This window comes from Megascapheus bottae, chromosome 27 (assembly GCF_031878675.1).
Source record: "Megascapheus bottae isolate mThoBot1 chromosome 27, mThoBot2.hap1, whole genome shotgun sequence".
NCBI classification, from domain to species: domain Eukaryota; kingdom Metazoa; phylum Chordata; class Mammalia; order Rodentia; family Geomyidae; genus Megascapheus; species Megascapheus bottae.
Window position 1 is genome coordinate 14652291 of NC_143535.1, and position 70147 is coordinate 14722437.

The following is a 70147-nucleotide window of genomic DNA, read 5'->3' on the forward strand; positions in this document are numbered from 1 at the left end:
CCCCCTAAAGATTTCATTATTTTTTTAATACCTAATCTCTAGAAACCATGAATTGTGTCTTATATTACAAAAGAGACATTGAAGACATAGTTAAGGATCTTGAAACAGGAGGTTATTTTCGATTATCTGGGAACTGGGATGTCTAAATGCAACTACAAGAGTTTTTATAAGATAGAGGGGATTTAGTATGCCCTTGTTTCTGGACGGTTGGGTAAATGCCAAGTAGTGGAATTGCTGGGTCATAGGGGATCTCTATGTTTAGTCTTTTGAGAAACTGCCATACTGCTTTCCATAGTGATTGAATGAGTTTGCACTTCCACCAACAGTGTAGTAGTGATCCCTCCTGGTCACATCCCCTCCAGCATCTGTTGTTATTAGTTTTCCTGATCCTGGCCATTCTAACTGGAGTGAGGTGGAATCTTAGAGTTGTTTTGATTTGCATTTCTTTTATGACCAGAGATGTCGAGCATTTCTTCATGTGTCTATAGGCCATTTTCATTGCAGCACTATTTACCATAGCAAAGATATGGAACCCACCCAGATGTTCCTCAGTTGATGAGTGGATCAACAAGATGTGGTATTTATACACAATGGAATTCTATGTTGCTGTCAGAAAGAATGACATCGCCCCATTTGTAAGGAATGGAAGGACTTAGAAAAAATCATATTAAGTGAAATAAGCCAGACTCAAAGGAACATAGGCCCAATAGTCTCCCTCATTTGTCATAATCAGTAGAAGCCTTGGCCTCTCCTAGCAGAGATTTACAATAGAACAAAATTGAGAGACATTAGGCCAAATAGTACGACACTAAATGTAAGGACCTCCAGGATAAGGAAACAAAAGCCATATAATGGGTGACTGTTGTCCTTAATGTACTATGTTATCTCTCATCTCTTTTGCCATCCCTTGGTTATCTCATATTGTTACAATTTTTCACCTTGTCATCTTATATATTTTATATGTGCTTAATTGGTTATTTGAAATTGGATAGGGAAGGGGAAGAATCAAGATAAGTGGGGGTGTAGGGGGGAGGGAAATGGGGACCATTGTCGCGACTCCCTCGGCCGGCAAGGAAGGACACGACAAAGATAACTTCTTCTCGAGCAGCAGTTTAGTCAGCAAGCTAGTACAGCCATGCTGGGTCAACCCCAACTTCCTCAAACATAGATCTTAACTAGGCCTATCAACCAATCACAATTATTTCCTTAAACACTAACATCCAATCAACTACAGCATATCTCCAGCACACTCCGGACACACAGCAATATGGCTACATGCATACTTCCGATCACGCATTAAGGGCATGAACAGTCAAATCTCTTCCTGGAAACTTTTAGATAAACAACTCAGAAAAGCAACCATGGAGGCGGATGTCAGTGCCATCTTGTAATGGCGATTGCAATGGCTCTCTACATCTCCCCCTTTTTTCTTTTGGCCAAAATAAAACAAAAGCAGAGTGGAAATCCGGAGGCCGGCTGAACCTTCGGAGGTCCCTCTTGCTCTTATAAGAAGGTAAGGGATCATGCCTGTCTTAGGTTGGAGAGATGCCTCTTGGTTCTTACCCGTCATCAACATCCGATGCTTAAGTATCGGAGTCTGTCTTAGGTCGATACCAAGATCAATCTCTACACTTACCCGTCCTTGACTACTGATCCAGCATACCCAGCCAAACCTGGGGGGAGAGATTCGATTCCAGAGCAATAAGAGCTTGTTTCACAATATACTTATCACGTCTCCTCTGTGCCTGAAGTTGTCTATACATGATTACAACAAACCAACAAAATAAAACAAAACTCACACATAATATTACAATCAAAGACACACATCCAGTCCACTCCTTGATCCAATTAAAGGAGTTGGAAATCCAATTTACAAAATCTTCAACTGTAGCAATATTAACACGGGTAGAATTCACAATTATAATTTCATAGTGAAGTTGAGTGGTTAAATTCTCAAAATCCTTGGGCCAAGATTCTCTCAACATATTTCCTAATTGTCTGGACAAATTCGCCACTCGAGAATAATTATAATAGGGTAAAGAAGTAATACACAACCCAGCCCCTATACCCACACAAGACAATTGAGCATAGGAAAACAGTAAGTCAACTTGTTCCTGAAGTAAGTCCACTCTTTGATTCAATAACATGACACCGCGTGCCAAATGCTGGTTAATCTGTAACTGCATGTCCATAGTTTGAGATACCGCCTGGGACAGGGTATTCACGGTAGTTGCGGTCTGAACTGTGGTGACTAACGCGGCGGCGCTGGCTGTGGCGGTGGCGAGTAATGAAGAAACCAGGACCACCAAAGCAGTGATTCCAAGATCACGACGAGGTCTCTTCAACTGCACAATTAAATCCTTCTCAGGCACTTCTACAGGAACAGGAATAAACGTGGGCAAACGCATAACTACAACAGAATTAAACTCACTAGCATTCCAACACTGACTTAAAAAGCAGGGACAACTAGAACAATTCAATAAAGAATTATTTCCAATACAATTACTTTCAAAAACTAAAAACATAAAGGGGGGCCAAACACACACAGGACTAGCTTTATACTTAGTCTTAAATTTACAATTATTTTCCAAAGTAACATTTAAGCTTTCTCCTACTAGGGCAGCTCCTTTCTGTATAACCGAATTACTCACTGTAATGGAGCAGTTACAGTACCAAATTTCTCCCTCTTGAATAAATCCCAAAGCATTTGCTGTGGTACAGGCAAATTGTCCACATAACAGCCAAGCATTAAAAGGATTTTCAGCATCTTCCCGAGTACCTTGAAAATTAAATTTAGACTCATGAATAAAAGTAGTATTTCCAGCAGTATGAATTTTAGGAGAAAAGGTAAATCCATATCCTATCGAGGAATATCACGGGCTTTGACACCCTGTCCATTCCCAGGGCCAATTCAATGGACCAACACATTTCGAATACACTAAGGGAGGAGGAGGGTTCCAAGCTTTATAAGAAAATATAGGGATTCTAGCACTAAATTCTACCACTACAGTTTTGGTCACATTCCCATTCTTAACACTAGGATATTCTGTACTATTAAACTTTCCTACCTTATGCTCTTGTAAGTATATACAAATATCACTATAAAATTGATTCAGGGTAAAACACAAGGATGAAGATAACATTACAGATAACGAATAATTTCCTTTCTCATAACAATAAGGTAAAAATGGCAATTTCAAGGAGCTACTACTGGTAAAAAGGTATGGAAACACTCTGGAGGTATTAGTCACAGGCATTGGAAGCGGGAAGGTCTTCATTACTGCCCATAGTAGGCGAGGCTCCACCAGCGGACAAAGTAGTATTATCAGTAATATCTTCTTTGCGGCCATCTTCTTGCACTTTTCTCACCAGGCGTTCCGACACCCAAATGGGGTCTTGTGAATTCTGTGGAAACACACAAACAGCTCCTCGTACCCAGGAGAGCACGGGGTCTGGCCCATTCCATTGGCCTGTTAATATATCTTTCCATTTTACCATTCCTTTATATAGTCCCACAATTGGAATAGTATGCCGCTCCGCAGCGGAGTGGCCTTGAGTGTCCAAATTTAAAAAATTTATGGTAAAAAGGGCTAAGGAAATTCTTTCTTTTGGTGTCCTATTGTGCCCAATTCCCTCTTTTTGTTTTTGTAAATAAATTTTTAAGGTGCGATGAGCACGTTCCACAACGCCTTGCCCTTGAGGATTATATGCTAATCCATGAGAAATCTGTACTCCCATGGTTTGGCAGAAGGCAAGAAATTGTTTACTAGTATAGGCAGGGCCATTATCAGTTTTTAATAAGTAGGGCATTCCCCAGGAAGCCCAGGCTTCCAAGCAATGAGTAATTACATGATGAGCTGTTTCTCCATCCAAAGGCGTAGCATGAATAATTCCAGAACATGTATCAGTTGATACGTGTAAATATTTTAACTTTCCAAATTCCGTAACATGGGTAACATTCATTTGCCAAATTTTTAGTGGAAGTAAACCACGGGGATTAACACCTAATGGCACAACTGGAAGATGGGTAACACATTTTGGGCAATTTAAAATAATTTGTCTGGCTGTCTGTCGAGACAGCTTAAATCGAGATTGCAAGGTGTGAGCATTAACATGAAATTGATGATGAAATTCTTTTTTTTTTTTTTTTTGCCAGTCCTGGGCTTGGGCTCAGGGCTTGAGCACTGTCCTTGGACTTTCTCAAGGCTAGAGCTCTACCACTTGAGCCTCAGCACCACTTCCGGCTTTTTCTGTATGTATGTGGTACCAAGGAATTGAACCCGGGTCTTCGTGCATGCTAGGCAAGCACTTTAACCACTGGGCCAAACTCCCAGCCCCGATGATGAAATTCTTGTGCTTGCATTTCCGGGGTAAGAGCAACAAAGGCCATTTGCATACGTGTGCATTTATCCACTACATCATTGCCCAAACTTAAGGGCCCAGGTAAACCAGTGTGAGCACGAATATGCAATGGAAAAAAGGGGGCTCTATGAGCGCAAATTAATTCCTGCAACTGCATAAACAAATTACATACAGTGCTATTTTTATTTATGGGTCCTGCAGCTTCTAAGAACTGCAAAGCATTAACTACAAATGCAGAATCAGAAATAAGATTAAAAGGAAAATGACAATTTTTAAAAACAGAAATTACAACCTGCAATTCTATTCTCTGTGCTGATCCAGGCTGAAACTGGCATAAAACTGGCTCTTGGCCTTCAACCAAATATGCTCCCATTCCATTCTTGGAACCATCCGTAAAAATATTGATGGCTCCAGGTATAGGTTGTCTGGCAGTAATAGTTGGGAAAATAATAGGGTGTTCCTTAAAAAACTGCAAAATTGGACTTTTTGGATAATGATTATCAATTTTTCCTGTAAATGAACAAATTAAAACAGCCCACTCAGTAAAGGTGGCGCTTAAAACTTGCATTTGCTGACTGTTATATGGAATTATAAGAAAATTAGGCTGAGTGCCAAAATGCTGCACGCTAAATTTTATTCCCAAAATAGCTAGATTGGCAACGGCGGTGGGATAATATTCGATAGATTTTGCAGGAGATATTTTCGGATGAATCCATGCTAAGGGACCATCCTGCCACAACACCCCTGTAGGCTGTTGAGATGAGGCCAAAATAACTAAAGAAATTTCTTTTCCCAATTCTATTCTTTTTTGAAAGGCCAGTTGTAACTTTTCTTCTAAAGTTTCTAAAACTTTTCTTGCTGCAGGGGTTAATTCCCTAGGCGAATCCAAACCTGATGGGCCTTGCAATAACTCATACAAAGGTTGCAACTCCTTATTACTCATAGGCAGGGAGGTTCGAATCCAATTTATATCTCCCAAAAGTTTTTGGAAATCATTCAAGGTCTTTAAATTATCTTTTTGCAACTGCTAATTTAATGGAATAATTTTTTGGGGCTGTTATTCTACTTCCCAAATAATGTACAATATTGTTCTTCTGTACCTTTTCTGGGGCTATAAATAATCCTTTATTTTCCAGACACCTTATTAATAAAATAAAAGCCTCATTCAATACCCTTTGATCTTTGGAAGCCAACAAAATATCATCCATATAGTGTAAACACCGTACTGATGAAAACTCCCCCCCCCCCCCCCCCCCCCCCCCCCCCCCCCCCCCCCCCCCCCCCCCCCCGGGCACAGGAGTTAAAGCTGCATGTACATACAATTGACACAAGGTGGGGCTATTGGCCATTCCCTGAGGTAACACAACCCATTCAAATCGCTTATCAGGGCTCTCTTGATTAATGCAGGGCAGGGTGAATGCAAACCTACAAGTATCCTTATTATTTAAAGGAATAGAAAAAAAGCAATTTTTTATATCCAGAACAATTATGGGCCATTCTTGAGGCAAAGTAGAAAGTAAAGGCAGTCCTCGCTGAACAGGCCCCATGATTTGCATTTGACTATTAATTGCTCGCAAATCATGTAATAGTCGCCATTTTCCAGATTTCTTTTTAATAACAAATATGGGAGTATTTCATGGAGATACTGAAGGGCGGACATGTCCTAATTTTAACTGTTCTTTTACCAAATTATGGGCAACTGCCAATTTCTCGGACGGGAGGGGCCATTGAGGAACCCATACAGGGTCCTTGGAAAACTGGGCATTTGAGACAAAGTGCCTAGGCCATGAGTTCAATCCCCAGGACTGGCAAAAAGGGAGAAATTTATAAAAGAAACTGGAAAGACATAACAGTAAATCACAATGGTAGAATTTTGATCCTCGTTTAAGGAAGTAAAGGGGCAGAGAGGAGTAGGGACGGGAGGAGGGAAGTAGAAAACATAAACTAGTAACTTCAATGGCATTCAGAAACCATGTTATGTTAGATGTAATTGCAATGTTATGGCTATGCCTTTCAATGTCCTTTTCCAGGCATGATGGATTATAGGCCTATGCTTTTAATCTCAGCACTCACGAGGCTGAAGTAGGATGATCTCACATTTGAGCCTGGCTTGGGTTATATATTGAAGGGTTGTCTCAGACAACTTAAAGATCTCTTCAGAGAGAGAGAGAGAGAAAAAGGGAGAGAGAGAGAGAGAGAGAGAGAGAGAGAGAGAGAGAGAGAGAGAGAGAGAGAGAGAGAGAGAGGAAGAAGAAGAAGAAGAAGAAGAAGAAGAAGAAGAAGAAGAAGAAGAAGAAGAAGAAAAAGAAAAAGAAGGAGGAGGAGGAGGAGGAGAGAGAGAGAGAGAGAGAGAGAGAGAGAGAGAGAGAGAGAGAGAGAGAGAGAGGAAGAAGGAGGAGGAGGAGGAAGAGGAGGAGGAGGAGGAGGAGGAGGAGGAGGAGGAGGAGGAGGAGGAGGAGGAGGAGATGGAGGGAGGGAGGGAGGGAGGGAGGAGAGAGGGAGAGAGATTTGGGGCCAGGAATTTGGTTTAGTGGTAGAGTGCTTGCCTAACATGCACGAAGACCCAGGTTCAATTCCTTGGTACCACATACATAGAAAAAGTTGGAAGTGGTACTGTGGCTCAAGTGATAGAGCTCTAGCCTTGAGAAAAAAGTCTAAGGACAGTGCTCAGGCCTTGAGTTCAATCCCCACAACTGGCAAAAACAACAACAACAAAAAGAGATTTTAGGGCCTGGAGTTTGGCCTATTGGTAGAGTGCTTGCCTAGCATGGAAGAAGACTCAGGTTCGATTCCTTGGTATCACATACATAGAAAAAGCTGGAAGTGGTTCTGTGACTCGCTAGCCTGGAGAAAGCCCAAGGACAGTGCTCAGGCATGAGTTCAAGTCCAGGACTGGCAAAAAAAAAAAAAAGAGACATTTTACTGAAATATTTGTAATCTTCAACACCTGATATTAACTTCAAATTATTACAGGAGGCAAGAATAACGATATAAAGACAATAAGACTGGTCATGAGTTAACTATTAGAGCTGAATTGATTAGGCTTTATTATATACAATTCCTTTTGAAATGTTGAAATATAGGCTTGTTTCTTGACATGGATCTGTGGATTTTGGAAGACTACAGGGATCTGACCTACACAAATGTAAGTGATCCATCAAAAAAAAATAGGGTTGAATAGATACTATTTAAAACGTGAAATATGGGCTATTTGTGGTGGCTGAAACCTGCAATCCTAGCTATTCATCAAGTCATAGAAGGATCACAGTTTGGTATCAAAATGGAGTAGAGGTGTGACTCATTTGGCAGAATTGCCTGTCTTAGCAAACAGGAGGCTTTGAGTTCAAGCCCCATAGGGGGAAAAAAAGGTGAAGAAACTTTGTAGGTGGTATTGAAGATTTTCAAAGGTAAAAGTGCATGCATGTGGCATATGTGTACGTGTGTGTGTGTGTGTGTGCAAGGGACAATATTGGATGTTCAAAGCAGTGGTTAAGAAAACAAATCTGTCTACTCTTCGGTTTTCTAAGATATATTGATTGCAGATTCAATGCCAAAGAAAAGTGTCATGCAAGCATGACAAAATCCTGGATCTGTTCCAGACGAAGGAAAAGAATAGGTGCTCTGTTTGCTAATCTAACCGTAGGTACTCAAACTCTCCAAGCACCTACATTTGCCACCTTCTTTGCTTCATTCATTCTATTTTCTTCTCTGAAAAATCCCAAGTGCCTTAGAGGTAACAGAGATAAAAGAAGAAGAGATACGGTGAGATTACCCCCTCCCACTCAATTCTGAATTTAAGGAATAATGTAAATTGAACTTCACAACATCTTGTTGTATGTGACCCTGGGGACCTAAAATAGTGTTGGATTTTATGCCTTGGCAACAAGTGGAATAATAGCTCTCGGGACCTATTTTTGCTTTTCCAGGTCTTATCCTCAGGCAACTCCCAAAGGCACACTAGGCTTTTTTTTTTTTCCCTTTTTTTAAGGTATATTAAAACAACAAAAATGGTCATGCCAGGCAAAGGTGGCTCACCCCTGTAATCCCTAAGGCTGAAAGGTGGAGGAATGTGATTGGGGGCAGGAAAGACAACGATGAAACACATCCAATTACCCAGCAGAAAGTCAAAAAGTGAAGTTGTGGTTCAAGTGTAGAGCACCAGTCAAACAAAAAAGCTAAAGAACAGCATTAAATCCTGAGTTCAGGCCCCAGTATTGGCACAAATAAAAAGAATATGTAAGAACCGGGAATGTCAGAGGGTCACTCGGCTGCCAAAGCCTAACCGCGCCGCCACATTTAACACCAGTGGTTACAGTTTACACGCGCAGGCCAGGCGGGTTTGGACAGTTCCAACTAGGCGCCAGCAATCCCGGCCTTCCGGGTACCTGTGGGTGTGGTGTGGAGGGGCGGGGGTGGGGCCAAAGAAAATGTGAACCAATTATAATGTAGATATGGAATACGTTGGCTCTATAGACCAATCAGAGCGCTGGGGGGCGGGGCCGAGGGCGCGGGTTCGCTCGCGGGGTTTAAACCCCGGTCGTTAACGGCAGTGCTTTCTGCGCTTGCGCGGCCGAAGGACCCTAACGGAAGCCGTCGGCGCTCGGCTAGCCGTGCGGGCTCCGGGACTCGAGTGGCGAGCGGAGCGCGGGGGACCAGGTGAGTGGGGCGGATGCGGAGAGCGGCGGGGCTGGGGGTTGCGGAAACCCGGGTTGGGTGGCATCGAGTCCGGGGGACGGGGGCGTCCCCGGTCCCCCGGGGTATCCCGCACCTGCAGCCAGGTAAACGCAGGGCGGGTTTGCCGAGCCAGCCTTGCGGTGCCGGCCGCGGGGCGCCGGGCGTCCGTCGCCGCTCGAGGTCACACGTCGTGCGGGCTGCCCCAGCCGGAGGGCGAGGCCGGGGACCCTCCCCAGGGAAGCATCGGAGCGCCCCGGGGGGCCTCCTCACCTGACACGCGATGCTTTAGCATAGCCAGGCCCCACCCTGCGCTGAAAGCCAGTCTTTCAGTATTGTTTTTTAATCACACACTGGCGGGGAATATGGCTTGGTGACAGTGCTTGCCTAGCACTCATGAGTACTAAAGGCTGGCAGGGGCGCTGTGGCTCAAGTGGTGGAGTGCTAGCCTTGAGCAAAAAAGAAGCTTCAAGGCAGTCCCCAGGCCCTGAATTCAAGCCCCAGGCCTGGAAACACACGCGCACACACGCGCACACACACACACACACACACACACACACACACACACACACACACGCTAACTAATAATGCATCTATCATTCTAGCAGTGGAGAGGATCCTGGTTCCAAGGTTCCAAGCCTGCCTGGGTAGAAGTTCATGAAATTTATTCTGTTGTGGAAAGCAAAAAATAGGAGGGGTTCTGACCCAGGCCCAGGCCTGATCCTGGGTAAGAAGCAAGATCCTACCTTAAATGCAGCCAATACACTGGTGGCTCGTATCTGTACTCCTAGCAACTCAGGAGAGTTGACACCTGGAGGATTGGGGTTCGAAACCAGTCTGAACAGGAAAGTCTTCAAGGCTCCAGCTCCCAAATACCGTGCAAAAGGCAGGGCTGGAGGCATGGTTCAAGTAGTTGAGTACTAGCCAAATACAATGTGCCTCATTCCCTCAATAATATACAAAGAATGTTTCTACATCAAATGTAGACTTTTTTTTTTTTTTTTGCCAGTCCTGGGCTTAAGCTCAGGGCCTGAGCACTGTCCTTGGATTTTTCTCAAGGCTAGAACTCTACCACTTGAGCCTCAGCACCACTTCTGGCTTTTTCTAAGTATGTGGTACCAAGGAATCCAACCCGGGTCTTTGTGCATGCTAGGCAAGCACTCTTACCACTAGGCCAAACTCCCAGCCCCTAAACATTATTTTTTTTTAACCTGTCACAATAGATTAAATTCAGAACCTTCCACTTAGGAAAGTCTCTACAGCAAGAGTGCTCAACTAGTCCTTTCAATTTTAGGTTTTGGGTTTTTGTGTTTTCCTCCTTTACATAAGGTCTTGAAGTTTTGCCTCAAAACTTGATCCTTCTATTGCTGCACCTCCTTAGTAGTTGGGATTATATATATTGATCACTACTTCTAGAGCTACTACTATTTTTAATGAATGTGTGAGTTTTAATTCAATGCCTCAAGCGTACTTAGTCTGGCACTACCACTGAGCCATGTTTTTGTTGTTTTCTCTGATTATTTTTAGGGCAGTGACTTGTTTTCTGCCTGGGCAGCCTAAACTGAGCCTGTCTTAGGCTTCCCATAGTTACTGGGATCATAGACATGCACAACCTCGTCCAGCTTCCCTTTGCTGAGATAGGATTTCACAGACATTTCTGCCCAGGCTGGCCTGGACCCATGATCCACACCTTCCACTTAATTTAGGATACCACTGTGCTGAACTATAGTTTGAGAAAAGGGTCTCAAGAACTTTTCCACCCAAGCTGGCCTCAAACCATGATTCTCTTATTCTCAGCCTCACAAGTAGCTAGAATTACATGTGTGAGCCACCAGCACTCAGCTTAGTGCTTGATTCTTCAAGCTGTCCACTTACCTCCATGTGGTTGAGGAACCTGTTATAACTTCAGACCCTGCTCTATCTACATTGAAAATACCTAACATTCTACTCTAGAAATCCTTCCATTTGTACCTAGCTAAAGCTAGGATACTGCATCACTTAAGACTTTTGAAGAAAAATATTGTTAGGTATTAAGGTTGTTTCTTTTAGGGTTTGAACTCAGAGCCTTGTTTGCTAAGCAGGGGCTCTACCACTTGGGCCACGCCTCCCATCTCACACCATCACATCTTAGTATTAAAAGAATTGGCCATGACCAAGGGGTTTTGTTAAGGTTTACCTTTCTTTATTGTGAAGAGCTACACATGTTTGGAGGCAGGGGAGTGTGTCATAACTGAAAAAAACAGAAAAACACTTTAGTCATTGTATAATATCTGTGCTATCAACCAATCTCTTGGTTTGTCAGATTTCTCCCTACCTAGCCAGAGCCCTGCAAAGCACTATATGTACATATATTTTCATTTTTACTTTACAACTTATTAAAATAAGTTTATTTAAAAAATGGAAAAAGCTGGCCAGAGCTTGGTGGTTCATGCCTGTAATCCTTGCTACTCAGGAGGCCGAAATCTGAGGATCCCCATTCAAAGCCAGCCCAGGCATGAGTCTGTGAGTCTCTTATCTCCAGCTAACCACCAGAAAACCAGAAGTGGCACTGTGGCTCAAAGTGATGAGTGCTAGCCTGGAGCTGAAGAGCTCACGGACAGCACCCAAGACCAGAGTTTAAGACCCACAACTGACCAGGAAAAAAGAAATGTTTTTAAAAAAGGAAAAAGCCAGGTCTAAGCCAGGGGTGGGGCGCATTCATTCTTCAAAGGGCCGTTTAGATGTTTATAACATCGTTTGGGGGCCAAACAAAATTGTGGTGCAGGCAGATGAGCCATGGGCAGCCCATGAGCAGCATACATTCTGCCCTGCCATGCACCAAGTGGGTCTGAAGCCTTTGTGCAGCTGAAGGGCTCGATGCCCCTACTGCTGGTCTAAACCCTAATTTGCTTCAAACATGTTTAGGGCCCATTTATTTAGAACACAGTCGGTAATATAAATACTTCCTCTGATAATGAGTAATTTCATAAAGATAGATTTGGGGCTTTTCATTTGCTTCATCTGTGATGACTGTCCTATTATTTCTCTGTTAACTGTCAAAAATAAAACTGTAAAACTGGTTAATCACTAACCCACCTGTAATCCTGCCTTCTCTGGAAGGTGAGATCTGGAGGATAGTGGTCTAGAACGTCTCCAGTTAATTTGAAGTGTGGATCGATTAGATCACCAGCCCTGGGCAAGCAAGTCGAGTGAGAGTACAAGGCCCTGAGTTCAATGCTGGTATTCAGGAAGCAAGGAAGGGAAGGAAGAAAGAAGGAAGTTAAAAAGTTTACTTTTAACTTGATAGCATAGTCAACCTTGAAAGAATTTCACCTGAAGATCTGATTCTGATCCTCTTTTGCCTCTTCAGAATCTCTTAATATATAGCTTTTAGTGCTTTTTGTCCTGTGTGTCATTGTTTTAGAATTAACTTTGGGAGGAGGGTTTAAACTAAGGGCCTCACACTTAACCAGGTGGTACACTATGCCTCCAGCCCTTGGATTTCTTTAGAAGAATGATCTTTCTTTTTTTTTGTTGGTCCTGGGGCTTGAACTCTGGGCCTGGGCTCTGTCCCTGAGGTCTTCAGCTCAAGGCTAGTGCTCTATAATGAGCCACAGCACCACTTCCTGTTTGCTGGTGGTTAATTGGAAATAAGGGGTCTTAAGGACTTTCCTTCCCGGGCTGGCTTTGAACTGTGATCCTTAGATCTCAGCCTCTGGAGTAGCTAGGATTACAGGCATGAGTCCCCATGCCTGGCTAAGGAATGATTTCTTAAACTCTGTCTTTCTTTTCTAGGGTTACTTATTCAGAACAACAAAAAACCCCTCAATGCCAATCAAGGTACAATGAAATAAGGTAAGAAACTGAGAAAGTACCTTTGGTCAGTACAGTGACTCATGCCTATAATCCATTAGTCTAGCAGAACAACATGGTTTGAGGTTAGCCAACAAAAAGCTATCAGCAAAAGAGCAAAGCATGGGGTTTCATACCTATAATCTCAGCAGTGTGGGAGGCCTAACTGAAAGATAAACTAAAGCAAAATGGTGGGTATGTGGCTCAAGTGTAGAGCTTGTTTGCTTTTCCTTTCTTTCTTCCTTTTCTTTCTTTTTCTTTTGCCAGTCCTGGGGCTTGAACTCAGGGTCTAGACACTGTCCCTGAACTCCTTTTGCTCAAGGCTAGCACTCTATCACTTGAGCTACAGTGCCACTTCCAGCTTTTTCTGTGTACATGGTACTGAGGAATCAAACCCAGGGCTTCCAGCTTTTTCTGTGTACATGGTACTGAGGAATCAAACCCAGGGCTTCATGCATGCTAGGCAAGCACTCTACAACTAAGCCACACTCCCAGCCCTGCTGTAGTGCTCTTGCCTAGAAAGCAAGGCCCCAAGTTCAAACTGGTTGGGGCAAAAAGAAGTGTTTTGTTTTTACATGTTTAAGGATATTCTATCATCCTTGGTGAGGACACTAAAATCCAGATTTTAAAAATTAAGGGACAAATCTTACATTATTATCACTGTTTCCCATCTCTAAAATGGGGATATTTTCTGGTTCCCTCTGCTGGGATGTAAAAGCTATTGTACTGCAGCTCCTCTTGAGTGGAGGGTACATCACTTGTAATTTCTTCAAATCCTTGGTGAAACTTTACTTGTGTAGTCTATCTGCTGAGATTTTATCTGAGATAATGTATTAAAAACTTTAAAGACTTCTGAATAAATATTGACATTTATAATTATCTTAGGGGTTGACACTGCTTTCAGACAAGCAAAACTCAAACTTTATCCCACTTAACTGGCTCTAACTTGTGTAGGATTCCAGCTTATATATAACCCTTTTTGTTGTGCCAGTCCTGAGGCTTGCACTCAGGGTCTGGGTACTGTCCCTGAGCTTTACTCGAGGTTAGCTTTACTCAACGTTGAGCTATAGCTCTACTAATAACTTTTTTATGGTTAATTTGGAGTCCAGTGGATTTTCTTGCCTGGACTGGCTTCAAACCATGATCCTCAGATTTCAGCCTTCTGAGTACCTAGAATCACAGGCATCCAGTAGACTTTTTTTAAGACAAGCAGTCCAGGAGTTGGCAAACACTGGCCCAGTGTTTACAGAATATTTACAGAATATTCACAGAAAACATACCTCTTCACTTGAGACTTATATACTCTTACCTGTATCCTGTCAAGTAGTTACATGCACACCTGGTACTAAAAGTTTATTGGACTGTTAACTGAAAGAACTGGTATTTTTAAATTCTCTTCAGAAACAGACATGCCAGAGCTCTTCATGAGGACTCAGATAAGTAATAATTATTTCACTGTCATTTAAAGGAATGACACCACAAATGTGATATTTGTCATAGGCTTTAATAAATTTGTATACAAGGCACAGTGCTCATATGTAAGTAATTTACAATGACTTTTTCTTCCATCTCTTAATACTTCTGAACTGAGGTGATAGAATGCTTAAATTTTGTCATGTCAGAACTTCCTCAATCGGGCCTTACCTTTATTTTAAAACTGATCAAACTTCCTAAGACTTCTTGCAATGGAACTCTTTGTATGTACTTTCTACCTACATACCACTAGTTGCTTGTTGCTTCTTAGATCCTGTGATTAAACTGTTTTTAATTTCTGCATCGACACACACTCTCTTTGTTGGTTTCTCCAAAATAGTATTCTCTTCCTCTAGTGGATCATTACAGTCCCTTTTGACTTTTGTTTCATCCTTATGAAGTAAATGTGGGTATTCAATGCGTCCTCTACGTACAAAATGCTCGATCCGGGATTCCAATCCTTGGCATTTAGGACGATCCATGAGGGGCCTATACGTGCGCCTTTTTACTCCCTCTATGAAGGCACTGGTTTGCTTTATGACAGAGGGCTTAGTGTCTCTCCATTCTGTTGTGTCATCTGTCTCTGGTCCTGTCCCACAGGGAATGGTAACAGAGTCCAGTCCTTGTAGCATATTATACAGCATGTGAGTTTTAACTGCATGACTAGCCCAGAATTGTTGTAGATGGGTAACGTTGAATTCTTGAACTTCCTGATCATAGATCCACTGGACATTTTCAAATTTACAGTTGTATAAGACTAGAGGAAATTCTACAGCCATACTGGAAAGAGAAGTATAGATTACTATGCAGTCTATTCTTTTAAAAACATGTTTAACTAGGTTTACAATGGGGTTGGGTGGGAGAACTCATCACTGTACAATTGCTAAGAAAATAATTGCTTAGAAGATAATTTTAACCTGGAACAACTTTATTACTATTTAACATACACATAAACCAATTTAATTAATATTAGGTAACCATCGGTGGTAACAAGTCATTGAGAAGTGCACAAGCCATGGCTCTACCATGTTGCATGATTTTAAACAGATAATAGTATTTATCCAAGCTTGTCCATGGCATTTTTCACAGCTTGGGAGTGAACTACTGGTAGATACCTGACCTCGGCTTGTTCTCAGAGGAAAAACTGATTTTCTGCCTTTTCTGTACCAGCAGCTTGGACTGAGTAAAACAAGATGATTTAACAGGAATAGTTTCAATAGTCATGTTTTAATTTTACCAGATCTGCATTAGCTGGTAACATAAATTCAGAAAAGCGAGAAGATATGGTGATAAGTATACTTTTACAAAAACTAAGAAAACTACACATGTGGCATCATTTTGGGGCTTGAATAGTGAGAAAATTAGAAGCTATCAGTCTTTTCCGCAGGCTAACATTTTGCAAATTAGATTAAAAGTTCCACGTAGGCAGAATCAGTAACCTTGTTACTTAGACAGGATATGGTTTGATTTTGTTTGGTTTATCTTACCTGTATTGCGGTTTCTGGGGATTTTTCTCTATGTTCAGCAATTCATCAATAACTTCTGGCTTCTCCATTCCCTGGCCAATCAGAAATAGGATAGCCATCATACATCGGACTTGATGATACAGGAATGCCTGACCTGTCACTTCAAACTGGCATAACTGGAAAGGTGCTTGCCATCTCTCCTCACTCAGGCTCTGGCCCACTAGTTGTACTTGAGCAGACAGAATTGTCCTTTGGAAATTAATCACTCCATTGGCCACATCCATTTTACACAAGTTCCTGAAATCATGGGTGCCAACATACTTCTGAGCTGCACAATTCATGGTTACAATATCTAAGTCAGCACGAGGGAAGAAATATCGGTATGTCCGCTCCAGACAGTTAAACCTAGCACTGAAGCTAGGTTCTACAGGGGCCCAGGCCAGTACACGGATGTCTCGAGGGAGTACTCGATTAAGGATGTGGGTGTAACGGATCTCTTTTGTAGGATCATTGGGTTCATCTTTTACATGAACAGCTTCTGTATCCTTGCCCCTTGGAACCTGAGAACGTAGGTCAAGAGAAATAACCTGTGGAATCAGAGAAAGACACTGTTTTAGAGCATTCTGGATGGCTACTAGATACTCGGGTATAGGATAGCTTGCTTTGAGAAACAGTTTCCAGTTTCCTGGTCCTTACCTGTCCAAAGGCACTAACTCCTTTGTCTGTTCGACCACACCGGTGATAGTTGGAAGTCTGTCTGCTTTCTACCAGTCGGGTCTTGGTTAAGGCCTCAAACAGTTTCTCTTCAATGGTATTGTTTGTGTTTTCCTGACTAGCAAATCCCTGGTACCCCCAGCCCAGATAGGCTATTCTTAGGGCTACATGTCTTCGGCCATATGCACTGAAGTCAAATGTACGCTTAGTCTTTCCAGATCCTAAAGAATTTTCTTTAATGTTTGAGTCTTTGATGTTGTTGGCCTGTTCTTTCTTAAGTCTTTGTACTTCCTGCTCCAGTTCTTGCACTCTTTTTAGAAGTTTCTCAATTTGGGTTCTGTCTGTGTCATTCTCAGCCATGATGTGACAAGCCCGGGAATCAATCATATAGGTCCACCCCACCTGAAAAGAGAACAAAGAATAAATTTCCGTATATCTCCTTTAGTGTTATATTCTTATATTCAAATAGCTTCTGATATTTAACTTGCTGCCTGGAGTATTTGCTTATTCTAGAAGCACTACTTAAATGTGGATGATCATCCAGACATTATTCTTTTATATTCTATTTAGCCAGTTCACAGAGGAAAAGGAAAAATACTGACCCATCGTTGATAAGGTTTTTGTTTTGCTTTTCAAATTTACTTTTTAAAAAACTAGAGAAGGTATCTAGATTGGGCTGAGAGTGTTGCCTAGTGGTAAGAGAGTGCTTGTCTAGCATGCACAAAGTCCTTGGTTTGATTCCCTGGTACACATACACAGAAGGGGGCTGTGGCTCAAGTGACAGAGCACTGGCCTTGAGAATGCTCAAGGCAGTACGCAGGCCCTGAGCTCAAGCCCCAGGACTGGCAAAAACAAAAAAATAACAACAACAAACTAGATTTTATTTCTCTACATTAACCAAGATGATACATTTTTTTCCTGTAACTTTCCTTTTGATTTTTTATATATCTAATTATATCTAATTTCCCTAATAATATTTCTTTCTATGAACTATTTAGAACTATTACTGAGTTTCTGTTCTTTTCCAGTGTTCCAAATAATTAAGTGGCTTATGTTACAGTATTTTATTGTTTCAGAGGTGTCACAATAGAAGTTGGCCAACTGAAGATTATACTTTACACTGGAAGTAGAACCTTGTTGGAGACAAACTGTACTTTAAGAACTTTTGATGGCAGAAAAAAGGTAACCGTGTCTTACTGATCTTTTAATTCTTGAATTACATTATTATCTTTGTAGTTGTACAGAGGGGTTACCATTCAACAAATCAGTTTTTAAGTACAATGCATTTTGATCTATGTCACCCCTTCCATCATTCTCCTTCAACCCCTCCCAACCTAAGCCCTCCCTCTTTAAAGCCAAAATGAATATATGTTTTGATAAAAGATTTCTATACCTCTAACAGTTCCAAGAGTCAGTCTAATGATGTAATTTGGATACTGATGTTAAAATTCCTGGTATATTTCAATAACTGAAGAGTAATCATACAACATTCTTAAGAGTGGAAGAGTCCTAGATAATCTATAACTGATGGTTACTTAGTTACAGAAGATCATCTCCACATCTGTTGTAAAGCAAGGTCATCTATGTCTAGGTAGGTGTTCAGTTCTTGCCATTTGAGTTTGTGTATTTATGTCAAGTAGATTATTTAAATGTCTTACTGGATGAAAACGATAACTTTTTTTTATAATGGAGTGGAAAATATATTTCTATGTAAAACACTCTAGAAACCCAGAACCTCTTTCAAAATGTGACTCACCCTAAAAAGAAAAACTGCCATGAAAAAAAATGCTGAAAGTTAAACAACAGGGCTGGGCTGATGATGTAGCAAAAGAGAAGTAAAATGAGTGGCAAAGGGTTTAATACGTATTTAGGAACATAATATGTCATCTGTTTTAACAAAGGGGTAATAAGACAAAGTCAAGCAATCTGTGGTGGTAAATGGACAAAGACCAACCATTTCCTACTTTTAAAAATGGTTTACTAAAGTCACATAAATTCAAAGTTTATGAGAACTTTGGTGGAACTGGCAGCAAGGATGAGAGTTTGATGTAAAGCTACCTTGAGACCAGGCATCAGTGGCTCACGCCTATAATTGTAGCTATGTAGGAAGCTGAGATCTGAGGAAGCAGTTCAAAGCCAGCTTAGGCAGGAAAGTCCATGAGATCTGTAACTCCAGAATTAACCACCAGAGAGCCAAAAGCAGGACACTTCTCAGATCCTGAGTACAAACCAAAGAACCAACACACACACACACACCCATTGTGGAGAGGGAATGGACTGTTAGTAGACTTGGTGCTGTTCCTTAGAGGTAAGTACATTAGCAATAGCTGTCAATCCTGAGCACATATCTTTGGACCCATCTAAACAATGTGTTTGCCCAGTATGTTAAAACTTATAAGCTGTTTTAAGGTCTCAATAAATGATTGTGATAGGATTGCAATTCAGTGCAACTTCTGAAGTCTTACTGTGGCAATACAGCTCTACTGCCAGCTGATACAGCTGTAGCTACAAACCAATAACATTTTAAAAGTTCAGAGTTTTGTGCTGTTTTCCTTTATAGAAGGAATGGGGAATGTTTGGCTCATGGCCATATAAAGGCTGAGATATTAGACTTTTGACAGTGCAGCTTGGTCAAGAAGTCCTTGATTTTAAGTTATATGTATATGTTACATGTTGGGTTTTTAATTTAAAAGGGGCCACAAATGTGGCCTAGTGGTAGAGTGCTTGCAGAACATACACAAAGCCTTGGGTTTGATTCCTCAGTACCACATGCACAGAAAAGCTAGAAGTAGTGATGCTGTGGCTCAAGTAGGGTTCAAGGACAGTGCCTAGGTAGGCCCTGAGTTCAAGCCCCAAGACTGGCAAGAAAAAAAAAAGAGAGAGAGGGAGAATTAAAGAAAGAAATTGTAGGGACACAAATTAGGCACTAGATACTCGTTTAGCTCCAGGCAGGAAACCAACACTGGATATTTGGCTGTTAGATTTTAAAAATTACTTCTGTGGCAGGGCAACTTGAATGGATTGAGCAACTAGAAATATATTAATAATACACGCATACATCTGTGTGAGTATAAGCATACTACTTCCTCTTTTGATAGTTCTTCAGGTTAAATCATTCTGAAGCCTGATTACCTGAGTCAAAATTTCAACTCTCTTCCTAGCTGTGTAACTTAAGCACGTTATTTAGCTTCTTGATGCATACTTTACTCAAGATCTTATCTTACAACTGTGAGCACATAGAAAAATACATATAGTACCTTTTTTTTGGTCAGTTGTGGGGCTTAATTTCTGGCTTGGGCACTGTCCTTGAGCTCTTCAACTCAAGGCTACCGCACTACTCCTTGACCCACAGCCCCACTTCCCGTTTTCTAGTGGTTAAGTGGAGATAAGAGTCTCTTGGTCTTTAGTGCCTGGGCTGGCTTTGAACTGTGAGCTTCAGATCTCAGCCTCCTGAGTAGCTAGGATTATAGGAGTGAGCCACCATGCCCAGCTACAGTACCTTCTAAGCTCCTGTTTCATACTGTACACACAAAGCATTCTGCCCCATAACACATGTTCTCAAGTTCTGAATGTCATAACCTAACTGTTTAGAGCTACTGAATGTGGCAAAGCAATAGGAAGAGGGATGAACAAGAAGGCAGTCCTCCCAACGACTTCCATACTAGGATGTCCTAGGATTGCTAGATGTGTAGTTCCTTCCTTAGCCTTTCTTTTCCTACATAACTACGCAACTGAGAAGAATGAGCGATTTGTGAGATGGAAATGTGTCTGAAAACTGATCAGTGTTCTATCTTGTAGGCAGACCTACCGTGTAAAGGAAGCAATGGAGCAACTCACAGGGCCTGATGGACAGAAATGGGCCCATATGGAACCAGAAGAACGAATGTTAGCAGCTGCGACAGCTTTTACCCATATCTGTGCAGGACAGGGTGAGGGGGATATGAAGCGAGACGTCCAGTCTAACCAGTATGATCCTTATAGCAAAGCTTCGGTAACCTCAGGGAAGAGACCTGCTTTTCCTGTGCAACCACAGTACCAACACACAGAAAGTCAGGTCACTTCAGACACAGTCTCAGAGGCCTCCCCAAAGTTCCGAAAGCCAGTGATGAAGAGAAAGGTGCTACGTAGAAAACCAGGAGGGGAGGTCCAAGTGACAGATGAGTCCATTGTCAGTGAATCAGAAAGTGATTCTGTGCCAGGCAGCAGCATAGACAGTGGTCTGGATCTCTGGGACTTAAGACAAAGGTTGATGAATCTTCAGTTTCAGGAAGACAGGGAATCTGAAGACAGTACTCCACAAAAACTTAATCTACCGGATGAGTATGAAGGAATTTCCCAGGAACAGCTTATTTGCTATTTACAAAGAGGGGGAATGAGCCCTCCAGCTTATGAACAAGACCTGATTGTTGCCAGCAGACCTAAGTCTTTTATTCTCCCAAAGCTGGACCAGTTAAGCCGAAACCGGGGCAAGATAGACCGTGTAGCTCGATATTTCGAGTACAAAAAAGACTGGGACTCAATGCGGTTACCTGGTGAAGATCATAGGAAGGAGCTTCGCTGGGGTGTCCGAGAACAGATGCTTTCCCGAACAGAATCTCAATCCAAGCCTCAACATGTATACGTTCCAAACAACTACTTAGTACCAACTGAGAAGAAAAGATCTGCACTTCGTTGGGGTGTGCGTTGTGATCTTGCAAATGGCATTATGCCCAAGAAACTTCCCTCCCCTCTTTCTCCTTCTTAAGTCTTTACCTATCTCTGTCCACAGGATTGACTGAATAGCCTGGTTCTTAATATCTCTTCAATTGAAATAATCAAGACCACAGAATTTTATATATAATGGCTTCATCCACAACTGGCCTTTCTTAGCTGTATTATCACATAGATACGAGACACCAGTTTGAATTTCCATCCTCACATGCAACAATTGCAAGAGAATCATGCCAGAGAAAGAAAAGCTTCCCTGGCATTTGTATTTTGTCTAGTTCATAAGTACAATTTCTGTTGATAACCTTTTTGTCATGGGCCAGTGAGAACTGTGTTTCAATGTGTTTTTACCATTGGTGGGCAGTAGCTCATCCATTAAAGAGTTTTGCAAATTCATGAGCTTGAGTGGTATTAACTAGATCCCAAAGTAAGATGGTCTCAAACCAAGGCCATGATCTTGCCTGTGATGTAAAAGAGCCAAAGGGAAAGAACAAAATCTTTCTTTACATAGTTATAAAGGATCACCCCTGTAACTAAAGAAATACATTTAGGTTATCTAAAATGCTTTTAAGTAGATGCCCCCAGATATTATAAGACCTTTCCCCATATTCTGTTTGAAGATTTCAATAACATAGTTCCCTCTCTTCTCAACCACTTGTTACTTCTGGAATACCACACCACAGATTTTCTTTTAAATTATGCCTATCACTTAAAGGCTGTTCCTACCCTACACTAAAACTTCAAAATACAGGAAGGTGCTGGTGGCTTACACCTTTAACCCTACCTATTCAGGAGTCTATTATCTGGAGGATCATAGCTTGAAGCTAGGTCATACAGAAAAGAAACTATCTCCAAGATAACAAGCAAAAAAGCCAGGTTGGAGGCATGACTCAAAATTTTTAAAGAGCACCAAGCAAGAATGCTCAGAGGCCTAGTACCTCAAAAATTAAAACCCTCAAAATATATCTGGCATCACAATGCATATATACGAACATCTAGACTGTATAGAGGTCAAAGCACTAATTCTGTTCACCTTATTAATGGAAGTTACATTCTGGCTACTTCTAAAATAGGAATAAAACTTGTAAGTTGTTAGTGTTAGCATTTGAAGTCTTAAGAATAAATGAAGAAAAAAATACTGGACACATGAACGACTCATCCCAATACTTTCTGTACATAGTATATGAGGCTACATAATGCATTCAACCCCATTTCACTACTAAGCAGTAGGAAATGTGTATTCTCTGACTCCTTATGTTCAGGGTATGTTCCCAACTAAAAATTACCCATCAACAGTGAATGTCTATTAAGATATTAGAATACCACGGGTACTAATATGGGAAGAGACAAACTTAAGTGAAACAAATTGTAATCCACACAGCATGATCTTAGTCAAGCATGCATAGTACAGGGACAAAATCGAATTCTGAGTACAAAGATAACATTTCTTTTAACTAGTGATTTTTACCGAAAGTATGAAAGCCGAAAATTCCTCAAAATGATTATCCTAGTTTAACGCCTTTATTAACTGAAGAATTAGACCTGGGGCGAGTCCAATCATGGGACAAACTGTAGAAGCACAGCAGCTCACAGCTCCAGCTCCTCAGCCCCCCTCCCCCATCCCCCAGTAGACCTACCCTTAGCAGGGTGAAGCCGATGCTCCTAATCATCTAACAGTGCCGGGACCGCCGGGCGAATTCTTGTGTGCGCTGAGCACACTACACAACAGCCACCACCAAGCGTCCAAAGGTTTCTCTCAAGTTAAAAACGGGGAACCAGCGGGTTGGCAAAGGATTGGGGGACGGGCGCCGTGATCAGTACTGAAGTCGTGGCATGTGAGGCAGTCCCCCAAAGGATCGAAACCCGGGCTGTATACTTCTGCTTTGTCTCAGAGCCAACAATTCTGACCAGTGCCGCACGCGGGGCTCCACGGGCCGGGGGCGCCGCTAAGTTCCCACCACGGAACCGAATGGAGCCCGGCGGGGAGAGGAAGTTCCAGGCAGAACACAGAAAAAAAAAAAAAAAACAGGGCTTTAGGAGAGGCTCTACTCCCGTGTGCCACCACTTTCCTGCAAAAGCCCAGGTGAAGGAGTTGGGGGAGGGGGAGGAAGGGGAGATAACCGTTCAGCTATTCCTCCACTCTACCTCTCCGCGGACGTGTATCCAAGACTGCAGACTGATCACGCTCCCCTTCCGGTCACGGCCGCGCTTTCCGGCTCCGGACAGGAAGTCGTTCCCTCAGCGTTCTCCCGCCTGTGCGCAAGGCCTCACGGGAGGTGCAAGCGGGTATTGTGGGAAATGTAGTTTCGAGGCCAAAATCCACAGCTCCCGAGGTTTTCTAGCGCGCCCACCTTTTCTCCAGGCTTACAAAGCACAATCTAGAGCCTGCGGCAGTAACACAACATCAACAAGAGTGAAATTCTAGTGCTGCGCTAAAATAGCAGGAAAGAGGTAATTTTCCGATGTCTGTTATTAAAAACCTGACGATCTTGGTCTGATTTGATAGCCAGTTTAATTAGATAAATTAACACCGAGAGACAAACATACTATTTTTTTTTACAATGCAAATGCAAGGGCTAAAAGTTAACGTTACAACTTCAGGCTGAGGAGCCTGACAGGTGCCGGAAAGGAACCTAGGGTGTTACTTCAGCACCACGGAGAGATCATGGCCACAGCTTTTGTTTCTTAGGGTTTTGCATCCCTCCTCCCCTCTACGCCCATTCCAGGAGTACTGACTGACCTCTCAAAATTCCGCTTAAAAAATAAAAAAATCAGGTTTCCTTCTCAAATTTAGCATCATTGTAAGGGATCTGCCCCGGGTGATGTAAATAAATGCACGTGATCACGCTGTACCTAAGCATCTCGGGGGGATGGATGCTTTCACATCTAAACCAGCAAGTGGACGGCAACGTCCCCAGGATCTAGGGCAGGAGCGGAAACTGACCTCTACTCCTTCCTCGGCGTTGGTCAGATCGAGCCCATCTGTGTCTGTGTGTGTGTGTGTGGGCAGCTGGCCCTCCGCCTCCCCACGCCATCTGCTAGACTCGCTTACATCCTGAGGGCCGGGCACGACTGTCCGGTGAACAGAAGCGGCCCGAAGCAGGGGCGGGGTGAGGAGGCCCCAACGCCAGGAGAAGGGTCTTGGGCAGCGGGTGAGGGGGCTGAGGGAGCTGGTACAGCGGTCACCAGGCGGCCACAGTCCAGGAAGGCTACCCCGCCCCCGTCCTCAATCGGCAGACGACGCCTGTTGGGAAGGGAGGAGCTGCCGGAACCGAAAGCCCGCGGACCCGTCCGCACGCACCCGCGGGGGCTCCTGCTCGGCCCCCGCGCCGACCCCGCTCGGCGCTCCCTCCGCCCCCCCCGCGCGAGGTGGGCCTCTGCGCCTGCGCGCGCCGCGCCGTGGGCGGCCGCGGGGTTTAGGCCGGCCCCCTGCGCGATCCCATTGGCCGCTGAGCCGGGCCTCGCGCGGCCTCGCGCCGCCTCGCGCCGCCTCGCGCCGCCTCGCGCCGCCTCGCGCCAGAGGGGGAAGCACGTGCTGGGGGCGGGAGCGGCGGCGTTCGCATCGCAGCTATGGCGTCGTTACTTTGGGGAGGCGACGCCGGGGCGGCGGAGAACGAGCGGCTGAACAGCCATGTAACCGCCACTGAGCAGGGAGAGGGTAGAGGGATGGGGAGGGGGGGTGGGATGAGGGGAGGGAGCGGGCCATGGAGGCTGGTGGGGAGGGCGGGTAGAGCCGGGACCCCGAGGGGGGAGTCTGCCGGGGAGGGGCGAGCCCGGCTAGTGTTTGGAATGGGGGTGCCGGGAGGGAGGGGCGGGGGAGGGCCGCAGGAAAGGGGGGTGCCCGGAGACCTTTGGGGCTTCAAAAGGGGGAGACGCCTGGAAATCCAGGGAGGGAGAGGGGGCGCTCGTGGTCCTAACTCTCGTCGAGTTTTGACCCCAGCTGGCCTTCCATCTTCCCCGCGGCCAACTCTTCTTCCCCAGCCGCCGCGCCCTCCGTGCGGTGAGACACCTCCGCGCCCAGCACTGCCCTCATTTCAACCAGAGGCCTTAGGAGGAGGGATTTCCCGGGCAGGGACCACAGAACATCTCCCCCCCCCCCCACCACCACCCCGCCCTTGTTTCTTTTCTTTTCTTTTTTTTCTTTTTGGTAATAATTCGTACAGGAGACCTATTTGGAAATACTTAACATGACAAAGGAAAAAGTTCTGGGGTGGTTTTTCCCTGACCTCTTCCAGCCCCTGTTACAGGGGAGCACTGGGCTGCTTGATGGCTTGCTTCCTAATATTGGTTGAAATTTGTGTCTTTCAATAGTTTTCAAATCTCATCCACCCCCGGAAGAACCTTCGGGGTATTAAGAGTACCACAGTCCCAAATATAGGTGAGTGTTGTTAGGATAAAGCAGACTGGCCTCGGTTTCTTTTTAAAAAAAAAAAAAAAAGTTTTTTTTTTTAAAAAATAAAAATAAAAACCATTGCTTTCATCATGTACCTGGCCAGCTGAAATAACTTTGGCTCCCATAAAGTTACATTCATGACCTTCCACTCTCTTCCCACTTGACTCTTGCACTAGATGACTCTTTCTGTCTGTATACACCATAGAATCTGGAAGACAAAAAAAAAAAAAGGAAGCGTGCAGTATGTATTTCTAATCAGCAATTATCTTTACATTTATTGTTTCTCTATCCTTTTAGATACCTCTCTTGATAATGCGGAAGACGATGATGAAGATGACGTAGGTAGGAGACAGATTTATCTGCATGCATCTCCTAGCATTCCGTTTCAGTGTATCATTGCCTTTGACAATATGAATGAATGGCTATCTCCGTTGAGTAAAAAAAAAAGAAAAAGCCTTTTATTGTTATGAATAGTATCAGAAGTCATACCCAAACAGAGGAGGCATATCCTTAGAGGAAGTTGAAATGGAATGTTCTAGGAGTGGGCTAAGAATTTCTAGCTGGCAAGGAAGGGTTGGGTCTGGTGGCAGTAGGTGTTCACATGCTTGAGGTTAGTGACTGGTGGTGCAGTAAAGCATATGAAAATGGATCTATATGAAAGAAAGAATTTTATGTGACCTCATTCTTTCTGAAACCTTTTTCTAATGGATTTGAGTAGATGCCATAGCTTGATATACAACCACTGAGTGAGAGAGGCAGTTCATTAGATGCTACTCTGGAGGGTTGATGTCCCGTTTTGTATTTTTGCTTTTCTAGTGGATTTAGCAGCAAATTCACTCTTAAACAAATTAATACGCCAGTCCTTAATAGAATCCAGTCACCGAGTGGAAGTCTTGCAAAAAGATCCCAGCTCTCCACTCTACTCAGTAAAAACATTTGAAGAGCTACGGCTGTGAGTATCCCAACTCTTTCAATATGGGGGAAAATGCTAATAATAAAAGCTCTCAGGATCTCTTATTTTCTACTATTCATTATGAAAATGGGTATGTGTGTTTTGCATGTAACTAAAATAGAGCTTTAAAAACCCCCACTAGGTTACCCTAGTTACCTAACAAATTTGAGAACATAATATTTATTTTATTACTGTATATTATATAAAGGAGTTTTATTGTGGTATTTTCATTCATGCATATAGTGGGTTTTGGTCAAATTCATTCTGTTACTCTTTCTTATCTTCCCTTCCCCTTTTTTTGAACAATTTTAATAGGTTTTGTTATTGGATTTTCATACATGTGTATGAGAAGCTTCAGTAATATTTGCCACCCTTATATTTTTCCTGTCACCCTCCTCTCCCACTGGTTCTCACTCCCACACAGTCAAAATATGTTAATCCTGCAGTACAACAAAACATTGAGCCAGCCATTGCCATATTGCCAACTCCCTGGATCACATTCCAGATGCAGGGGTTTTGATCACACAAACCTTCCCTCCTCCTCCTATAGATAAGTTAGAAGCTTTTATATTCCTAATGACATTTTATTTCATATAGTATTAAAATGACTAACTTCCCCAAGTGGGTTTCTATTCTCTGGGAATTTAACAAATGGATTAAAGAAATATATTCTAACAAAAAGAGAAAGTTATAAGTACGGGTTATCATGCACAGTGGGCCAGTTGGGCCTCGTTCAGTAGTATTTTGGCAAGCCAGTCCTGGGATGAGTCCAGATAGACATCTTGCCCATGATTCATGGGCCCCATAGATGAGTTGAGCAGCTGTGGGACTACTTACCCAGGACCGCCCCAGGCTCACCACTGCCAGCCTTTGGTACATAAGTTCATTTCCATGGTAGAGGGCTGGTCTCAAATGCCTTATTTGATAACTTCAGTAGAAGTGACTAGATTCCTATTTCTCCTTCCTTCAGGTTTGGTCTTCATTGCAAGGGGCCTAGTTTTGGGAGGACATCCATTCTTTGACTCCCAAAAGGAAGCCCTGCTTTGGTAACATATAACTTACAAAAAGGGTAAAATTCCAAATTCATTCTGCCCAGAAATTTTTTTAAATGATGGGAGAGGCTTACCTGTATTAAAATGTGGCCGCCAATCTATCAATCTGTCAAGCTAGGAACATCACATGTGGGTGTCATTAAAGGTAGAAGCAGTACAGCCTACTTGTTTCTCACAGTTAAGGAATGATGCACCTAATACTGTTGCCTCAGGATAAGATAATATGACAGTAAGTCTGAGAAAAGAAATGAAAGAATCACTTCAATAAAATGTTGTCTTTTCTGAAAACTGTTGTTAAAAAGTTTAGTTATTCTTAAAAAAATTAAACCATTTAGTTTTCTGCTGATGCAGGAAATACAACTTTCTGGCAAACTGATGATGATCTTCCTTTTTTTTGTCTTAATTGTGGGGCTTGAACTCAGGGCCTAAGCACTGTCCTTGGCCACTTGTTGCTCAAGGCTAACACTCTGCCACTTGAATCACAGCACCACTTCTGGCTTTCTCTGTGTATGTAGTTCCAGTAATCGAACCCGGGTCTTTGTGCATGCTAGGCAAGCACTCTTACCACTAGGCTATGTTCCCAGCCCCATGATTTTTTTTTTAACTTTAACAGTTCAACTTTAGGTCCATACTACTGTCTTTAGCCTAAGCTCACAGTGTGTCTTGTTTTCGTGGCCTAGCTGCAGAAGCATGATTGTATATTTGGAAGTTGTAATGTATAAATGGTGTATTTCTAAATATTACTTTTGAAGCTCATTTGCCAAGTACCTTAATTTGGACTCACACCTTTCCAGTACACATTTCTGAAGACTACTGGAATATGCATCTTAATGACTGACCATAGGCTTCAAGTTTGACTTTTTTCTTTTTGACAGAAAGGAAGAGTTACTAAAAGGGATCTATGCAATGGGATTTAATAGGCCATCCAAAATCCAAGAGATGGCTCTTCCTATGATGCTGGCACATCCGTGAGTTTCCAGGGTAGTGGTATTTCAACTTGATTGGGTCTCTTTTCAATTTATACCCAAGCTCTTATATTCAGTTTATACATAGTGGTTTTCTCTTCTGTATAGACCCCAGAACCTCATAGCACAGAGCCAGTCTGGAACAGGAAAAACAGCTGCCTTTGTCTTGGCAATGCTAAGCAGAGTGAATGCCTTGGAATTATTCCCCCAGGTATGGAAGGCCTGTGGGAGAAGTGGGAATCCTTGTAATGCTGATGGGATTTTAGTAAGAGGTGATATTATTGCAAGTGGATGGTGACTATGTGATTCTACAATGTGTGGAATAGGTGTTTTTCATAAGCTCATGGAATATTGGACACGGGCTTTATAGTTAACTGGTTCCAGTCCCAGCCTCTCCACTAGCCAGCCAGATGAACAGCTTAGGAAAGTCAGTTTCCTTGTCTGCAAAGGTAGAATGTCTGAAGGCGTTCAGCAAAGTAGATCTGTTTATCCTTGAATCTTAACAGTGACTAGATTGTAGAAATCACTCCTTAAGCACTGAAGGAAAGAGTAAATGGATGAATGCTTTTTCATAGTGTCATCATTGGGTTTTAGTGGGAAAAGTATGTGTTTTTAGCACTTATTTTTACGCTTACCATAAAATTCTTATGAGCTATGCTGTCTGTTTAGGTGCTTGAGATCATACAGTCCATTTCTCTGAAGCATACAAGGAATCTGACACTTAAAGAAGGGAGTGCCTTTCCAGATGTGACATAGCCAGGTCAGAGTGTTTGGTCAGAAACTGGCATCCAGCATGCCATTTTCCGGCTTGAACTCTAGGCTTGGGCACTGTTCCTGAACTTTTTTAGCTCAAGGATAGCACTCTACCACATTGAGCCACAGCACCACTTTCCAGCATGCCATTTATTTTCTTTTTCTTTTTTCTTTTTTTTTTGTTGTTGTTGTGGGTCACGGGGCTTGAACTGGTTTGGGTGCTGTCCCTGAGCTCTTCAGCTCAAGTCTACCACCCTACCCTTGAGCCAAGACCCATTTCCTGTTTTCTAGAGGTTAATTGGAGATAAGAGTCTTAGGTCCTTTTGTGCCTGGGCTGGCTTTGAACCTTGATCCTCAGATTTTAGCCTCCTGAGTAGCTAAGATTACAGGCTTGAGCTACTGCGCCCAGCCCAGCTGCCATTTTCTAACCTAGCTTCCACTCATGCAAAACATCTGCTCATCTTTCCCTTTTACTAAAAGGTACTCAGGGATTCCTAATGCAAGCTGACATCCCATAGGTGTTAATGCTATGGGTACATAAGGGCTTCCCCAGAAAACTTCAATTTCTGAGATAAACTATAAATGTGTCGGGCCAAGAGCAGACATAGGAAATCATGTGCATTTTAGACAAGATCAGTGAATTTTGTATCTGAGTATCTGAGGTTTGATTTCATCAGCCAAAGTGATCCAGATGAACTGTGTTTAAGCACATGTTGAGAAATGGGTATGCAGAGTATTATTTGAACTGTGGTCCCTTCTCTATCACAAGTCACTAACTGAGGCACATAAATGTTTAAGGTTTTAGTTTGTTTGTTTTCTTTAATCAGCATCTTCATCAACGACTGCCATTTTTGCAGGAGATAGAATAACAAATGAGAGTTTGGGGAGTATTATTCCAGGAAAGAGGGAGGGAGGGAGGGAAGAAGGGAAGGAGGAAGAAAAAATGATCCAATCAGAAATGATTGGATAAAGTAGAAAGTGTTCCCCTCTTGATAGAGGTGCAAAGCTATGATTTATCTTGCTTTCTTTCTCATTGATTCCTAGCCTTCCTATATCCCACTCTTTTCCCATGTGCAAAAGATGATGAATAACTTGCAATTTTAAATAATCCTTTAGGGAGGTATATATAAAAGACTACTTTCTCCAGTCACTCCTTTCCCTCAGCATTTTCCTCAGATGCATGAACAGTTAAACTGTATTCGCTTTACAATATTTTATTCAGTCAGATCACCAGTGTCAGTTCTGAGCTTCATCCTGTGTAAATTGTTAATTGTCAGATTTAAACCATGATTTTCTTCTCCCCTCTTCTCTATTTTATAGTGCCTCTGCCTTGCTCCTACGTATGAATTAGCTCTGCAGACTGGCCGTGTAGTAGAGCGGATGGGAAAGTTCTGCGTGGATGTCGAAGTGATGTATGCCATTCGAGGGAACCGAAGTATGTGCTAGAAAGCCTATGCTGACTGGATTTTAAAATTCTGGCCTTACCACTAACAAGGCGATTATAAATTCTGTGCTTTTGGGCCGGGAGTTTAGCTTAGTGGTAGAGTGCTTGCCTAGCATGCATGAAGACCCAGGTTTGATTCCTCATTACCACATACATGTAAAAAAGCTGGAAGTGGTACTGTGGCTCAAGTGGTAGAGCTCTGGCCTTGAGAAAGTCCAAGGGCAGTGCTCAGGCCCTCAGCCCAAGCCTCAGGACTGGCAAAAAAAAAAAAAAAAAAATCTGTGCTTTCTCCTTCCTTCCTCCCTCCCTCCCTCCCTCCCTCCCTTCCTTCCTTCCTTCCTTCCTTCCTCCCTTCCTCGCCCCCCCTCTTTCTTTCTTTCTTTCTTTCTTTCTTTCTTTCTTTCTTTCTTTCTTTCTTTCTTTCTTTCTTTCTTTCTGCCAGCCTAGAGCTCAGGGCCTGAGCATTGTCCTTGGACTTTCTCAAGGCCAGAGCTCTACTACTTGAGCCTCAGCACCACTTCCGGCTTTTTTCTATGTATGTGGTACCGAGGAATCAAACCTGGCTCTTCGTGCATGCTAGGCAAGCACTCTACCACTAGGGCAAACTCCTGGCCCGTGTGCTTTCTCATTTCTAATAGACTTGGACTGTAGATTTGTTGTTAGATTTAAGTGAGATGAGGTAGAGTAGGTGCTGTGCCATGCCTGAAACATAATAAGGATGCATCATTTCTATCTCTTGTAAAAACATATATCGTCTTTTCTTTTAAATTTGCATGATTTGTACAGAAAAGCTTTTATCTTTAATATTTTTCATTAAAGTATTGCATGATTATTATTAAAAACTTGAAAAAAATAAAAGGTAAAAGTGAGAGTTGTGTTTGTTTGTGCAAAATAAATCTGAAAGATAGCTACAGTATACAGCTCATATAATGACTTGCAGATAATGGGTGCTAGTGGCTCCTGCCTGTAAACCTAGTTACTCAGGAGACTGAGATCTGAGGATCATGGTTTGAAGCCAGCTCAGGCAGGAAAGTGTGTGAGGCTCTTATCTCCAATAAACTACTGAGAAAAAGCTGGTGTTGTGGCACAATTGGTAGAGTGCCAGCTGTGAGCTTTTTCCTCAAGGACAGAGTTCAAGCCCCAGGATTGGCAAAAAGAAAAAAGAAAAAAAAATACATTTGTGTCACTGTTTACAAGAATGACAGCATTGTTTGTCCACAATGTTTATTCTTATTGATTTCATTTTATAGTATTCCATAATTAATTTTTTTTTCTTCAAGTTTCTTTTTTAATTTTTTTATTGTAATTAGTAAAAGGGTTACATGATATTTGCCAGATAGAAGGTGCATTAATTCACATACATTGATACCCTTTCACATGTCTTGGTACCCGTTTCCCTCCCCCCCCACCCCCCACCCGTTCCATAATTAATTTAATGTTGCCTAGTGGTGGGAATTTTGGTTGTTTTCTGTTCAGTGGAAGTTTGTAGTTTTCACATCTGTGCCAGTATAAGGCAGTGGAATTATTGTATATGGATTTTTCTTGTTTGAGACTAGATCTCAGTGTGTTGCACAGACAGATCTGAAATTTATGAATTAAGCTTCCTGAGTAGCTGAAACTACAGGCAGGTCACAATACCCAGTGTAGTATAGCTTCATAAATGCCTACATGGCAGAATCAAATATGTAGGAATATGTAGGATTGTTGTTACCATAACTGTAGAAATTAGGGAATTTATCCTGAAGCTAAAATCTCAAAACAAACCTGTGACCCTTGGGATTATACTTGGAAAGTTACTGTGAGCTATGCTTTTTTTGTTTGTTTGGTTGGTTTTTTGTTTTTTGTTGTTGTTTTTTTTTTTGTAGTCATAAGTTGTGGGGCTTGAACTCTGGGCCTGGGTGGTGACCCTGAGCTCTTCAGCTCAAGGCTACTGCTCTACCCCTTGAGCCACAGCACCACTTCTAGTTTTCTGGTGGTTAATTGGAGATGATAGTCTCACAGATTTTAGTGCCCAGGCGTGGCTTTGAACCGCAATCCTCAGTTCTCATCCTCCTGAGTAGCTAGGATGACAGGCGTGAGCCACCAAGTGCCTGGCCCTATGCTTTTCTTTCTCACCTTCACATTGCATTGCCCTGACCATTTGCATCTGGGGGAGAACTTAACCCTTTTCTCCTCAGTTCCTAGAGGCACTGAAGTCACCAAACAGATTGTAATTGGCACTCCTGGAACCGTCCTAGATTGGTGTTTCAAGCGAAAATTGATTGATTTGACTAAGATTCGTGTGTTTGTCCTTGATGAAGCCGATGTGATGATTGACACACAAGGATTCTCAGATCAGAGCATTCGTATTCAAAGGTAACTTTCAGACTCATCTTTATTCCTGGGTTCTCAGAATTGATGGGAAATTTCATTTGTCTGCTTGTCCATAATCTTCCTCCTCCTCCTCTTCCCTTTGCGCGCGCGCGCTCTCTCTCTCTCTCTCTCTCTCTCTCTCTCTCTCTCTCTCTCTCTCTCTCTCTCTCTCTCTCTTTCTTTTCTGTTTGCCAGTTTTGGGGCCTGGGTACTGTCCTTGAGCTTTCTCAAGGCTAGCACTCTACCACTTGAGACACAGCACCACTTCCATTTTTTTCTGTGTACCAAGGACTCAAACCCAGGGCTTTGTGCATATTAGGCAAGCACTTTACCACTAGGCCATGCTCATGGCCCCTTCCTCCTCTTTTTTGGTACTGCTCTTGGGGCTTGAGTTCAGGGCCTAGACACTGACACTGTTCCTGAGCTTTTTATTCCCCCCACAAGGCAAGCAGTCTTCCATTTGAGGCAAAGCTGTGCTTCATTCTTTTTGGTGGTTAATTAGAGATGAGAGTCTCATAGGACTTTCTTTCCCAGGCTGGCTTTGAACTGTGATGCCTAGATCTCAGCCCCCAGAGTAGTTAGTATTATAGCTATGAGCCACCAGCTCCTGGCTCTTTATTCTTAGTTCTCACCATCCTTGCCTCTGGAATGAATTTTGGTTTTATTATTTCCTCCAACTCAGGGGTTATTCAGACTGCTATAATTCTTCAACTTCAACTTATAATCTCACTTTTATTTTTTTGACAGTCTTGAGCACTGTCCTTGGGCTTTCTCTAGGCTAGTGCTCTACCACTTGAGCCACAGTATCACTTCCAGCCTTTTCTGTGTATGTGATACCTAGGTTTCAAATCCAGGGCTTTGTGCATGCTATATAAGCACTCTATCACTAGGCCACACACCCAGCCTCCCCACCTTTGTTATTTTTGCAATACAAACTTATAGATGAAATATTTTCACTGTGCTTGCACCATATCTGCCAATAGTCTTTTGTATTAGAAGCAAAGTTCTAAAAAGGTTCTATTGAGCATGCAATGAATAATAATATAGCACAATAGCTGACGTAGCCACTAATTTGTAAGAAAACCCTATTATTTTCCTAGGCCGCTCTGTCAGGATCACTTAAATGGCTTTCTATTATAGATGAGCAGTCCCCACATCAGGCTAACTGAGCTAGAAATTCTGGGAGGGAATTTAGGTACCTATCATTTATTTATAATAAAGTAGTTTATACTGGTAAGTAGTAACGAAATGCTTGTCATGAAAAACACTAGCTCCTGCCCAACCCCAAGTAAATACCCTTCTTTTATGATACTTACCTCTCTACCCTTGGGTAATAATGCTCCCTCTGATAGCCATATTTTGCAATGAAACAGGTGAAGCGCTGTGAATGAATGAATGTATTCCAGTGATAGATCCTTGTCTCCCATCTACAGTGCCCAGCACTAACAAAAGGAGGGAGGGAAAGAAGAAGAAATGGAGAGATGAAGAACTTTAACAAGTACCTGGTGGCAATTATTGAGATGTTTTAAACTTCTTATACCGTCTTCATGTCCATTGTATTCTACAGAATAGCCCTGTGGTTCTTTCCCTTCTATTGAAATATCTCTTTGTAAAATATCTCTTTGCAATGAACTAGCCAGGCCATAGAATGCCGGTTTTTGCATCTTGTCTTAGATAAAAATTAAGATGTAGCATATGGCTAAGAAGTCCCAGAATTCACAATTTTCCAGCTGTCTTCTGACATGAACCTCATTTTCATCCCTTTCCACCTAATCCTCTGGCCTCTGCAATGTCCAGTCCTAGGACACCGCATGCTTCTGAGCAAGCTGCTGGCTCCCTTCCATCCCCTCTGTGCTCTATAGCTCTCATACTCTGGTTTCACTGTCTTTCTCACTTCAAACTGTGTTGGAATATCTTGTCCACCATTTTTTCCTCTTCTGTTCTCCATGTTTTTCAGATGATTATCTTTTATTCTTTCTATCACATTAATAGTCTATCATAGTTGACCAGAAGTCTCTCAGATTGTTACTTCAAAGTCTCCCAGGTGATCTACGTTGCCAGGCTTAAACTAATGTTTGGGACTCTATAGACATATGACCTCTTCATTCCATGATAATGCTATAGTTTATTCTTCCAAACATTGTGTCTTCATCTCAAAAGAAGTTGTTTATCTCTATGTTTATTTGGCTCTGAAACTTTGGCGTCTTTGGCTCACACATACAAGCGAGATCATGTAGTAACTGTCTTTATATGCCTGGTTTATTCATTATTAATGATCTCCAGTACCATCCATGTTACTTCACTAATGACAGACTTCATTTTTAATGGTTAGTATTCCATTGTGAATAGGCAGCACATTGTCCTTTCCTTAGTGGATGAATTGATGAATTGGTGAATTCAGTTGATGAATGGATGGATTCATCAATGTCTGGCCACTTAGTTGTTTGTATTTCTTGGCTGTTGTGTATAGAACTGAACTGAATGTAGTTTTTGGAATATATATATACATCTAGTAGTGGGATTGTTGGATACATGTGATAGTATTTTTAATATTTTAAGGGTACAACATACTGCTGTCTATAGTAACTATACAAAAAGGTCCATCTTATGGAAAATTAGACTAGTGGTTAGAGGCTGGGAAGAATAGCAGGGAGGGAAAACTGGAAAGAGATTTATCAATCAATTACAGATAGATGGGACCAAGAAGTTCTGACTTTTGAGGTGACTATAGATGACACTGATGTACTGTACATTTAAAAAGGAAAGTTTTCGTCATAAGAAAATGCTGAAATAAATTGAAACTGATTTAAATGTTACGTAGTAAATACATGTATCACATGGTGCCCCATTAATAAAAGTTTTAATGTTTTATGTATCCGTTTAAAGATAAACTGTGTATGGTTTACATTTTTGTTGATGTAAAGTATGTACAGAAGAGTGCATATGACTCCCCAGTGTATGGTGCAGTGAGTTCCCCCTAGAGGCCCTGCTTAGATTAAGGGACAGGGTTTAATTTACAGCACCTCTCCTGTCACTAGCCCTCTCTGTTCCCACAGTTAATCTCCTTCCTGACTGCTAGCTCCATGGATTCATTTTGCCTTGTGTGTGTGTTTGCATTTGCATGTATATGTATATGTACGCCAGGGTCTTAAACTTGGTCTGGACACTGTCCTTTAGTTTTTTCACTCAAGGCTGGCACTATACTACTTGAGACACAGTTCCACTTCTGGCTTTTTTGGTGGTTAATTGCAGATAAGGAATCTTGCCAGGGCTTGCTCTGAACTGCAATCTCCATATCTCAGCCTCCTGAGTAGCTAGAATTTTAGATAGGCATGAGCCACTAATACCTGGATCATTTCACCTATTTTTCAATTTTATCTACCTGTATTCATTTTGGGCTGTTTACATTTTAGTTACCACATGTTACAGGTTCCCTTCTCATTTATCTGTGGATTGTCCCATTCCTGAAAGTCTGTTTTATATGCTGTTCTTACCACCCCAAGATAAATGCCCACCCAGCCTGTGTTAGTTTTGCCCCCATTTACCTTCATGTGTGATTATAACCACATAGAACATCTGTACCCCACAGCCTGCTCCCCTGAGCAGGAAATTGGCATGAGAAACCTCAAGACCCTCTATGACATGTACCTCAACTTTGTGCTCCCTGTTGCATTTTCTTGGTGGCAAGAAGAGACAGGACATTTGTAGGTGAATTTCTCATTGCAGACAGCATCTCAAGTGTGCAGGCTGGTAGGGAGCAGATGACAGCCATCTTCCCTTCCCTCCTGCAGAGCCTTGCCCTCCGAATGCCAAATGCTCCTGTTTTCAGCAACCTTCGAAGACTCTGTGTGGCAGTTCGCTGAGCGAATCATTCCTGACCCCAATGTTATCAAGTTACGCAAAGAGGAGCTGACCCTGAACAACATCCGACAGTACTATGTGCTGTGTGAGAACAGGACAGACAAATACCAGGCTCTGTGTAACATTTATGGCAGCATCACCATTGGCCAGGCCATCATCTTCTGCCAGGTAAACTGCTGGATGTGTCTTCATTGTGCCAAGACGAGCCCACAGGTGGAGGTGTTCAGCATCTTCAGAGTAGCTCTGACTGTACACATCTGTTACTTTACAGAGACCACTTTTGATATCCCCATTTAGACTGACAGTTACTGTAATTTTGTTGTTGTAATTGGTCGTGGGGATTGAACTCAGAGCCAGAGGGCCATCCCTGATCTTTTTTGCTCAAGACTAGTGCTTTACCCTTCTACTTCTAGTTTTCTGGTGATTAATGAAGAGATAAAAGTTTCACAGATTTTCCTGCTTGGGCTGGCTTCGAACTGTGATCCTCAGATCTCAGCCTCCTGAGTAGTTAGAACTACAGATATGAGCCACTGGCACCAGGCTATAATTTTTATAGGTACTATAGGTACAGAAAGATGTTCCTTAGTACAGCATTGCTTTGTTTACTTTCAGGTCTGTTTTTATTTTTGTTCATCTTTGCTGTCTAACATTGTCATGCATACTTGGGTTATATTCTCTGTCACATGCTGCCTGGGATGGGAGGAGCCTTGCCTCCCACTCCCTTCTACATCCACCAGGGTACTAGGCTGGTGAAAGAAAGCTCAGCTCTGCTTTAGGCTAGCCATGTGAACTTGGGGAAGTTACTTAGTGTTTTTTCTATTATAGAAGTACTTTGTCTTTTGATTTTTTTCAAGGTAGTTACTTAATTAAGTTGTTAGGACAGCCCATGCCCATAATTCATGTGAATGTTGTAGCCAGATGTGGGGCACATGGTGAACATTCTTGGAAAGCCTCTTCACTGGTTAAGAGGGTATGATGCAGAACAGCATAGGCAACAGAAGTGTCCCCAACCCCATTTGGGTTCTTCTGCAGCACCCCCTTCTCCACCTCCTCCCCCTACCCCTGAATCTAGGTTCCTTGACTATGCTCAATTTTGTCTTTCACATAGACGCGTCGAAATGCCAAGTGGTTGACCGTGGAGATGATGCAGGATGGTCACCAGGTGTCCTTGTTAAGCGGGGAGTTGACAGTGGAGCAGCGAGCTTCCATCATTCAGAGGTTTCGGGATGGGAAAGAGAAGGTTCTTATAACGACCAATGTTTGCGCTCGAGGTGTGTGTGTGTTTAAAGTCAGATGTTGAGGTATAATGTACATAGGATGCCATTCACACTTCAAGTGTGCGGTTGAGGGAGGCTTTGACAAATGTGCAGTTATAACTATCACTTTCGTCACCATGAAGCATTGACATCTCACCCTGCTTTCCTCAAGCCCCTGTGCCATCAGTCTCTTCTCTTGTCAGCTGGCCCCTGACACATCCCCATTTGGATTTTGGTCACTATACTTTTGTGTCTCCCAGAATGCCACACAAACCATAAATTTTGTAACCTTTGTGTCTGGTCTCTCAACCTAACATGATGCTTTTAAGCTTTGCCAGCATTGGCAATATATCAATAGTCCATTCCTTTTTATTGCTCATACTATTTCAATGATAGTTCCTTTATTCACCTGTTGGATATTTGAATTATTTCCAATTTGGGGCTATTTTGAATATAGTTGCAATAAAAATTTATGTATAGGTCTTTGTGTAGGCATGTTTTCATTTCTTTTGGGTAACTAAGGTGTAGGATTGTAGGTCATATGGCAAGTGTGATTAGCTTTATACCCGCTAATTGAGCTTGTCATTTTGCCTCCCCCAGCAGTGTAAGGAGTGGTGGTTGCTATGCACCTTTGCTTGTAACTGATATGTCGTTCTTTCTGACTTTAATCATCCAATAAACATAATAGTGTCTCCTAATTTTCATTCTGTAATAACTAATAGTGATGCATGCCTCTGAGGTGTTTCCAATTTTAAGGCTACTGATTATTGGTGTGGGAAGATCATTTTTTAATAGCTAGGCCTTCTTCTTGTTTCCTCCCTTCCATATCCTTTCTTGGACCCCATATTCAAGTCCCAGTTCATTCAGAGTTCACCCAATAGACCGCAGAGTCTACTGAGTTGAAAGTAGTCCTGGTCTTTAACACCAGTGAAAATGTCCTATTGCATTCAATTCTGTGCTATCCCAATTGTACCATTGTGGCCCTTGAGTACTTGAAATGTGGCCAGTGTGACTAATGAATTAGAGTAGTAAATTTGAATAGCCACATGGGCTAACGGTTATACTATTGGACAGCACAATTCCACGCCCTAGAAGAAAGACAATTCAGAGATCTCTTGGATAGTCTAAGGGCAACACAAGGATTGTGACCCAAACAGCTTGTTTGTTGGTGTGTGGAAGGTCTGGGAAGTACAGAAGTCCTCAGCAACAGTACATGTGAGGGGTTTTAAGGGTAGGCTCAGTTGGGTGGGAATTTACAGTGTTTGGGAAAGGCCAGACGCCGTGAGTGGTGAATTCCATTTGTGATCCAAGAAAAGAAGAGCTAAGACCTAAGGCAAGACTCGAGGTCTTGAGTGGCTTCTCCTGTGTCCTGTGTGATGCGGGCAGTGGGGGTTGAGCACAGGTGTGCCAGCCCTTGTTCCAGTGACTTATCACAGGAGAGATCAGATGAATGGTAGAAGAGGTAGAGGGAAGCCCCTGTGCATTGTTGGAGCAGTTGAAGCAAAGACTAAAAAAGACTTCATGATAGAATGGAGCAGAGCTACCATTGCGGCATGGGTAAAAAGCCCCAAGCACAGACCTCTGTAGGCCTGGTAAGGGCACCTCTGCCTCCAGCATGCACACATGCTTTGTACATGTAGTTTGCCTCTGTTGGCATTCTCTTTCTCAGCATAGACACCATGGCGTGCAGGCAAACTCCCTGCACCTATTTCAGTGTCATCAAGCCAGGTCTGATTTCCAAATTATCTCCATTATGGACAATTCCCTTGGCAAATGTGGTTCTTGAGTGGCTGTGTCCTATGAGAACAATTGCAAGACTACAGTGTTTTTCTCTCCTAGGGATTGATGTGAAGCAGGTCACAATTGTTGTGAACTTTGATCTCCCCGTAAACCAAGCAGAAGAGCCAGACTATGAGACCTACCTCCACCGCATAGGGCGGACAGGACGCTTTGGAAAAAAAGGCCTTGCCTTCAACATGATCGAAGTGGAAAAGCTGCCTCTGCTCATGAAAATCCAGGACCACTTCAGTAAGTAGCCTCACTTCCCCAGCTGGGGCTGCTATTTACTAACTGGGCTGTGTGTACCAGGGAGACCAGGTGGAGAGGCTCAGCAGAGTGCAGAGCAGAAGCCATGAGTGCAGGGCATCCAGGTCACATGCCCAGAATCTTAATGTGAGACAATTGATGCAACAACTCTTATGTGATGGCTAAATTTTTTTTAATGGAACTAGACACTGGTGACTTACACTTATATTCATAGCTACTCAGAGGCTTATATCTGATGAGGATCATGGTTCAAAGCCAGCTGGGGTAGGAAAGTCCATGAGACTCACCTCCAGTTAACCATCAAAAACTGGAAGTGGAACTGTGGCTCAAAATGGTAGAGCTTTTGCCTTGAGCAAAAGAACTCAGGGACAGGCCTCAAGTTCAAACACTACAGCAACAAAAAAATTAAAACCGAAGTGGAATTCATAGGAGCTCCACCTGGCATCTGGAAATTTTCACATCTTATAAAGATGTACCCTAAACAACCTAACAGATTGCTCTAGTTTTATATTTTAGTCCTAATTTCCTTTTTTAGTTTCAGTTCCTCTCCTCTTATCCCAATCCCTTAGACAGAACCATCCTGAATTCTGAGATCTGCAGCCCTGATCTAAACAAAGTGGGCTCAGACTAGCCTGCTGGGGCCCTGGACTAATGGCATCCTGAAGGGTCCCCTTACCAGGTTGGCCACTCTTCAAATTACCTCAGACCCCTGAGAGCATGGCCAGAGGAACATTGAGTGTTACCTTCTAGGGGAGTGGTGCTTAATCTTTGTTGAAAGCAGTGAGCACTCTCCTAGGGGGCGCACATAGGTAATACTTGGCATATAATGTTAAAAGGTTTTCAAATTGAATGCTGTCCATTCTCTGTCACTCCCCCCACCCTCTGGAACTGGCTATGTGTTAGCCTAGCTGGAGACAGTGAGAGGAAAAGAAACCACGAAGGTTGCTGGTGCCATGGTGAGCTGCTGAGGACCTGGTCTTGGTGGGAAGTGAGAAGGCTTCATGCTTCCCAGGCTTGTCTGTCACAGAGGCCTTTTCCTATCCCATGGAAGCTGGATGTAGTGCTCTGTGGTCTAGTAACTTTGCTGCTGTTTTCATTCATGTTGGTTGGGGGTTATTTTTGGTTGCCATCTGTCCTCAAGTCCTATCTCAGGCAAGATACCAAAGGAGTATTTTCAGAGATGTTCAGAGTTGGCTGGAATGAATGTCTATTTAAGCCCTGGGGTAAGACTCATTTCTTTCTTCTATCTTTTAGACAGCAGTATTAAGCAGCTGGATCCTGAAGACATGGATGAGATTGAAAAGATTGAATATTGAAGAAAGAACTTTATTGTTTGTGAGATATCCTAGTTTATGTGAGAATGTTGCGGCAGGTTTTGAAGGTAATTTTTTATGTTGAGACTCTTGCAACATGAAACTGTTACAGATGGCAAAATAAATGTCGTGGTACCCTTCAACCGGAGGTCTTTTTGAAACCAAAATGACATGAAGCATGTGATCCCTTTAACTAAGAAAGCAGCATTCTTCCCTCCTCCTCCTCCTCCTCCTGCTCTTTATTTTTAAGGATTTTTTTATATAGGGTTTTACTTTCTATCCTTGGACTGGACTCAGGTTGGCCATAAGCTATATTGAAAGTGTTACGGTTACAGCCACACCCCATCACACCAGGCTAAGGATCTTTCTGATCTTTTTACAGATAGTCTGAGTGTGGTCTATAAGGATGTGTGGAATTTGGTTTATAAAAGCAGAGCGCTTGTAGCTGTTGTAAGCTAGTGCCACAAGGTGGCAGTACAGTATCACTGGGTTTGGCATTGGAGTTTGTGGGACAAACTGAAAAACTACACGTTTTTAAGCCTCATCTAGAGGCTGCCTTTTCCAGAGATGAATGTCCCTGTTTCTTCCCAGCACTCATATGTGCCCACGTTCTGAATTGAAAGCAGAAAGAAAAATCTTTAAAAAGCAAATTTGGAAGAGAGAGCTTTTGACCTTTTTAAATATTTCAAGCCACTTCTAAAATTTGTTTTGCTTCTTAACTGCCTTCAGCTTAGCAATTAATACTTTGATCAGTTATTTCACAATCTTTGGAAACATGGCTTTATTCTAGGCATTTTTTTAAAAAAATAGGCAGAGAGTTAGAGCCAAATAATTCTATCAAGCAACATTTCAGGGATTGAGAGGGGTTTGCTTTCATGAGATATTGGCAAATCTGAAACCCTGGACATTTTCCTTTAAACTCACTGAAAGCCTTTTGTTATTTCTTACATTTGCTACTCATAACTGAAGCTACCTACAGTGGGATAGAGGCAAGGCTCATGTGATAGAGCACCTGCCTAGCAAGTGTCAGGCCCTAAGTTCAACGCACCCCCTCCAGTATCATACACAACAAAAAAAAGTAAGGCCATGTACTTGAGAAAATGGATTGAATGACTAGTTTCCCACTAAGCTAGAGCAAGTCATGCAGCTGGCAACCAGAGCCAGGTTCCAGCTCTGTCACAGCTGTCTTTATCTCCCTGAGTGGATGTGGTTTCTGGCATATCTATGTAGATATTTAACTCCTATGTCTTGCTGCCCATATTAAGCCCCAAGGTTGAGATCAGAGATACATAAAAATCACCAGTCTCCCCAGTACATGTTATACACTCGCATACTCAAAAACAAGAAATGGAAGATGACTAGCAAATAACATTTCAGAATTCAGAGTCTAATGACAGAGACCAGAACAAGTTGGCATCAGAACATCGTGTGCTAAAGGAGAGCTGTTCAGGTCGCTAATGCCACACTGAGGAAGATCCCTAACATGCCCTGGGTCAGCTTCAAGGAGAAGGTACACAGGGTCTTAGCAGAAGGACAGAATATATCCAGTAATGCCATATATCCAGTAATGCCTTTCCAGTATGTGCTTTGTGCCACCTGGAAATTCCCTCCTCTGGTCTGTAGAGGCGGAGTCCTAGACCCAACTAACTCATTACCAGTATTACCTAGAAAGTCTGGTGGAAAACTACAGATCCCTCTATAGGAAAGGTAGAACCAGTCCCTGAGGGCAGAATTTAGAAATACTTAGAGGAGAGCTCACAGCATAGGCAGAGGAAAGGTCATCAAGACCGTTATCTAGGAAGGAGGCAGAGGTGCTGAGAGAGAATGTGTTATGTCCTCTCCAGTTCTTTATCTGCCTTCCTCTCTGGACTGGAAGCTGGTGGCCAGCCTTTTCCACTGAAGACCCAGACTTATGTAAGGCCCAACACATGGGAGACGTTCCACGGATATTATTTTCATAGAATAACTATTTTTCTTTGTTTGCCACTTCCTCACTAACATTTTTCCTTGATATTTCCCATCTACTTTTGAATTCTAATAATATGACACAGGACAAGGAAAGTGGGAAGTGCATATTAAGATACTTTTCTCTCACTATTTAAGAATTTGACTTAGTAGTCTTTCCACTCTACTCAGCTCAGTGTTGGAGTATCCTAAGTTAGCATATCCCTTCCTAGTTTAGATTTCTGGTAAAGCATCTCTCAGTTACCCTCCAATGCCTCTAGTCCTCTCCACTTGGCAACTGTTCCCACAGGGTCAGCAAACAAGTAGGCATTCTCCTGCCTTTCCCTTTGTCCTCACCTCACTTCCCTTTGACTTGCCTCCTATGGAGCAGTAAAACTATGCTGCTTTCTGCATGGTCCACAGCTGTCTTAACACTAACTGTCTGCTTTGGTGAGTCAAAGGCTGTTTTGCAGGGTCTAGCTCCTTGCTTAGAAATGTAAGCAATTTTCACATCTCCACACATAGCCTGGCTGAGGAGAGGGGCAAGGAATATTTAGATGGTTTCACGTGAGCTGGCTTAATCAGCTGTGTATTACTTGCCACCAAAAAAACGAAGCCAAATCCATTCGGTTTATCTTGGCCAGGTCAGTACTGTTAGCATATTGAACTTCACAGCTGCGTGGAGCAAGGCTGTGATTTGGAGTGGGAGAGGGAGTGGCCACCTAGCCTGGAGCCTGCTGCTGTAATGAGCTGTAGGCAGCTATTAATAATAGGAAAGGCAAGTGAGTCGGGCATAGTCTGGTAGGATGTCTGACAGCAACTCTCAAGGAGACATTGTGTTTGGAGAAAGTTGATCCTCCTCACTGATATTCGGTCACTGGCTGTGTCTACACATACGATCTACAGTGGAAAATCTTGGAGGATTGCTGGGGATTGGAGGGGTAGGGTATTTTTCCAGAAAGGCTGGTTGTACCAAGCCTTGGTTTGGCTCATGGTCCTCATGATTCAGGTAGAGGCCTAGATTGGTAAAAGGAACCCAAACAGAGAGACAGCCCAGCTGTTTGACATGGAAGTTGAGCCTGCACTTCTGAGGATTCCTGCTGCCTCTGTGCAGCCGATTAAGCATGCTGATTCCCTCAGGAAGGCCTTTGGAAACTATCAGTCAACAAACAGTAACAAAAGGGCCAGATTCTGTGTTCTAACCTCCTCACTCCAAACCCCAGTCACTTCCAAAGAGCAATCCAGCATATGAAAAACCCTTTTTCCAGTCATTAGTCCACAAACAGACAGGACATTTTTGCTTTGGGCTTCAGGGAACATCAGCTGGCAGCTCAAGAAATCTGATGGCACTCACTGTAGGCGTTTTCTACTTTCTAAGAGAAGGATGTGCCTTCCCTGTTCCTCAACAGGGCAGAGGAGCTGTGATCTTGCCTAGGACCTGTTCCTCTGTCTGTCCCTGCCTGGTATTGGATGAGAGACATGCTTTAGACTCTCCACACAGGTCTCTTCTGCCTTCAAAATGTGGGTGAGGGGCCGGGAGTTTGGCCTAGTGGTTAAAGTGCATGCACGAAGACCCGGGTTCAATTCCTTGGTACCACATACATAGAAAAAAGCTGGAAGTGGTGTTGGGGCTCAAGTGGTAGACTCTAACCTTGAGAAAGTCCAGGGACAGTGCTCAGGCCCTGAGCTCAAGCCCAGGACTGGCAAAAAAATGTGGGTGAAGTACCATTGTACATTTTTATGTGCATTCCTTTCAAGTTAAACTTGCATATTTTTCTAATAGAATACAGCAAATGTGCCTGACGTGGGCTAAGTTCTTGAAAGAGAAATAATGATGTGTCCAGCCAACCCACAAAAGATCCAAGAGGGGTTCATATCTGAAACTGCCTAACCCTCCATTACCAGTCTGTCAGCCTTCCTAGTCTGCCAAGATTAGGCACAAGGAGAGGCACTAGTACAATCACAAATATGAACTGGATGTTTTGGCTCACACCTGTAATCCTAGCTACTCATGAGGCAGAGATCTAAGCCAGCCTTAACAGAGATTCTAATGCTCCATCTCAACCAATAAAAGGCTGGACATGGTGGTACCTGTCGGTCATCCCAGCTACTCAGGGAGCATAATTAGAAGAAATTACAGTCTGTGTTGTCTGTGATATACTCGTGAGACTCTAAGGAAAAATAACTGGAGCAAAAAGGACTGGGTGTGGCCTAAGTGATGGAGGGCCAAGTAATCCAAGCCCTAAGTATAAACACCAGTACTGTTAAATCAGTCAATCCAATCTCTGAAGAGAAGCTTTTTATATTCAGGAGAACTAAAATTTTGTTTTACAAACTGAGACTGCATTTTTTAAAAAAGAGAAATGTGGCAAGCTATGTTTGTTGAGAGACTTCATCTCCTATTTTTTTGTGAATCAGGGTTTCTTTATTCACATTTTGAGACTATACTTTTCCATCATGAATAGAGATAGTCTTCTATTTGGAACTTAATGTAATTGTTCTGCTAGAAAGAATGATAGAGTCCCACTCACTGCAGTCCTTTGGTTTGTGATTTGTGGCTTAAAATCCTAGTTGGAATAAAGCTATTGACCAGGAAGTCCTGCTTTGTGTATACGGGCTTCCAGCATGATTAGAAGAAAGACTGAACAGGACACTTCGTTAAGGTGGTAAGCTCCCTGTTCATGGCACAGGATTCAGTCAGAAGGCAAAACTAACTTGAAATGGGGGTTCTAATTTTAGTTCTTAAATGAGCAAGATTTTGGCATACCTGATCTCTGAGGGCTGTGCCCACTCTGAGCCACCAGGGTTCCATGACCCAACACATGAGGAAGAATATGAGCCATTGCACAGAGGAGGATCATTTTTCAGATGAAAGGAAAATTGGGTGATTAGCTTCTAATTGCACCCTGTCTTAACTTTCAGATCCACTGGCTTCTCCCCATGTGACCATCTCTTTATACCACGCTCCGTCAGCTTACACAGAATGTGGATTGTTTTTTATTTAATATTTCTATTACGAGAGCAATAAAACAACTAACAAATGGAGCACAAGTTAGAGATCTCATTACTTCATCATAATGATTATTGTCTTGATGTAGTCCATTCCATTTTAATATGAAGATAGCTTGTCATAGTGCATGTTTGTTGTTATATCCTTTGACTTGAAATATTCAGTGTTTTTCTGTTACATAGTCTTAGCAATAAATAATAATAATAGACTAGATTATCCTACCCTGGTGAGTATGCATATAACTATCTTTGTTCAACATTTATGTGATACCCAGTTTTCTAGCATTATAAGTATTACTGCAATAAATAACTTCTTGACCAGGTTTTGGAATTATTTCTTAGGAATAGAGATTTGCGTACCAGGCCCAAACTGGGAGCATTCTTAGAGCTTTCAGTAGACTGAGGCTGTAGCTTTGCCAATAATACCCCTTATCCTACCAGCAAGGGATGTTTTCAGTTTCAGATTGTATGCTAACTTGTTTGGGTTTACATTTCTTTTCATACAAATAAGATGAGTATCTCTTTGTGTGAGAGTCGCTGTTTGAAACAACATCTGTAGTACCCTTTGCCCATTTATCTCATAAGTGTTTTCCTTGTCAAGTTGTGTGAAATATCTGTTTGAATTGTTTTTTTCTAAATACAATAAAGATACTAACCATTTGCTTAAAATATTTTCCCTGTATTTTGTATTATGTGATAGTTTCACACCATGAACCTGCCCTGGCCATTGCAAAGGCCCTTTACCTGAAATGGCCTCCATTCTCCTAGTATCTCTGATATCACTGCTTCAGCCTCTCATTAGCCTGGATGCCAGGTCTAACAAATCTCTGTCTGTGGGACCAACCCCAACCCTGCACCTGGTACCTGACTGATGTTCCACAGCTTTGGGAAGAGACAAGTAAAAGACTTAGTGCACTGCCTGAATATGTACAAGAGCTTTGTTTGAGTTAGTATGCCTCACACTTCACTGGAAACCTGCAGATTTCTAGTTAAGAGGATTGTGATGAGCCTGGTAACTTTAGACCCTGCTTTGAGTAGCAAGATTTTAGGGAAGAATTTTTGACTAAAGAAAAGGGAGGAGTTATGATACTTGTCATAATTATGGATAAAGCCTATATATAATTGTATATAGATAAGAAACTTGGAAACACAAAAGTAGCTGGGGGCAGTGGCTTATGTCGTAAAGCACCTGCTTAGCATGCAGGAGCCACTGAATTCAAACCACAGTACAGGGGTGGGGGGAGAAATTGGAATATTATAGGAGTAGTTAGATTGTGTGACTTTCCACATGTTTGTTGTTATAAACAGCAAAGAATAGCAACTGCAGAAGTCTCAGCAAAGGGGAACTAAAGCAGTCCTTTTTCAGCCTCAGGGGAGACTGGAAGGGACACACCATTTGTCCATTGTCCCTCCTCTGAGCTGCTCTGCATTTCTGGGGAGAGGGGGTTCTAGCCAGTAAGTTTCAAGATTCAAGCACCTGCTTGGCTTTTGCTCTAGCTTAGAAGCAGAGCCAAGACAGCCCAGAGGGTGACATGTGACAAGCTGTCCTGTCTCTGATTCAAATGCAGCCTTCAGAGACAGAAGAAGAGTCCTTGTTCCCCAGCCAGGAGAACCCACAAACCAGATGATCAGCGATATCCCGCACACCCTCCGAGAGCATGAAGAAAGACTTCTGATTAGTGTCTGGGGGTATAGCTAAGTGGTGATGAGGCATAGGGCCTTGGGTTTGAACCCCAGCTACACAAGAAAATAAAAAAGCACCCCTGATTTAGAAGTTTTCCTTTCTTACTGGAAGAATTTTTATGAGGCTAAAGTGTTGACAAATTTGTCATTCCCAGAATCTGCTAACACCCCCCCAGCCCCCTTAGATTTTTTTTAAGTACATTTTCCTTTCTCATTTCTAGGGGGGAGGGAAAATGAATTTGAATAGGCACAAAGTTTTTATCCAAGGTGTTTGGCAGGGACTCTGGGTTCTGGGAAAGATTTATGTCTTGGCCCTCTGGCACTGCCTCGTGTTAGCTCACTTAAAACAACTGAATAAATGAGTTCACTTGATCCTGTCAAAGGCGAACCTAGGCCAGCACCATGCCCAGCTGGGGTCCGTGGGGACCCTGAGTCACTTACGCTGATCTCAGCCATTTTTATGTCTGTCTGAGATCATTAAAATGAGGCAGGGGGCAGAGGGAGACCTATGGAGTGAGTGGCGTGATGGAAATGCCATGCAGAAGGGTTGAAAGGCAGTCAAGGGCATGAAAGTAGGGAGTTCTGTCTCTCCTGCCTGGTCCCCCCTTGTGTCTGGGACAGGAACAAGACCATGACTGGCTCTGATCTAGCATGCTGTCCACAGGCTGAAACAATGGTCTCCAGACCAGTAGCATCCAGTATTGGGTGGAAACTCAGAAATGCAGACTCTCTACCTCAGCACAAACCTCCTGAATCTGGAACTCGGGGGGTAGCACCTGGCCATCTTTTCTCAGAGCCTCCAGGATATTCTCTCGCTATCGAGAACCACTTAGCTAGAGTGTTGAACACTTTAGCATGTCCTGGTTGTATATCTCTGCATCTCAGCCCCTCTAGCCAAGCTCTGCTTACTCAGCCTCAGGGGTCTAAGCTGTTTGCCCCACCTGAATTATATTTGCCTCCTCTTTTCATGGGTTCGTTATGTAGACAAATACATCTTATCCTTGACCTTAACATAGAAGGTACAAAAGACTTGTTTTTCTGACCCAAAATTCAGAAGTGATGAGAGAACCCAGTAAGCAAGTGAGTTCTCCTCTTCCTAGAATTGCAGTGTCTAGAACTTTCTGTAAGTATGGAATCATCCCACAGCTGCACTGTGTTGAGAGAGAAGTCTCCATAAGTGTCTCTCTCCCTCTCCCCCACCCCCCCCCCCCGCCCTCTCCCTCTCCCGTTCCCTCTCCCTCCCTCTCCCTCCCTCTCCCCCTCCCCCTCTCCCTCCCTCTCCCTTCCTCTCCCCCTCCCCCTCTCCCTCCCTCTCCCTCCCTCTCCCCCTCCCCCTCTCCCTCCCTCTCCCTCCCTCTCCCTCTCTCTCATCCCCTCCTCCCCCCTCTCACCATAGGCTTGAACTCAGGGCTTGAGTGCTGTTTCAGATCTTCTATGCTCAGTGCTAGCACTCTACCACTTGAGCCCCAGCTCCGCTTCTGGTTTTCAGGTATTTCATTAGAGAGAAGAGTCTCACAGACGTTCTTGCCCAGGCTGGTTTCAAGTAACAACCCTCAGATCTCAGCCTCCTGAGTAGCTAAGATTACAGGCATGAGCCACCATAGATTTCCTGTATGTCTGCACATTTTTGCAGTGTTCTGGACACTGCAAGGCTTGCATCAAGTCCGAAGCCTTGGACAGTAGACAGTGTCTTCCTTTAAAACCAAGGGCATTCCTATTGCCTGTTACAGACGTTTCATGTTCCTTTCTTGTATAGCAACCCATTGCAGGTACAGGCATTGGCTATCTTCATGTTGCTTATGGGAATATGAGCTCGGGACAGTGGAGCAAGAAAATTCAGATACTCTTGTCTACTGACCATGCTATAAACAATAATGTCCTTTCTCTCTAACCCAGAAGTCTAGTATATTCTGCCAGCACCTGTAAAACTGGCGCACTAAATTGTCGGAGTAAATTATGAGACCTTTCAATATTTCTTTTTTTAAATCTCTCTACTATTATAAAGGTAATGTACAGAGTTATAATCACATAAGTTATATAAATGAGTAATTTCTTTTTGAACAGTGTCACCCTTTCCCTCATTCTCTCCCAGTTTTTCCCTCCTGTTTCTGCCCACAAGTTGTATAGTTTGTTTTCAACGTATATATTTCTTATCACATTGTACAATAGAGAGTGACTTCAAGCACTCAAAATATGAATGTAATCACTGAGTGCTGGTGGCTCATGCCTGGAATAGTAGATATTCAAGAGGCTGAGATCTGAGGATTGTGGTTCAAAGTCAGCTCAATCAGAAAAGTCCAGGAGATTCTTACCTCCAGTTAACCATCAGAAAACCAGAAGTGGAGCTATGACTCAAAAGTGGTAGAGCATTAGTCTTGAGTGGAAAAACCTTGGCCCAGGCCCTAAATTCAAGTCTCATGACCAACATGTGTATATGTGTGTATGTGTATATACACATATACATATATATGAGCTAGAATCTTTTCTGTCAAAGTGATGGTTTGATATAAGCACAGCCATTTTAAGGGTAGCTCTCATTTTACAAGAAGCTATTTTAATTAAACCACATCCTGTTATAAGAATTGTTGTTCTAGGGACTAGAGGCATGGCTCAAGTAGTGGAGCTCCAGCAGAATAAAAATTATTTTTTTCTGATTAAGTATCCTGGTTTTGATTAATTGCTTAGATAAACTTTTAACCTCTTTCAAACTAGACAATCGTGAAAGATTGTGAACTGAAATTCTGACACAGGGCAGTAATGAATTAGAGATTAAAACTATCTAGACCACACACCCCATGAGCTTGCTTACTTTGTTTTCTGTCAGCAGTATACACTTCTGCAGAAGTGAATCTTGCCTTGCCAAGTCCCTTTTGAGTTGGTGTCCTTATTTCTATGTGAGACCCCAATTGCCAGAGACATTTTCAACAAGTTAAATGGCCACAGATGGCTGAGCTCTACTATCTTGTAACAGCACAGCTCAAAATGTCTGTCCTTGTGTACACAAGAGCCATTGGTTGGATGCTATCAGGAAGCCCCTACATTTGAGAGATAGTCCATTGATGTTTTCAATATTTGAGCTCTAGGAAGGATGGCATCGTGGAGGCAAAAGGTATGCCCTTTATAGTTTTATTACATTAAAAAAAAAAGGTTCTCATGAGCAGAGTGCTGAAAGAAAGAAGTCTGGACTGGCTGAGTTTGGAGATGAGATGGGACATATATCTGGCATAGGAAATGTCCTCTGAAGGATTCTTGGAGGCCAGAGAGAAAAGATATGTCGCAGGAAGCTGAGCAGAACAATGGTCCTTGAGGGATTTTCTCATCACTGCCCTCCCCATCTTCTCTTAGCTTGGGAATCCACCCCTAGTTGGCTGAAGCCTTCTTTGGGCTCCCAGGCCTTCGCCTCTCTCAACTGACTCAGAACAATCTCCTCTTTGATTGCAAACTCCTCCACTGCCCAGTGGGTCATCTGCACCTAATCAGGAGAAGCTGGGGGCCTGGGGGATGATAAACGGGGCTTCTAGGTTCAATAAAATTTGTGCAGAATATTGGAAACAGCTGTGGGCCTCAGCTGGCCTTGCTGGAGCCTGTGGGGGCCTAGTGTGGGGGAGAGGTAAGCTGAGATGGGGTAAGAGCAGCGTTTCAGCCTGTTTAAAGGGTGCCTGAGCACCTGAGACTGACAAAGCTAATAAGCTTAGGTCCACACCCACTCCTGCCTGGAGCCTTAGGCCCTAAGGAGGATGGAACACACTCCCAAACCAGAAAAACGCCCAGTGCTGCCAGCCAAGTGTGGATCACCAAGCAGGCATTTATTTGCATTTATTATCAGTTATTTTACAGATACAGATACCATATAGTTTTTTCTGTAAGTTGTTTATCTCACCTAACAAAGCATCATGAAAAGCCCTTCAATTTATCCTTTTATGCAACATTACATACACAATGTAAAATTTACCATCTTACAGATGTATATGTGTATGTGTGTGTGTGTGTGAGAGAGAGACAGAGAGACAGAGAGAGACAGAGAGACAGAGAGACAGAGTGAGTATTGGTATTGGGGCTCGAACTCATGGTCTCTCACTCTTGCTTAGCCTTTTCACTCTAGGCTGGTGTCATACTATTTGATCCACACTTCCACTTGTGGCCTTTTGCTGGTTAAGGTACAAGTGTCATGGATTGGACTTTTCTGGCTGGCTGGCTTTCAGCTTTGATCTTCTTGAAAAACTCCTCTCTCTCTCTCTCTCTCTCTCTCTCTCTCTCTCTCTCTCTCTCTCTCTCTCTCTCTCTCTCTCTCTCCCCCCTCATGTATTTCACATTAAACAATTTCCCTTTTTCCCCTTCTCTCTGACCCCTGGCAACCCTTTCTACTTTTGTCTCTATGATTTTGACTCTAGGGATCTTCTGTAAGTGAAATCATACGGTATTTTTCTTTCTGTGATTCGATGTTGTTAATAATTACATGCATGCAGAGGTACTACTCAACCATTACTATATTTTTGCCAGCATTAAAACTCTATGTGATAAATTTTTAATGCATATTCTTTTTTTGTTGTTGGTAGTGAGGGGCTTGAACTCAGGCCTGGTTGCTATCCCTGAGCTCCTTTGTGTTCAAGGCTAGTGCTCTACCACTTGAGCCACAGTGCCACTTCCAGTTTTTGAATGGTTAATTGGAGACAAGAGTCTCACAGACTTCCCTGCATGTACTGGCTTCGAACCACAATCTACAGATCTCAGAATCCTGAGTAGCTAGGATTACGGGTGAGCCACCATCACCTGGTCGAATGCATATTCTCTTAATTACTAGATTTTGCCATTTTCCTGTAGTATAATTCCTGGAGACTACGAGGATCAAAGAGATACATGTTTTTGGTTTTTGTATATACTGCCAAAGTCTATGGTAATACACCTATCAAGATTATTGTTTCTCTTTCAATTTCCCCAGCACCAGGTATGATTATTCTTTTTCAGTCTCACTGTTCTTATACATGCCAAGCACTATCTCATTATTTTAAATTTGCATTTCCTGGACTACTCATGAGGCTTAGGCATCTCTCCATAGGTTAATTGGCAGTTTGGATTTTTCTCTTTTATGAATTTCTTCTTCATATCTTTTGCCCATTTCTCTAGTAGGCTCTCTTGCATATTGCTGGGTAAAGACCTCTGTGTATTTCAGATGTTAACTGTTTGTTGGTGGTAACCCTTTCAAACAAGCCAAATTAGACCAAGAAGAAGATGGAAGGCCCTGTCCCATACCTTTTCAGGAATCAACCAAGGCCAGAGACTAGACAGTGACCTTCAATGAGCACCTACTATGAGTTCAGTATTCTTTCAAATAACCACAGAAGTGGAAGGCCAGAACTTCTGTTTGCACAGTGATGATTATTTTCCAAGTTCCCTTTTCTTAACCTCAACCTCATATCCAGTATATTCAGCTTTTTAAATCTTTATAAAAATGGACAAGAAGCCCATTTCTGCCGTGTTAGCTACTCCCTGTTGGGCAGCTACTCCCTGTTGGGCTCAGACAACAAGGACCACTAGAGGGAGGCTACAGGCTAGAAAGGAAAGCCAGGCCTGCTCCTCACTGCTAACACCCGTGTGTTCACCTTATGCAGCTCCCCAGCAGCACCCCATTCAGGCAGCAGCAGGCCTATCCCCAAACAGTAGCTAAGTCCAGTTCCAAGGTTTTTTCCAACACTTACAGCTTCATATCCACGCCATTATACCCCATCTCCTCCCCTACCCCTGGACACCCCAGCACCCAGCAGGTACCCCTTCTTCACAGGACTGGGCATATATATGAGTCCTTTCTCACAACACCACAACAGGTTAACTAGAGCTCTTCTTAGGGAGCCTAGAACTCTTCTTTGTTTCTCCGGCTCCAGGAGTGGGACCAGCAGACATAACTCCATATACTTTCTCATTCTTGTCACCTACTTAATAACCCTGTTTGTAGTTATCAATTTCTAATCTGAACTTCTCTGTTTCAACTCATGCGTGGTTTCTGTCTCCCGACAGGACTCTGATTGGCACAGGTAATGGGGAATTAAAGGTTCCTAGGGGATGAAGGCTGCTTCTCTTGGCTGCCCTGCACGGCGCTCTCCTCCCTCCTCCATTCCCAGAATTATTTGGCTGCTAGTTGTCAAGGAGATGGTTGACGATTTCCAGTTGCCAAGCCTCTCCCTGGAGCTCTGCAGAGACATTCTGGGAACTCCCCGCTCCTTCCTGAACCCCAGCCAGGGAACTTGTAGCATCTAGCCAGGTTGGGGTGGAGGACTTTGGGAGTGGGGAAAGGGAAGCCAACCCTGCTTGAGAATGAAGAGAGATTGGAGATTGCTCTGGACTCTTAGCTTTCCTATAGACCTCAGCAGCCTAGCTTACCTTCAAGGGCAAGTAAGAGCCAGCCCTGCCATCCTTTCTCTGAATCCTACCTTGTGGAGCAAATACTTACCTATTGGATCCAGCCATGCTCCACCTAGGGCCTTTTAGCTAGGCCTAGCTAAGTGCCCCATATGTACTGTTACTTCAGGCCTTGTAGAAGCCCTGTGGCTAGGTGGGGCCAGTGCGCAGGGGAAGGCAGGGAGCTGAAGGTCCTGGTAGCCTTTACTAGGCTAGGATGGGACCTCAGCCATCCTGACGCTTTTGCTCATCTCAAGCAATGTTCAACCCACACCAAGAGGGAGTCTTAGAGCCCAGCTCCCAATCTATTTCACAATCCCAGCAATGTTGAGGATAATAATAACAAAAGAGGAACGGATATTTCATAAATTTAATGTATCCTCAAATAAAACATATTCCTTTATTTCATTAAAACCAAGAATTTATTCTATGGGTGAGAGGTATGGCTCAACACATAGAGTGCCTGCTTAGCAAGTGAAAAGCTCTGAGTTCAAACCACAGTACCAGAGGTCTGGCAGGGGGCGGGGGGGGGGGTTAAAGGATCTCTGGCTACCTCCTATATCCACATTAATCCAGTAAGCTTATTGCTATGCTGAGGCTGTGAATATATTAAAAGATGGGGATTTTCTAGTTGTGTGTGGGGGGGGGTTCTGAAACTGGGCTTTGAATAGAGGGCTTAGATACTCTTTCACTCAAGGCTGGTGTTTTACCACCTCAGCTGTAATTCCTCTTCCAGCATATTAGTGATTCACTGGAGATGAGAGTCTCATAGACTTTCCTGCACAGGCTGGCTTTGGACGGTGATCCTCAGATCTCAGCCCTCTGAGTAGCTAAGATTACAGGTGTGAGCCACCAGTGCCTGGCTTTGATTTTATTTTTTTGCAGAAGTGATTCTTAAGGTAAACTAAAAACATCATTGTATTTCATCAAGGAACATCTTGGTATTCATGAAAAGAATAAAAACATTGCTGGGAATGGTATGCTCATGCCTGTAATCCTAGCTACGCAGGAAGCTGAGATCTGAGGATCTCAATTTAAAGCCAGCCCGGGCACAAAAGTCCATGAGCCTCTTATCTCCAATTAACCACCAGAAAACTAGAAGTGGTTCTGTGGCTCAAGTGGTAGAGCACCAGTCTTGAGCTGAAGCGCTTAAGGACTGCACCCAGGCCCAGAGTTTAAGCCCCAACACAGACTAAAAAACAAGAACAAAAACAAAAAACAAAAAAAAACCAAACCCACTAGTACTTCATATGATAAAAATGAATGGTAATTTTCTGATATTGTCTAATAAACAATTATAATGTCTAATAAACAATTAGACTAATGTTTCCAGGAACAAAAAACTCAAGACTCAGAGTGGATAATTTTTTTCATGTTGCTCAGCTATTAGGCACAGAGCCTGGAAATAAACCCAGGCCTCCTCTCTCGCCACTCTGTACATTGGGATCTCCTTTGTTATTCACGGTCCTAGCACTGTCAGGGATGGAGGTGTATGCAATCACACTGTTAACCAATCAGGAAGCTAGGCCCAGAGAAATGGAGAATGGAAGGTTTTGTCCAAAGTGGCCCAGGAAGGGTTGACTGCAATAGAACTTCCATTATGGAAACACAGGTAGAAGGGAACCAGTGTCAGCTAAAGCTGGCACCTAAACCAGCCCCCTTCCCCACATCCAACAGGTGTTCCAGCCCCCTGGTTGTAGCATGAGCCTCCATCTTCCTTCCTTTCCTTCTTCTGGTCACTTCATCTCCCTTTTGCAGCCCCCTCTATCCAGGGCCTTTACTTCCACCCTGTTCTCCAAGGGGCAGTCAAGCAGTGACCCCTACCAGTCATCTCTTCCTCCCGCCTCCCTCCCTCCTTTTGGTCTCGAGCATGCCAAGGATGTGCTGACATGAGAGCCTTTGACCCATGTCTTCTCCAGCTTCCAGCTCATCTGCAGGTGTTCCCCAGGTCTGCGATTGGCCTATAAAAGATACACGTGGAAAAGCCACTTACTTCAAGGAGCATCTGCTTCCTCTGTTCCAGGCCAGCTGTCCCCATCCTTCTGTCCACATTCTGTTTCTCTAAAATCTTGGGATTGCAGAATCAAGATTCTGAATGGTTACAAGAGGCTGGAAAACTGACCTTAAACCCCTGGCAATAAAAGAGCAGGCATGTGGATTGCCTCAGAGAGTCAAGGAAGTGAATGTAAGACAAGAAGAGGCTAAGGGACAAGAGTCTTTTGGTAGGGAGACAGCAGTAGGAAACATGGGTGCCTGTGCCAATCACATGTCTAGCTTATCAGCTTGGGGAGTGTATGAAGTACTCCTCCTCCTGAGATCTGCCCAGCTTGCCTTATGGGTCTGAGGGAAGGCCTAAAGAAGCCGTAGAGAAACGTTTCCCTGAGCTAGGTGCCAGTGGCTACACAGAAGGTTGAGATCTGCAGATCGTAATTCCTGTCCAGCCTGGACAGGAAAGTATGGGAGGCTCTTATTTGCAATTAACCACAAAAAAGCCAGAAGTGGAGCTGTGGCTCACGTGGTACAGTATTATTAGCCTTGAGCAAAAATGCTATGGACAGTGCCCATGCTCTTAGTTAAAGTACCAGGACATTATAAAATGAAAGTAAGGAAGAAAGGTAAGAAGGAAGCAAGAAAAAGGAAAGAAAGAAAGAAAGAAAGAAAGAAAGAAAGAAAGAAAGAAAGAAAGAAAGAAAGAAAGAAAGAAAGAAAGAAAGAAAGAGAGGCCGGGAGTTTAGCCTAGTGGTAGAGTGCTTGCCTAGCATGCACAAAGACCCAGGTTCGATTCCTCGGTACCACATACATAGAAAAAAGCTGGAAGTGGTGCTGAGGCTCAAGTGGTAGAGCTCTAGCCTTGAGAAAGTCCAAGGACAGTGCTCAGGCCCTGAGCTCAAGCCCAGGTCTGGCAAAAAAAAAAGAAAGAAAGAAAGAAAGAGAAAGAGAAGGAAGGAAGAAAGGAAAAGGAAATGAAGAAAGAGAAAGGGGAAAAGAAGAAAGAGAAAAGGGAAAAGAAGAAAGAAAATGGAAGGAAAGAAGAAAAAAGAAAATGAGAGGAAGAAAGGAAGAAGAAAGAGAAAAAGGAAGGATAAATGAAGGAAAGAATAAATGGTGTACTGATATGCAAAATGTATTAACTAGATGGATAACAATATTGAGTATTTTTGTCAGAAAGGAAAGAACTCAGGAGTTCCACGGGCATCAGATAGAGTGTCAGAAGGGATGGAGCCAGACTGGAGAATGGCCAGAACTAGAGGGCCGTATGGTGCGTAGGAATTCCAGACTTCATGAGAAGAATGGAGAAGCTTTGAGCCTTTTTGGAAAATGTGCATAGCAGAACCTTCTCAAGTTGTTGTTGGAAATACACAGGATACCTGTCATTTCTTGCCATTGGAATCAGTCTAAACAATAGCCTTCATGGGTCTCAAGCCTATGAACATTCAATCTTGGCATAATCACATGAACCAATTCTTCATCATAAATCTCTATCAATTCCTTATAAGATATTCCTACCAATTCCTTAAAATAAATTTCTTTTGCGCTGGGAATGTGTCCTAATGGTAGAGTATTTACCTAGCATACATGAAGCCCTGGGTTCGATTCCTTGGTACCATATACACAGAAAAGGCCAAAAGTGGTGCTGTGGCTCAAGTGGTAGAGCACTAGCCTTTAGAAAGCTCAAGGACAGTGCCCAGGCCCAGAGTTCAAGCCCCAGGACTGGCAAAAAAAAGTCTTTCTAGGGGGTTGAGGGATGATCAATGATAAAGTTCTTGTTTAGCATGTATGAGGTCCTCAGCCCAGTCCCTGGTACTGTCCCTCTAGTAATAAAATTCTAAATGATAATTTAAAAGTTTAAAAGAAATACCTTGATAGACAGACAGATACAAATAGGCAGACAGACAGACTGACAGACACACACACACACACACACACACACACACACACACACACACACATCCTATTAGCACTTTTTCTCCAGCAAGACATGAATATATCCTCCCTCCCTGACTCTTCCTTCTCTCTTAAAAGGAAGGGTAGACTAAGGAGCCACTCCCATGGCCCTTCTGTGATTCTGATACCCTCAGGTCAGAAAGGCCCAGTGGGGCTGATTCTATAACCAGCACAGACTTAACTTCCAGGCCAGCAGAAACCCTGGCTGCAAAGCAAGAGCATCCTCTAGACATCTCCCAATTCACATTACCTTGGTTTTGTTCTCTACAGAGATGGCTGTGAAATTCCCTGAGGCAGATAGTAAGGCCAAGATTCCTCACTTCTGATATCTAATGAGTTCTGAAGATATTCCTAGGTGGAAAACAGCAGAATTGGAAAAAGTGGTCCATATGAACTTGTAGTTAGGATCAGTCCAATCTAACTTCATTGTTACACCAAGGTCTAATTCCCAGGGACCAGTCTCCACTCAGAGTGGGGGTGGGGGAGGTATACGGCTTTGTTGGATGAAAGGACAACAGTGTCTGTCCATGGGGCCACTGTACCAGGGCTAGTGAGATGCCAGCATGTCACAGAGAAAACCTCCAGCCCAGCACTCAGCTCTGACAGCTCTAATCGTGGATGATAAGCCTGGATGAACCTGATCTGATACCAGACATCAGATCCCTCTTCTCACTTGTGGCCAAGATTCTTACCCTCCCCTCCACCCTGTCCCCAGACGATGGAAAAGTCTGACCCCATCTCAGGCTGTCATTCAAAGACAGCTAAAGTAGCAGGACGTGCTAGGAGACAGACAGACAGCATGAAAAGTCAGAGAGGTTTTTGTTTTGTTTTTGGTTTTGTTTTTTTGCCAGTCCCAGACTTGAGCTCAGCGCCTGAGCACTGTCCTTGGACTTTCTCAAGGCTAGAGCTCTACCACTTGAGCCTCAGCACCACTTCTGGCTTTTTTCTATATATGTGGTGCCGAGGAATCGAACCTGGGTCTTTGTGCATGCTAGGCAAGCACTCTACCACTAGGCCGAACTCCCGGCCCCAGTTTTGAACAACAGAAATGCTGGGTTCCATTTATTTTATTGGCCAGAATTTATTGGTCAAATCCAGCTAGAAAGAAAAATAGTGTACCTACTATAAGCTGGGCATGTGTGTGTGTGTGTGTGTGTGTGTGTGTGTGTGTGTGCACGTGCACGTGTACGCATGCACAAGCACATGTGAATTAAATCAAACATACCTATGTATAAATAAATCAAAGTGTGCCAAACAAGTAATGCTTGAAATTGTTGTTCTCTACCATCAAAAATAGAACATTAGCAAGCACTCACGCCATACTAATATAAATTTTTCACTTAACATTAGCAATATTCTGTAACAGCACCATTAACCTATTTATCCAGGAAGAAATGAGAGCTCTGAGAGGTGTGCAAACATCCTGAAGTTCCATGGTTCTTCAGCTATGTCTGCTTCCTTAGCTCCTACCACCATGCCACCAGGGCCCCACAAAACATAATGTAATCCAAGCAGAATCATGCTAACTGGGTATTGAACTCAGGCACTCTTTGCTCAGAGACCCTGTGTTGTAGTTTGTTGGACTTGAGGTTGGAAGACTTCTTCATAATCACTGACTCTAATTCCCCACTATCCTTCCAATGTAAATATAGGAAGCTGAGGATCTTCTCCCCTGGATTTTCCTGCTTCTCAACTCTGCCTAGAGGGAATCATCTGGTAAATAATTCATAATCAGGGCAGTGAGGGTAACAGGAGAGTGGTGGAGGTATCGGGAGGGCTGAGGTTGGCAACCTGAGCAGACCCTCCTCCTCCCAGGGCCATCATGCTCTGGAGAGAGGGGGCACCAAGAACTAGCCAGGAGACTCAGATGGGTGATCATCAAGGAGACAGGAGCATGGTGGCTCTGTGGGCCCAGTATAGACCATTCAGATTCCAGCTGCTGATATACCTCTGCCTTCTGCATCGACCAGCCTCAGGTAAGAGAAACTCATCCCCTTCCAGCCGGTCCATTATTTCCCATGATCCTCTTTATTCTTTACAGAGCTCCCTTTTGCATCTTCAAGGACACTCGGGATGCTCAGTGACATCCATTTACATCCATCATCTGCTAGACATTTAGCTAGCCTGCACTGAGCCCCTACTATGTCAGGCAAGGAGACAGCCCTCTGCATGGCCAGAGGAGACAGTTATCCTGAGGACTGTTGGTCAGGCTGAAAGCTCAGGAATGATGCACGACATGATCTGATCTGAGTTGCAGAAAGTCCCTGCCCAGAGAGAGGGGGAGAGGGAAGAGAAGCAGAGGGAGAGGAAGAGGGGTGTGTGTGTGCTGGCAGCTTGGGTCACAATGTCTAGCGGTCCAGAGGATTGGAAACAGTCTGTTCTGATTCTGGGTCAAGCATTTTCTTCTGGAGTAATGGAGCATCCAAATGGTATCTTACCACTAATACCATGTCTATCTTTTCTTTTCTTTTTTTTTTTTTTTTCTGGAGAAGATGCTGGCATTGAGTTGTCTAAGACCGAGTAGCCAGGGCTTCAACCCTAGCCCCACCACCTACAGTGTGTGTGTTGGCCATATAGATTAGCTCCTTAGATTGTACCATATGTTAAGTTGCTTATGAAGTTGTCAGAGTTAAGGTCAATGCATTATGGGAAGAGTCCAGGTCCTGGCAAGAACAAGGGAGTCATATGGCAAGTTACTCTTGGGCACTGATTATGCCTCCAGGTACGTTTACACATGCCTACTGAGGCCTTTACAGGATGCAAGACCTCCCCTCATTGGCCACCCCTTAAAGGTAAGGGACTAGGTGCCTGTGCTGAGACTGGATTGAAGGCCAGGCCCTGAGCAGAGAACCTGAGGTGAATGACTTACCCATGAGGACGAGTAACATCTGGCCCCTGATAGGCCAAGCACTCTGTGACAGCAAAAACAGGGTCTCAGTTGTCCTGTGGTCCTGGTGCCTGGCAATCCATCATTTGAATTGACCAGTGAAGAATTCTGGGAAGGCTGATACAGGCTGCTGTCCATTCCTCCTGGCTGTTCTGGAACAAGATGGGTTCTGGTTCTAGAACTGTCTTGGAATCCTTACTCAGTGACCTCTAGACCCTGACTTGCTGGTAGCCATGTTTATCTTGTGCATTCCCAGGCTTTTCATTGTCATCTGACCTTAGGATGTTTGTGAAAAATACAGATTCTGCTGGGTACTGGTAGCTCATGACCTGTAATCTGAGCTACTCAGGAAGCTGATATCTGAGGATAGCAGTTTGAAAGCCAGTCCAAATAGGAGAGTCTGTGATACTCTTAATCTCTAATAAACTATAAATTTTTAAAAAAGATAGAAGTAGAACTGACTCAGAAGTGGTAGAGCACCAGCCATGAGCAAAAAAAAGCTCAAGGATAGCACCCGGGCCCTGAGTTCAAGCCCCATTACTTGCAGACATATATAAAAATACAGATTCTAGGCTTTGACCTCCCTGGAGTGAGACTCATGAGATGGGTTGATGACCCAGGGGGAGTCAAGATCTCTCCTCCAGGTCATTCTCTGTGCTCTATGAACCTTGTCTTCAGCACATCCAAGCAAGGAACCTCACAGGCTCCCTGGCTCCTGCTTACCAGAGCCAGAAGTGCTCCTTCCCCACCTCAGGCCATCTAGGATTCTAGAATAATAAGCAGAGGCTCATTGGGCATGGGCTGTGCTGAGCCCAGAGCATCCCAGACTTCTCTCCTTGCTCCTTCTCTCCCTAGGCCAGCCCTACTTGACTTCCAAAGATGCCCCAGAGGAAGAAGCTGTGCCCCTCCAGGGAGTGCGAGGCGGCTCTGTGGAGCTGGCCTGCAGCTCTGGGCCTACTCCACTGGTGGTCCTCTGGAGTTTCATCCCTGTGGATTCTGTGGTTCCTCGGCCCGTGGCTGTCACTGATGGAGCCTCGTGGAAGGTAGAGGCTGGGGCTTCCACTCTGGGGGTCGTGAGTCTGAAGAACAGCAGCTTGGTGCTAGAGGAGCTCCAGGAGAGTGCCCAGGGCTACTTCTTGTGCCAGGCTCTGCACACGTCCCCAGGCCAGCTCCATACCACCTACACCTATCTCACACTGGCTGTGCTGGGTAAGACACGAAGCCAGGGAGGCAGCTGGCCGCAGCTGACCTGTATGCTGCAGGGACTACGTGTTCTCTTTGCATGCACTGGCTCTGAAGATCTAAGGCTTTACCCCCAGAGAGTGAGGAAACCAAAACCTGGTTTCCCAGGGAAGTGGTGTTTGGAACTGAGTGAACAAGCAAGCCCTCAGCCAGAGAACCCTCAGGGATCTGCAGTGACAAACTCAGGGCCTTTCCTTCCTCTGCCCAGTGCCCGTGTACAAGCCACAGGTGCGGCTGAGTGACCCGTCCCCAGTGGAAGGCGTCTCCGTGGTGGCCACGTGTGTTGTACGTGAGGGGACAGAACCTGTGACTTTTGCCTGGCATCATGAGGCACCGAGAGGCCCCAGGGAGACACTGGTAGGGTTCACAGAGCCCCTGCTCTCACTGGATCCGGTCGACCGGACACACCTGGGTTGGTATGTGTGCAGCGCCCAGAATATTGTCAATGCAGTGAACAGCGACCGAGTCTTCCTGGATGTCATGTGTAAGTGGAACCCTTGGGGACACAGAGGGAGGCCACCCAGGCAGAGAGGGCATAGAACTCATGCAAAGGCTGGGGCTGAAAAGCCCAAATCAGAAAGGGGAAGAGAAAGATGAAGAGGAGGATGACCCACACCTCCCTGTCCCAATAGAGTAGCCACACGTGTGTCTTTGGCTTACTAGAGAAATGAAAACACTCTCTGTAGCCTGCACAGGCTGTGGACTAGAGGTTTTAAGGAGCTGTCTGTCTTCACGGTGCTGGTACGAGGAACTTGTGAAGTGAGGACACGGTGAATGAGAGATCTCTCAGGAAGGAGCTGGGAACATATGGAGGCAGGCAGGCACGTCCGACTTCTCTGGGCATCAGGCACTCCAAGGAAAGTTGTTGTCTGCAGGGCTCATGCTCAGTGTAGTGTTCAACATGCGATCTCTGTGCCGTTATCAGAGACCAAGAGTCTAGGGCTCCAGGAACCTCAGACCTGAGCATGCTGGGAGGGTTGGACCCTCCACCTTTCTGTCTCTGTCTAGCAAGTTTTTGCATGCCCTTGACATGAGCCCACACAAGCAGTCCCCCTGGAAAGCCCCTAGACTCTCAGCTTGCTTCCTGAGCTCCCACAATATAGGCCTCCCACCTGCAGCAGCCCCCCCACCCCGCCCATGGCCCCTAGGACTCTGTGTAACTGTGTGATGGGTCTTCCTTGGTCTCTAGATGGTCCAGACAAGCCAGCGATCACTGTGGAGCCACTGGGATTCACCCAAGAGGGTTTTTGGGTCAGTGAGAGACAGGAGGTGACCCTGAGCTGCCTGGCTGCATCCAACCCTCCGAGTCACTACGTGTGGCTCCGTGATGACACTCAGATCCACACTGGACCCATCTACCTCATCACCAGTGCCGGCCGCACCCACGCGGGCCCATACACTTGCCTGGCCCACAACAACCTCCTGGACACCCGCACCCAGTCCACCATCCAACTCACCATCTACTGTGAGTGTATGGGTGGGGGCCGGGGGACCCATAGCTGGAGCCTACCCATGCGTGGGCTCTGGCAGCAGTGTGGGGTAGGGGTGCATCTGGAAAGCCAAGTGGACTTGTGAGGCTCGAGGGAAACCCTCTGGGGGAAGTCCTTGACTTTATAGGACCCCGGCCCCCCAAATAGTTATTCCCATGGCCCCAGGCCTGAACTGAGGTACAGAGAAGGGTCGACTTGATGACCCCCTCAGCTGGGTGAGACGGGAGTTGCTATCCAGGAGGACCTGTGGTAGTCACAGGAGCCTGGACTCCTCCCAACACATTTACTTTTGCTCCTTCAGTATTTGCCTTGCCATCTTCTCAGAGAAATCCAGTCTTTCTCCACTTGCTCGCTTCTCCCAGCCTCCCTCCTCCTTGACATCTCAGGCCTTCAAGCCCCTTCCTAGCCCAGGCCTGCTGGGCACTGGCTGTGGTTCTAGCCCCTCCTCTCCCATCCTTGCCCCTCCTCAGATCCCCCTGAGAGGCAGCCCTCCTGTACTGTGCTCCCTGCCACTCCGGGGGCTGTGATTTTGCTCTGCACCTGGCCCGGGGGGCTCCCCACTGCCCAGCTGCAGTGGGAAGGGCCCCTGGGGACCGGCCCTGCTGCCTCCAGCAATGTCACGTGGAGTCATGCAGCTGCTGGGCTCCCCAACAACAGTGTCTTCACCTGCACTGGCCAGCACCCATCCCTGAGGCTGCCAGCCCTCTGCCAGATCATGCTCTGTAAGTAAACAGCCAGAGCTGGGACACTGTGGGCCGTGTGGGGAGGGGTTGGCTGGAGCCTAGGCTGGAATTCCAGATCTCAGGCTATGGAACATATGAGTAACTCAGCCCTCAGCATCTAGCTGCCCGTTTCTGTCTGATGCTGTGTTCTGGCCTCTTTAGTTCATGCTGAGAGCCCCATGACCTCCTCCTCACCGTTCCCTCAGCCTCTGTGGCCAAGCTCACACCCTACTACACTTTGGATTTGAAATGGATTTCTGATGTTTTCTCTGCCTCCCTATACCCAAGACAAATGTGATTCTGTCTGCAAAGTCCTCCTTCTAATGCCCCAGTTGGTTTGTCTTTTTTTTTCTTTTTTGGTCAGTCATGGGCGTTGAACTCAGGGCCTGGGCACTGTCACAGAGGCTCAAGTGTATTGAACTATCACTTTAAGTCACAGCTCTACTTCCGGTTTTCTGGTGGTTAATTGGAGACAGGACCCTCAAGGATTTTTCTGCCCTGGCTGGCCTTGAACCATGATCCTCGTATCTCAGCCTCCTGAGTAGCTAGGATTACAGGCCCAAGCCACTAGTCAACCAGCTTTCTTACACTTTGTAAATTTCATAGTAACTGTCTTGTGTCTGCTCACACCATTATCCTACCACATGGCTAGGCCTCGAGAAAGGATGAATAAAGGTAAATAAAGGATTGACAGAGTAATGGAGGAATGAGTGAATGAAGGCATAAGAGCAGGGATGGAGGGAAAGGAGGGGCTGCCAAGCTCCTCTTCCTCCCATAGGCCTGTGCTGAACCACCATCCTTTTCTAGGGGAACCACCCTGGAGCCCTACCTGTAGGACTACGGCTACAGTAGGCAGCCAGTTCATCATGCTGGGCTGTGAGTGGACTGGGGGCCACCCCCCTGCTCTTCTCAGCTGGCTCGATGGGCAGAAGCAGCCCTTGGGTGGCAGCAGCAATTCGCTGGCAGTCCACCTTCTGAAGGCCCACGGAGGTCTAGCTAGCAAAGAGTATACCTGCCGGGGTTCTCATCCTCTCAAGAGTGCAGACCTTCACTGCCAGATCCAGCTGGGTGAGCAGGGGCTACAGCCTGGTTCTGCTTCTGGGGCTGCACAGCCCTTAGGAAGCAGGACATAGATTCGGGGAGCAAACTGAACTATGTCCCCACCTCCCACTAAGGTGTTTTTTGTTGTTATTGCTTTTGTGCCTGTCCTGGGACTTGAACTCAGGGTCTGAGCCCTATCTCTGATCCTCTTTATGCTCAAGGCTAATGCTCCACCACTTGAGCCACAGCTTCACTTCTGGCTTTTTGGTAGTTAATCAGAGACAAGACTTTCAAGAACTTTCCTCCCTGTCTTAGAACTGCAACCCTCGTATCTCAGCCTCCTGAGTAGCTGGGATTACAGCTATGAGCCATTAGCATCTGGCAGTTTTGAAGATTTTTGATCCATAAAAGAGATTGGTCTGGGTTAATGGCCAATAAGAAGGTAATACAAGCTGTACGTGTAATTTTAAATTATCTGGTTGCCACAGTAAAAACAAGTCAGAGAAAAGAGGTGAAATATTTTAATTCAATATGCTGACTTAAAATATATAATTCAATTATGTATATTAAACATATTTTAATATGTGAAATTACACATATATTTACATTTAATTATATCTAATTATATATGTTAAAGTATATTTAAAATATTAAGTTTAAATATATTTTAATTCAACATGTTGAGTTTATGTTAATTTAATTCCAGTGTATTCTGATTTCAATACGCAGTAATAACAATATGAGCTATTTTTTGTTTTTTTAATCCTCTTTTGAAAATCCAGTGTATTCATAAATGAAACACAGCATATAGCCGGGTACTGTTGGCTCACTTCTGCAACCCCATAAAACACACACACACACACACACACACACACACACACACACCTTTTTGGACTGCCTTCATTTCAAGTTCTCGGTGGTCACATGTGACTACAGTATTGAATACCAGGTGTGGGGATGTACAGTTTCTCTCTCTGAGTGACATCTATCTGAATACGCTGCCAACACATTCTTGCCTGAGGTTACCATTTTATATGTCCAAAGTCTTTCTCCTTCTCTCCCTTCTTCTTTTTGTTTGTGATCCTGTTCCTTCTGTCTTCATCTGATCAGCTACTCTAATAGCAACTGAAGACAAAAGAAATTTAATATGAAGAAATGTTTAAATGTGGAAAAAGTAGACACAGGATGGGCCCATACAACAGCTCTCACAAGATAATTTACCTCTTGGTCTCCAGAGGCTTTGTGACTAGCATCCTTTGTGCGGGGGGGAGGTCCTCAATTCAAAACAGTTCCTTTTCTATTACTCAGTTTCAAGACCGGAAATTCCATCAGAGGAGATTCATCAACACCTGAGAGTCTGGGTCTTTAATAAGAGTCTGTCCATAAAAACAGAACACCTGCTCTAGCCTCGCACTTTGCCTGAAGTCAGGAGGGGGAGGGCACAAGGGGGCGGAGGCCCCTTCCAGATATTAGAGGGGGTTTATGCAGACATGAGTAAGGCAGCACCCCCTCCCTGCAAGAGTGGAGGCTGGAGAAGCATGAAGAGGGGGCAGGAAGATGAAGAAGCATTGCCGTTGCCAGCAAACCAGATGTGACGGGTACTTGGTATAGGCTGGGAGTCTGATGAGATTGTGGCCTGACTCAGGGAAAGCTCCATCATCCTCTGTCTTTTCTTCCCTTCTGCTTTCTACCACTTTTACCACTGGCCAACATTTCTCCTTCAAGCCTTGCACGTTGCTGGAGACAGTCACCAGTTCCATCCTCGCTTTCTCTGTCCTTGCAGAAGCCCCCCAGCTGGCAGTAGCTGAGTCCCAGGTGTCAGTGTTGGAGGGGGAAGAGGCCTGGCTGGAGTGTACTCTCCGAGGAGGTGTGCCCCCAGCCCAGCTCCTCTGGCTGGCACCCTGGCAACAGCAGGTGGAACAGAGCACTTCCGGATTCATGCTATACTCCAAGAGTACTCAACTGCGCCTCCAAATCCGAGATGCTGACCCAGCACACCACAGGGGCATCTACCAGTGTGTAGCCCACAATGCCGTGGGCAACAGCAGCCAGGATGTGCTGCTGGAGGTTTTGCGTGAGTGCAGGGCTTATATGCTTGGGTGGCAAGGACATAGCAGTCCCAGAGTCCTTTGTAGAAAGCCCTAGAAATTCCTTGCTGTACTATTTGGACACTCTGGTCTCCTTCAGGCTTCAAGAAGACACCTCCCCCTCCCCCCACGGCCCTGTCCATCACAGTTCTAGTGGGCTAGATGAGCTTGAATCTCATTCTGCACATGCATGCAGAATCAGATGCAATCTGAACCATTTCCTTGTCCTCAATTCATGGAGGAAGTGGGCTTGGTAGATTTGCTCAGGAGTGTGAACCCTAATCTAGCACATCCCCAATCGAGTGCATCTTCCACACTGCAGGCAGTCTCTCCACAGGAGCCAATGTGGCTGGTTGTGTGTCTCCCCACCTCATTCGCCTCCAGGGTATCCGGCTCCTCCCAATGTGACCATCAACCACCTGATGTACAGGCGGCACAGGAGAGAGGTGCAGCTGCAGTGGGCGCTCCAGGGACCCGGGAACCTGACTGGCTTTCTGGTGCAGCGGAGGTCCAGTGTCTCCAGCCCGGGAACTGGGGCTTGGGAGACAGCAGCTAGAGACATTGAGCCAGAGAGCAGGGACCGGCTTCTGGGAGGCTTGGACCCAGAGGTCCTTTATGCCTTCCGAATTCTGGCTCTGAATCACCGAACTGCAGGACATCCCTCCGAGGTGAAGACACCAGGTGCTGGGCTGGTGGCAGGGAGGGACTCCTCTTCCCCACCCAGCTCCATCGTCTTCCTCTCTAAGCTGATCCATATCACCCTCCATTCCTTTGCTGGGTTCCACCCTCATCTTGGGGGGGCTTGGGTAATAGTCCCACCCCAGTCCCACCCCAGGAGTTCAAGAGGTTCCAGGCCTAGGGGCAGAACCTCAACCCAACTTGAATCAGAAAAAACATGGGAGAGGGAGCAGGGTGATGGCAATTTCTCATGGAGAGGAACCCCACTCTGTGCCTCAGTCTCACCTCCTGGGGTACACAGGACTTTCAGTTTCCTGTTGATTTCTCTCTGTTCTGGGAAACTCTTATTTTATGGCCAGGCTGCCAAGACAAGCAGGCTTTTGCTTTCTGAGCCAGAAACAGGGGATTTGGCTGAGGGCTCAAATGATCAGGAGCAGTGGGCAGTCAGAACACCTCTTCCTCTGGGAGGGAACTTATTGCCAGGTTCTCAGGAGTCTCCACGGTAACTGGCAGACAAGCTGATCAGGACACCCACCTCCTTCCTCCTGTGTGGCTCTAAACCCTGCAACCCCCCCCGCCCCAGTGGACCCGCCCTTCAGTGCCTATCCAGCAGTGGTGGGTGCAGCAGGCACAGGAATGGTGGTGGCAACGGTGGCTTCTCTGCTGGTGTTCCAGTACGCTGCACGGCATCCACACACTTTCCCCTGTGAGTCTGAAAACTTGGTAGATGCACACCCAAGGGAGAAATGAGGTTCTTCCTAATTTCTGTGACCCTCTCCCCAAGGCTGATGTTGTCTTCTGGCCCTCTAGACCCCACCCAGCCTCAGGCTCTGGGCCCATCTCCTTCTGGTTCCTGGAGACCAGGAATGGAGGACAGGGAGGGTCATTCTTCTGAGATCCAGCTCAAGTCTGTCAAGTAACTCTTCTCCTTTCCTTCCCGCAGGTCTTGGGAGGCTGCTTATTCCCCTGTGAGTGTGGGGTTCTAGGTGAGAGCTTGCGTTTCATCACGAGGGAAGGCTAAACACACTTGCCACCAACTTTCCTCTTGTCCTTTCTCCACAGGGAACACAGGGACCAACAAGAAGGCTCAGGAGAAGACCTAGAGACACAGGCAGGTAAGCACAATTTTATACTAAAGATTATTCAGAAGAATGAAGAAAAAAGAATAACCAACCCCCTGGGGGTTGGAGGTGTGGCTCAGGTGGTGGGGCACCAACCAATGAGTGAAGCATTAGATACTGAGATACTGAGTCCTGGTCAGCTGACTTTCATTCACATGCTGTCTGGACTGACTGGTTCTGGGGAGGAGGGGGGGCGTTGGGCAGAATCTGTGCTGCCACCCCTCACCAAGATGTCTCTCTCTTCTCCATCCATCGATACTCTTGGTAGGCATGGAGACACCAGTCACCTCTTCA

The 70147-nt window shown here is 44.3% G+C and overlaps 4 protein-coding genes across 8 annotated transcripts in view; 3 read left to right on the top strand and 1 right to left on the bottom strand.

Annotated features, from left to right (window-relative positions):
• Positions 1 to 14349: 14349 nt before the first annotated feature.
• On the bottom strand, positions 14350 to 24460 carry Pus3 (pseudouridine synthase 3). 3 transcript variants are annotated; one of them, XM_090319673.1, is made up of 5 exons: positions 24169 to 24460; positions 23370 to 23609; positions 16500 to 16919; positions 15825 to 16390; positions 14350 to 15117 (listed from the first exon to the last, which is right to left on the bottom strand). In XM_090319673.1, exons 3-5 carry the CDS (start codon positions 16902 to 16904, stop codon positions 14577 to 14579), a joined length of 1512 nt encoding a protein of 503 aa, XP_090175799.1. In that variant the 5' UTR covers positions 16905 to 16919; positions 23370 to 23609; positions 24169 to 24460; the 3' UTR covers positions 14350 to 14576. The 3 variants fall into 3 exon arrangements, with proteins under 3 accessions (XP_090175799.1, XP_090175798.1, XP_090175800.1); XM_090319672.1 differs by having other exon boundaries at positions 22862 to 23609; XM_090319674.1 differs by lacking the exon at positions 23370 to 23609.
• On the top strand, positions 17577 to 21618 carry Hyls1 (HYLS1 centriolar and ciliogenesis associated). 3 transcript variants are annotated; one of them, XM_090319670.1, is made up of 3 exons: positions 17577 to 17699; positions 17920 to 18108; positions 20316 to 21618. In XM_090319670.1, the coding sequence occupies exons 2-3, from the start codon at positions 18101 to 18103 to the stop codon at positions 21259 to 21261; spliced, it is 954 nt and encodes a 317-aa protein (XP_090175796.1). In that variant the 5' UTR covers positions 17577 to 17699; positions 17920 to 18100; the 3' UTR covers positions 21262 to 21618. The 3 variants fall into 3 exon arrangements, with proteins under 3 accessions (XP_090175796.1, XP_090175797.1, XP_090175795.1); XM_090319671.1 differs by having other exon boundaries at positions 18057 to 18108; XM_090319669.1 differs by lacking the exon at positions 17920 to 18108.
• A 292-nt stretch (positions 24461 to 24752) lies between the features above and the next one.
• Ddx25 (DEAD-box helicase 25) lies at positions 24753 to 46600 on the top strand. The gene is made up of 13 exons (XM_090319676.1): positions 24753 to 24857; positions 25536 to 25602; positions 25915 to 25959; positions 26434 to 26569; positions 28497 to 28589; positions 28695 to 28797; positions 30660 to 30774; positions 32961 to 33138; positions 36927 to 37164; positions 38105 to 38267; positions 40092 to 40280; positions 41553 to 41679; positions 46478 to 46600. Exons 1-12 carry the CDS (start codon positions 24795 to 24797, stop codon positions 41612 to 41614), a joined length of 1452 nt encoding a protein of 483 aa, XP_090175802.1. The 5' UTR covers positions 24753 to 24794; the 3' UTR covers positions 41615 to 41679; positions 46478 to 46600.
• Positions 46601 to 60479: 13879 nt separating this feature from the next.
• The window catches only part of Vsig10l2 (V-set and immunoglobulin domain containing 10 like 2), a 9743-nt gene continuing 75 nt past the window's right edge, over positions 60480 to 70147 (top strand). The window contains exons 1-12 of the mRNA XM_090319762.1: positions 60480 to 60561; positions 62328 to 62681; positions 62923 to 63198; positions 63904 to 64179; positions 64675 to 64926; positions 65734 to 65994; positions 67751 to 68041; positions 68439 to 68735; positions 69316 to 69438; positions 69676 to 69700; positions 69795 to 69847; positions 70122 to 70147. The exon at positions 70122 to 70147 is cut by the window's right edge and continues 75 nt beyond it. Of these exons, the coding sequence (XP_090175888.1) occupies positions 60480 to 60561; positions 62328 to 62681; positions 62923 to 63198; positions 63904 to 64179; positions 64675 to 64926; positions 65734 to 65994; positions 67751 to 68041; positions 68439 to 68735; positions 69316 to 69438; positions 69676 to 69700; positions 69795 to 69847; positions 70122 to 70147 (2316 nt within the window). The remainder of the gene's footprint in view (positions 60562 to 62327; positions 62682 to 62922; positions 63199 to 63903; positions 64180 to 64674; positions 64927 to 65733; positions 65995 to 67750; positions 68042 to 68438; positions 68736 to 69315; positions 69439 to 69675; positions 69701 to 69794; positions 69848 to 70121) is intronic.

Bases quoted from the DNA above. Each gene is read 5' to 3' on its own strand.
- Pus3 (XM_090319672.1), bottom strand. From the start codon at position 22,894: ATGATTAGGAGCATCGGCTTCACCCTGCTAAGG. The intron at 16,920-22,861 runs GTAGGTCTACTG...TTCTCTTTTCAG, and splicing joins TCGGCTTCACCCTGCTAAGG to GTGGGGTGGACCTATATGAT. The intron at 15,118-15,824 runs GTAAGATAAACC...TTCTCTTTCCAG, and splicing joins CCCCAGAAACCGCAATACAG to TATGGCTGTAGAATTTCCTC.
- Ddx25 (XM_090319676.1), top strand. From the start codon at position 24,795: ATGGCGTCGTTACTTTGGGGAGGCGACGCCGGGGCGGCGGAGAACGAG. The intron at 25,603-25,914 runs GTGAGTGTTGTT...CTATCCTTTTAG, and splicing joins TACCACAGTCCCAAATATAG to ATACCTCTCTTGATAATGCG. The intron at 25,960-26,433 runs GTAGGAGACAGA...TTGCTTTTCTAG, and splicing joins CGATGATGAAGATGACGTAG to TGGATTTAGCAGCAAATTCA.